Source organism: Lynx rufus, unplaced genomic scaffold (assembly GCF_022079265.1).
Source record: "Lynx rufus isolate CCGP_SWC_20201006 ecotype Redwood Valley unplaced genomic scaffold, mLynRuf1.p SCAF_2, whole genome shotgun sequence".
NCBI classification, from domain to species: domain Eukaryota; kingdom Metazoa; phylum Chordata; class Mammalia; order Carnivora; family Felidae; genus Lynx; species Lynx rufus.
The window spans coordinates 144,977,997-145,050,085 of NW_025814834.1; the positions used below are offsets into that span (position 1 = coordinate 144,977,997).

A 72,089-nucleotide genomic window follows, 5' to 3' on the forward strand; every position below is an offset into this window, starting at 1 on the left:
CTCTAAACATGAGGATGTCTAAGTTTAAACTTAGTGTTAAAGGATAAATTATCTTGGCTAAGTCAGGTAATGTGGCCACTTTTAATTATATTATTGTAGCTAGAAAAAAAAACTATATTAAAAAGAGCTAACAAAGTATTTTGACCAAATACCAAAGTCTTGAACGAACCCCAGGTTTCAATTTGAACAACTGGGTATAGTGGTTGCATTCACCAAAATAGATACTGTAGAGATTTCCTGAAAAATTCTAATTCACCCTTTAGAAAGTTTTAATATGACTGAAGAAGGTAATAGTTTAATTGAAAGAATCACTTTCTCACCACAGTAATGGATCATCCAGTCCTTGACTATTTGGAGTTTACAATTTAATGAGGTAGAATAGAAGAGAGCGGGAAGAGAATACCAAGTTCATTCAAATCCGAGAGCCGGCACCTAGATTTCTTTCCCCTTCCAGGAAGGCTCTTCTTATTCACTTGCTTTCTCAGAGAATGATTTCTGACACCTTGATATAAAGCAGTCTCCCAGTTACTCTCTCTGCAGTTCTAATTCTCTCTGCAGTTCTCCTCACTCTCTGATAGTTCTCTTGTTTATGAATTTTGTTTGTTTTATTAGCAGCTGTCTCCTCACACTAGAATGGAGAAAAGAATGTTATCTCCAGCACAGTGTTTGACATTATCTCCAGCATGGTGAACAGTGGCTAGCACATAGTAGGAGCTCCATACATGTTTATCAAAATAAATGAATGGCATGTGGCCAAACAGGAGTAAAAAAGCAAATGTTTTATTTCAAAGCAGATTTGTAAATATCTGTTTACAGATGGCCAAGCTTGGGATGTGTCCCAAACGAGAACAGTGAAGTGGCCATGTTTATCATTTTGCATCAAAGAAAAACCGATGTCAATTGGCATCAATATCTTATCTTTTGAAATTAAATTTTCTCAAAAGACACACAGGAACAAGTCCATTTCTGGAGAATTCCTTCTTGACAAAGTCCTACAGATGTAAATGGTTTTGAGTTTAATGTTATTCATGTATGTTAACCCTCTTTTTTGCAACATGTCTTAGACAATTCAATGCCCAAGATGCAATTTTTTGCTGTAGACGCTAAAAGAAGCAAGAACTGTCTTTCAAAAGGGACATGAATTCTTGAACTTGGACTTCTTCTATCTGACTTAATTTCTCTGTACCCTGAGGCATGGGCATTTCAGATTAGAATTATCAGGAAATCATAAGAACATGACCTAATATTGTCTTCAGACAATCAGCTAAAATCTCAGTTTTGAAAGTCACGTCTGGTAATGTAAAGACTAAAACGATGTGGCTGCAATCCTGAAGCTAGAAGCTATAGCCAGAAAATAGGTCAAGAAAAAATTCCCAGGGGCGCCTAGGTAGCACAGTAGGTTAAGCATCCACCTCTTGATCTTGGCTCAGGTCATGATCTCAGTTGGTGAGACTGAGCCCCGCATCAGGCTCTGTGCCAATGGCACAGAGCCTGCTTGAGAATCTCTCTCTCTCCGTCTTTCTCTGCTACTTCCCAGCTTGTGCATCTCTCTTTCTCAAAATAAATAAATAAACTTAAAAAAACAAAAACAAAAAACAACACTTCTCAGTATCTTCCTAAAGCCCAATAAAACCTGAACTCTTAAAAAAAAAAAAAAAAAAAAAAAAGCCAAGCAAAAACTACATTGAACTGGGCCTTCCAAGGACTAGCCTTGCTGGTTCACCAAACAAGATGGGCTTCTCAGGAAGCCACATGAGTGGGCTCATTTCAAACCAAGCTAACCAAGCACTAAAGAGAGGTCTATATAGTAATAGGTTTAGTAACAGTTAAAACAACTAACATTTACTGGGTGCTCGCTGTGTGGCAAGCCCTCTGTCAAGTGCTTTACATACATCATCTCATTTAATTCCTCATGACATGTGCAAGTGAGGGAGGGGTTAGTAATTTCTATCTATAGGGCATGAAACAGGTTAATTAACTTGCCCACGTACAGACAGATTTTCCTGACTCTCAGGTTCAAGGTTTTACCCGTAACCTCTCCAACTCTCCAATCTTAACATACATTGTAATTGTCATAAGAAAATGGAACACTTTGGGAGTGGCAAAAATAAAAACAAAAAACAAGCAAGCAAACACGGGCTATGAAAACATATAGATATATTTCATTTGAGTCTTCTTATAATAAAAAGGATCAAAATGCAACTCAGGAGACAGTATTTGGTGTAGTGGAAAGGGGAAAGCATGTCAAAGCCTCTGTGTCCTGCCTCACTCCTGTATTAACCATTGGTATGACTTCAGGTCCTCACTCACTTTCTCTCTGTCTCAGTTTCCTGGTCTATAAGATGGGACTAATCTGTCTCCTATATTTCCCAGTCCTGAGAAGCATTCTGAAAGGCCTAACAAAGGGGAAGATTCTAATTTCGGTTATCTAAACAGTTTCGACCCATTTTAGTCTCCAGGGTTTTCTTTTTTTTTCACTATCCACTACGTACACAGAAAAAAAGACATGTCACAATAGAATCACAATACAATCAAAATCTCGTCTACACTACAAGAAATCATTCTTTGTGGCCTGTACTGTGCTTTTTCCCTTTAGAGGCATGGAAAAGGGAAGGTCTCATGATCTATGCCGAGGAGGATCAGGAGGTAGCTTGGGAGAGGGGGTGGACAGCAGGTTCTCACCTCACAGCCATGGTGGGAGGCAGCTGGCATGTGTGGAAGCCCTTAGAGCACCAGGAGAGTAGGAGTTGTGCCATATCCATCTACTTAAATTGCTTCAGCATTTTTATTATCTGCTATATAAATTATAAAGACTCCGGATGGTATTTCTTTGTCATTTTCTGGTTGATATAAGTCTTAAATCAACTCCATATACATTATACTCAGACAAGATGGAAAGGGAATTCTTGGTCTGGCTGTCTGTCCCTGAGAGGCAGAGGTAAATCAGGGAGGCCCCAGATGGGGATTTTGGGGGGAAGGTCTGTGGGTCAGGAAGACTGTGATGCCCAAGAGGTGCTGAGGGATTTCATGGCTGAGCTTGATGGGGCTCTGTGTTGAAGGGTGGAACCCAAACGATGACTCAAAACAACATTTTTCCTTCTTTCCACAAATGCTGATTGTGTGACACATGCCTAGGCACTGTCCTGAACACTGGAGAAACAGCAATGAGAAGACAGTCTATTATAGTCCACTTTAAGACAGACTTGAAGCAATCAGGCTTGGGCTTAAATCCTGCCTGGGCCACTAATTAGCTGTTGGTGGGGGGGGGGGATCACTTGACTCTTTGAGCTCAGCTCCTTCAGTGAGAAAGTAGGGACAACCTCACAGTTACGACTGTGAAAATTAAGTTAGATTGTTTAAGTGAAGTATTTAGCACAGTAGTAAGAGCATCCACGCAATGCTGGAAGCCCTTTGAGAGATAGGGATTGGGTCTCGGATTCACTTTGAATCCTCACTGCTTACCAGGGTTATACAGAAGGTACTAAAAGAATTATCTGTTGAAGTTTTGAAGGTTAATGAGAGAATCAGATTGGAGACCGGGAAGCAAACTAAGTTCTAGAACAGGATTAAAAAGTCACAATGTCAAGAACTAGAAAAAAATGGAACCATGATGTAGGAACTGAACATTCATTGTAACCGGTTCCTGGGGGAGACCTCCACAGGAGGTGGCGGGTATGTGGTGGTCATGGAATAAAGGGTTGTGGCAGATACCGCGGTCTCCTCCTCACACCAGCCCCATAGGCTGTTAACAGTTCTCCTCGTTCCCACAAACACGTTTTGACTCCTTCTAGCAACCATAGACCTGCACTGAAATAAATAGCTTCCCTTCAGGAGTTTCTACTTGCCTTTTCCACCAAACCCTTTCTTTGGATTAGGAAGTACAAACAGAAAATTAACTCTCAACCTAATGAATATACCTTGGTCTACATGCAGGAGGAAGTATCAGGTGACCCGACAGTTCTGAGATGGTGGGTCTTGGGAGGGTAGTAGCTCTACCAGGTCCAAGGAATCCTCTGGAGTTTTCCTTCAGATGTCCTAGGGTTTGGTTGTGAGGCACATGGGAGGCTTTGTGGAAGTTGGTCAGTATACTCTGGGCCAAGAAGTGAATGAGGCACTGTGCAGGATGGGGAAGGAATGATCTCTGTCTTTCAACTAAGAGGTAAGATTTCAGATCCTTTGAAAGCCCTGACTAAATGCATGCAAAAGAAATCAAACACGTAGGGAACTGGACTGGATGGCATTAGAAAAGAAAGACTTACAGGTAGAAATGAATTGCACACAGGGTTTTGCAGGAGATAATCCAGGGGGATTAGTGAAAAGGATGAAGGAGGCTGCTGGGTTGAGGGGCTGGAAGGTGGAGGTGCGGAGGCAGGAAGGAACAAGCTGTAGGAGCAGCCTCCCTGGAGAGCCATCAATTCGGAAAGAAATACCTCAGTCTGTCAAGGACCCACAGGGCACTCTATTACTTCTGAGGGTGAGCCCCTGTGACAGCGACCAGCCCACATCCTTTCCTCCAGATCATGATGGTCCAGCAGCACACAGTGCCCAGGGTTTTGGAGACCTCCCCAAGGGTGTTATTTTGATCATTCTTGCCCAGCAGCAAAATAACACCCAACTAATGAGTTGCCAACTGCAAAATATTTCCACCGCCTTCCTCCCTCCCTGTCCCAATTCTCACCTACCCCAGAGAGGCCCCGTGTTGATTTTCCTCAGAGGAGGGTCAAGTAAAAGGCACAATCAGGGCTTCTGGGGAGAGAGGAAGGACAGGAAAGGGCTGCCTTGCTGCAAGACAAAGCTGGGTGAACAATTGAGTCTTTGCCTCATTGACAAAAGAGAATGAGGGATGAGTGCCAGGCTGGCTTGAATTGACTGGAGAAAAGTAACTTTTGTAATTCACGGCCCTCTGCGTGCTATGGAAATGCTGGCAAGGCAGGGAGACAGGCATGTAATTTGCAGGCAGAAAGAGCATGAACCATGAGACAATTTCGGGTCCCAGGGTCAAGGATGGGAACCTCAAGGACCAGGGGAGCCTCAGGGAGGCAGGGACTGCCAGGGGAGGGGCTTGGTCGGCACTGTAGGCCCCAGGGTCTACAGCTCCCCCAGCACCACCTGCTGGGCCATAAGGGCTGGCACCACCCACTTCTATGATGACATGGGTCAGTGTTAGCCAATCCCGGATGGCCACTTCGGGGTTCTGCAAGGTGTCAAGGGGAGCCATGAGGCTGCTCTGTAGGGAGGGAAGGCACCAAGAACAGGTCAGATGATAGGAGGTGGGAATCCAGTGCCCTCCATCTGTCAGTTGGTCAACAAGGCATTACTGGGCTCAGCATGACAACTGCACTCTGCTCCCACTGCCTAACTAACTCATGGGCTTTGAGGCATAGATAGTGAGTAACTTAGCAGTGATGGAGTATACTGAAGACTTGCCCCCACAGCGACTACAAGAACTCCAAAGAGGGGGTTGGTGGCCAAAATTGAATTAATCGTCAGTGTTGTTGGGTACTTCCAAGCTGGAGATCGTGTTTAGAACAAATAAATGTGAAATTTCTCACAACCAAGTGGTCTGGGAAAATCTGTACTAATTATACAGCACAAACCTGGCGTGAATTGGGTGGCAGTTGAGTACAACTGTGGTGAGGTGGAGAGCTCCCTAGGGCCCAGAGTGATCAGGAAATTGGAGTTAGGTGCTGATGGATAGGTAGGCTATGGACAGGCAAAAGAAAGTGGGAAGGCATTCCAGGAGGGAGGGGGCAGCATAACCAAAGACCATGAGATAAACATGGTGAGTTTATGGTGCTTTAGAGGGATTAGGCTGTTTGGGTTCAGCAGGTGCTCTCAAGAGCATGGGAGAGAAGAAAGCACAGGCACTGGGCAAAGAGCTCATTGCAGGACCTCACAGTGCCTGGGAGGGTCTCAGCTGTCAGGGTCTTCTCATGAGACTCATCCTGAGCAACTTTTAGGGCTTTGGGAGATCTTTCATCAGAGTTCCAAGTACCTCAGTTGATTTTTAATTCCCCCTTACTGAACCCTATGGAAAGGAGCCAAAACAGCAGGTGCTCCACTGAGATACTAAAACTGGTGTTGAGAGTCACCTGGCTGTGGTGGAAGGAAACTGGGCTTTAAGATAGGGGGCAGGGTTTGGAGAGAAGAGAGATGACAAGAGTCTCAAGCCACTGGTAGAAAGTTGCTATAATGAGATCCTGGGTATCTGCAATACCTCCTCCTTTTCTGGAAGAGGCATCAGGGATGCCTTTGAAAAGACATCATCCAAGATCTGTCAAAAGGACAGGACAGAAAAATAGCAAGAATGTTTGTTCTCACCACTTCAAATCAACTTTATACAGGAGATCCTAGCCAATATGGTTGAGCAAGAAAAAGACATTAAAAACTATACATACAGATTAGAGAAGAAGAAGCAAAACTGTTCTTTTTTTTTAGGTGACATGCTCTTATATGCAGAAAAGCCTAAAGAGTCTACAAAAGTCTATTAGAGCTAATAAACAAGTTTAGGGGCATCTGCGTGTCTCAGTTGGTTAAGCATCTGACTTCAGCTCAGGTCATGATCTCGTGGTTTGCAAGTTCAAGCCCTGCATCAGGCTCTCTGTGGTGAGCACAGAGCCTGCTTTGGATCCTCTGTTCCCTTCTCTCTCTGCCCCTCTCTCGCTTGTGCTCTTTCTCTCAAAAATAAATAAAAACATTTTAAAAAAGAGAACTAAAAAGCAAGTTTAATAGAATTGCAGGATCATTATTAACAAATGACCAAACAATGAAATTTTTAAAATTCCATTCACAATAGCAAAAAAGGATAAAATATTTAGCAATAACTCTAATAAAAGAAATATAAGACCTGTACACCTAAAACCTCAAAACATTCCTGAGAGAAAGTGAAGATCTAGACAAATATAGAGATATGAAGTGTCCATGAATTGAAAGATTCAATACTGTTAAGATAGGAATTGTCCCCAAATTGATCTATAGTTTCAACACCGTCCATATGAAAATCATCCTACCAGCTTTTTTTTCTGTAGATTTTGACAAGCTGCCTAAAATTTATATGAAAATGCAGAAGATCTAGAGAAATCAAAATACTTTTGAAAAAGAAGAACAAATTTGGAGGATCTATTATAAAGTTAGGAATCAAGATAGTGTGGTATTGACCTAAAGATAGGCATATAGATCAGTGGGACAGAATAGACTCCAGAAATAAACCTTTAAGTTTACAGTCAATTGACTTTGATCTAAAGGTGTCAAAGCTGGGGTGCCTAGGTGGTTCAGTCAGTTAAGCATCTGACTCTTGATCTCTGCTCAGGTCATGATCTTACAGTTTGTGGGCTGGAGCCCTACATTGGGCTCTGCACTGATAGCACAGAGGTTGCTTGGTATTCTCTCTCTCTCTCTCTCTCTCTCTCTCTGCCCCTTCCCCACTCATGCGCATAAGCACACTCTATCTCAAAATAAATAAATAAACCTAAAAAAAATAAAGGTGTCAGAGCAACTCAATAGTCTTTTCAATAAATGGCAATGAAACAATTGAATATCCATAGCAAAAAAAAAAAAAAAAAAAAAAGAAACCAACTTATAATGGAGCACCTGAGTGGCTCAGTAGGTTAAGCATCCAACTCTTGATTTTGGCTCAGGTCCTGATCTCATGGTCATGAGATTGAGCCCTGTGTCGGTCTCCATACTAGGTGTGGAGCCTGCTTAAGATTCTCTCTCTCACTCTCCCTCTCTCTGTCCCTCCTCAGTTGCACACTCTCTCTCTCAAAATAAATAAACAAACAAACATATCTTTGCCCCACACCATATGCAAAAATTAACTCAAAATGAATCATAGAGCTAAATGTAAGAGCTGGAACTATAAAAACTTCTAGAAGAAAGCATAGGAGAAAGGCTTTGAGAGCATGGATTAGGCAAAGATATGACACCAAAAAACATAATCCTTAAAGGAAAAATATTGATAATTGGACTTCCTCAAAATTAAAAACTTTTGCTTTTCAGGAGATGCTATTGAAAAAATAAAAAGACAAGCCACAGAACAGGGGAAAATATTTGCAAATCATATATCCTATAAAGAACTTGTGTCCAGAATATAGAAATAACTCTTACAACTCAATAAGAAGAAAATTGATTTTTAAAAAATGGGCAAAAGATTTGATTGAATAGGGACCTCACTAAAGTAGATATACAAATGATCAAAGAACATATGAAAAGATGCTCAACAATAGTCACAAGAAAATGCAAATTAAAACTGAAATGAAATGATATTACCTACACTAGGATGGCTATGATATCATTGACAATATCAAGTATTGACCAGGATGTGGAGAAATTGGAACTGTCCTACCTGGGTTTTGGAAACAAAATGGTACAATTAATTTGGATAACAATTTGGCAGTTTCTAAAATGTTAAGGGGCACCTGGGTGGCCTAGTTGGTTAAGCGTCCAACTCTTGATTTTTACTCAGGTCATCATCTCAGGGTTGTGAGACTGAGCCCCAGGTCGGGCTCTGCTCTGGCCATAGAGACTGCTTGGGATTCTCTCTCTCCCTCTCTGTACCCCTTCCCCATGCATGCACACACACTCTCTCTCTCAAAAAATAAAAATAGTAAGATGTTAAATATATATTTCCTATATGACCCAGCCATTCCACTTCTAAGTATCTACCCAAAAGTAATGAAGACATATCCACACGAACACTTAAGTGCAAATTTTCATAACTACATTATTCATAACAGCCCCTGAAGGGTAGCAGAATATGCCACCCCAAAATATGCCTCTTTGGTATAAGGATTATTTTAAGAAACATCAGACACAGGAGAAGTTCTGAAAATAACAAATTACCCCTTTGGAAGGGAAATTTACATTTATAAAGAAATCTCCATTTGTAATGATGTATCCCTTTCTGTACCAGGAAGAGAAGGATGTTTCTAATTTTTTTTTTTCAACATTTATTTATTTTTGGGACAGAGAGAGACAGAGCATGAACGGGGGAGGGGCAGAGAGAGAGGGAGACACAGAATCGGAAACAGGCTCCAGGCTCTGAGCCATCAGCCCAGAGCCCGACGCGGGGCTCGAACTCACGGACCGCGAGATCGTGACCTGGCTGAAGTCAGACGCTTAACTGACTGCACCACCCAGGCGCCCCAGAGAAGGATGTTTCTAAATCACAAGAGAATCTTATTAATAGAGAGGGCACTGACCTAAAGCTACATAACAAATCTTCCCCTGTTTTACCATGTTTTTTCTAGTAACCTCCCATAACTAACTGGCCTCCATCCTTACACTCCTTCCCCACACACGACTTTCTTCTTTCTTTAGCCAAAAATGGTATTTCAGCTGGAAGTTTAGGCCACCTCAGGGTATTACGCATTATTCCCTGGGTGTCTCCCATGTATGCACAAGGTATACATGTTAATAAACTTCTGTTTGTCTCTTGTTCATTTGTTTTTTATTACAGGGGTCTTGGCCAAGTAGTCAGAAAAGTAGAGGGAAAATGGTTTTTCCTTCCCTGCACCCCAAAGTGGAAATAATCAAATGTCCATCACCTAGTGTGTAAATAAACAAATCTGGTTTATCCATACAAGGGGAGGGACAACTATGCACCAATAAAAAGGAATGAGCTGCTGATCTATGCAGCAACCCAGATAAACTTCAAAAACGTGCATAGCAGAAAAGGTCACTGAGAAGACAACATTTTTTGTATGATTTTGTTTATATGGAATTTTTAGGAAGGGCAACGGTATAGAGACAGAAAGCAGATGAGAGGAGTGGAGGTAGAAGTGGGAATGAACTGCTTAAGAACAAGAGGGACCATTTTGGTGGGACTAAGGCATTCTAAAACTGGATTATTATGATAATTGTGATTGGGCCGCTGTTTACATTTACTTAATCAAAGGGCACCTTGGTGGCTTTGTTGGGTAAGTGTCAGACTCTTGATTTTGGCTCAGGTCATGATCCCAGGGTTGTGAGATGGAGCCCTGCATTGAGTTCCGTGTTGAGTGTGGAGCCTGCTTGAGATTCCCTCTGTCTCTCTCTCCCTCTGTCTGTCTCTCTCTCTCTCTCTCTCTCTCTGCCCCTCTCCCTTGCTCACTCTCTCACTCTCTAAAGTAAAAAAGTAATAGTAAAAATTCAAAAAATATAAGTTTATGTAATCAGGCTGTACACATATGATGAGTGAATTTTATAGTATGTAAATTACACTTCAATAAAGCTTTGAAGGATAGGGAGGCTCCTAGAGAGGTCTTTGGTGTGTGTGTGGGTGTGTGTGTGTGTGTGTGTGTGTGTGTGTGTTACAGGAAGAGAGAAAACACCCACGGGAGGTAGTTATGAATTTAAGTGCAGTGGAAAAACACAGGGGTTCTGGAGCCAGACCGCTGGGTCTGAATCTGGCATCTACCACTTACTACTACCTGTAAGGACTTCAGACAAATTACTTAACCTCTGAGCTTCCGTGAAGTGGGGCTAATAGTAAATACTAAGCTAGCTGTGAGCACTGAAGGCAATGTACGTAAAGTGCTTCGCTGAGGGTCTGACAACATAATAGGTACTCAGTGAGAGAAATTTCTAAACCAATTACTTCTACAGAAATTTCAGGGCTTTGTTTTAACTATAAAATTATGGGCTCTCTGGGTGTATCATAGCAGAATTACAAGCCTCTCACTGACCTGATTTAGCAGCCTTATTAATGAAGAAGCCTGGGACCATTGTCCAAAAGGCTTGGTTTCCAGTACTGGTTCTACCACATCACACCATATGACTCTAAGGGGGTTTCTTAAGCTCTCTAGGTTCCTGAGGTATGTCTACTTACCAAACAGGTTGCCAGGATGTTCCGGAAGTCAGAGCTTATTGCCAACATTAAAAGTGTTCTGTATAAGGGAATGATAGCACAGAGCACAGAGTCAGGGCTGGGGTCCAGTGTGAGAGGAACACAGTCTGGCCAAGGTTACTGTGCCTATGTGCTGGGATATGTGAACATCAGCCCAGCGGGAGGCCGTGGAAATTTTCACAAACCAAAATTGGCATTTGGAGCTGAACTGGGAAGCTGTGAACACAGGATGTTGCTGAAAATGGTGCTGGGCAGGGCTGCTACCTGAGGTTTTGGCAGGCTTCACCCCCTGCCAGTTGATTGCAGAAGGATGTTGGACCATCAGGAAACAGGGATTTGAAATGATCCCACGGGAAGTGTGAATAACAACAGAGGCAACAAACAAAGGCAGCCAGGCCAGGTCTGCCAGGGGGGTGTTGGGTTGGGAGACACGTGAGTTCTCACTTTCTTCAATGCTTTGGGAACTTCTAAGGAGGAGCCCATCAGGCATTCAAAGATGGCTTCGTGATAGATTCCTCCACACCCTCTGCCCTCCTCCATTAACACCTGCTGGAGGAGCAGATGGAAAAGTAGCAGCTTGAGGGGACAACTCATTTCTGGCCCAGGATGCTGGCAGTCCTCCATGGAATGCTTTGTAGCGGACACCTGCTATATTTTGGGATGCCCAGGACACACTCCTACTTTTTTTCTGGTGAGATCATGTGGATTCTTTCTGGGGGGGAGTTTCCTCCCCCCGTTACTACACTCTTGGTGGGACCATCCATACAGGTAGGCTGCCCTCCTCTGGCCAAGGAAACTCTCCCTCTTGGACTCCGAGTTGAGCTGTTATCCATAAGAATGGAACCAAATCGATTGGAGAGGATCTGACTCCAGGCCCTCACTCAACCTTTACTTATACCAGCTTCTGCCCCAGGTTCTTAACTCTTCTTCTATTTTGTGAGCCCCTGATATCATCCCAAGAAGTTCTGTTTTGCTAAGTTAGCTGTGGTCCATTTCCATTTCAAAGAACCAACATGGAGCTTGGCAGGGAAGGACGTGCGAGGAGCATGACCACAGGCAAGCTACTAAATCCATCGGAGCCTCAGCTTCTTCAGCAGAATGGAAATACTCTTTCTTTGTAGAACTATTAGGATGAAATGTATTTATTCACTCATTCATTTAATATTTACTCATAGCCACCGTTTTCTTGATACTCTATGAGGAATGAGAACAGGGACTTCGTGAACAAGTCAGAATACAGTCCCTGTCTTCATGGAGGGACACTCTAATGGGAAGAGAGACAGTGAACCTAGGTTTACAAGTCTGATGATGTTATTCTGTATGGTACAAGGCACTGTAGGAGTGGTTAATAAGGGGATTCAAAGAACCCAGTAGAGGGCCACATATGGAAGGAACTTAATGTGACTTCCTTTTCCCTTTCTTTCTCCTTTCTTCTTCATCCTGATACCTTCACCACTGAATGATCTTTGCCATGTTCTTACAGTAGAATTAGGATACTCCAGAGAAGTCCTGATGAGATTCTGCTTATTGTGTCTGAGGCAGAAATTGGAAGCCACTCACCCCAACACGTGGGCTTACCCAAGGATAAATGGAGGCCAAGGTTAGGAGGACGGGAAAGGGAATAGGAAAGCACTTACACCTTTACAATTGACTGCTTCTAAGGCTAACAAGGTCTGGTACCACTAGGTACCTTTCTAGCATCACAAAGTCTTAAAATTCATAAATTTGTTAGAAATGATTCCTGTTAGCCTGAGAAAAGATCTTAGAGAACATCTAGAAAGCCCCTTCATTTGCAGAGGTAAGGCAGTCTGTTATCAGTATCCTGAGTGTGTAACTTTCTGACACCTTTGGTAGGCAGTGACAGAGACTGGTTCCGTTTTCTGTGGATAAGTCTGGTGGCTGTACCTTCTGACAAATAGTCTAGGTTAACCTTCAGAGGGCAGGGACAAAGGGAGTGGGGCTCTGTGCTGTGTGTTGGGGTAAGACAAAGACGGTAAGACACAAGTCTTTTAGAGTTCTTTTGAAATAGCTGGGGAGCTGAGATACGCATAGTGCCATATAATCACACAAAGCAACAATACTTGGGAACTGCCTATTGACCACCGTCACACAGCACAATGTGCTGGTGCCATTTCCCTCCTGACATCTGTGAAACCTATCCCATCATTTCTGCCCACTTCCCTCCCAAGTCTCCTGTTGGGGGTGCCTACTCCTCAGATGCCCCTATCTATTGATAGTAATACTATCTTCTAATCACAAAAGCTTGAAATATTGGAGTTAGTTTTTACTCCTTTCTTCTCCCACCTCCCCAAATCCAGTTAGTCACTAGGTCCTGTTGATCTAATCCTTAAATTCTACCTCATCCTGTCCAAAGGCACCAGAATAGTAGTCCTTTTTTTTAAAGTTTATTTATTAATTTTGAGAGAGAGAGAGAGTGGGGAGGGGGTGCAGAGAGAAGGAGAAAGAGAGAATCCCAAGCAGGCTCTGCACTGTCAGCATGGAGCCCGAGGTGGGGCTCAATCTCATGAACTGGGAGATCATGACCCGAGCCGAAACCAGGAGTTGGATGTTTAACCGACTGAGCCACCCAGGTTCCCCAGAATAGCATTCCTAATAGAGAGCTCTTATATCATCCCCCTGCTTAAAGTCCTTCAGGGTGCTGCAGAAGAATTTATAAAATGAAACCCAAACCCCTTAGCTTAATGTCTGTGGTGCCTAATGATCTAATCCCAACTCCCATGTCCTCTCTCAAGTCCTTCTTCTTTCCTACAGGGAGGTATCAACCATGGCTTTTTGTTTTTTGGTTGTTTGTTTTTGTATTGTGATTCTTCGACATCTAGGCCTTGCTGACCCTGGAGGGACTGCCCCTCCTAGGGCCTGCTAATTCCTAGAGATAGTAAACAACTAGCCCCAGAGTTCACCTTTGAAAGGCAAACCAGGGGCAGTTGGCTGCCTCATTTGATGGTGAGACTCTTGATCTCAAGGTTGTGAGTTTGAGCCCCACGTTAGGTGTAGGGTTTACTTTAAAAAAGGCAAACCAGGGTGCCTAGGTGGCTCAGTCTGTTAAGTGTCAGACTCTTGATTTAGGCTCAGGTCATGATCTTACAGTTGTGGTATTCAGCCACAACCGTGTGTGTGTGTGTGTGTGTGTGTGTGTGTGTGTGTGTGAGCACACACGCACACACGTGTGTGCATATGCCCTCTCTCAAAATAAATAAATAAATAAATAAATAAAAATTAAAAAAAAAAAAGACAAATCAGGGCACCTGTCTGGCTCAGTATAGCATGTGACTCTTGATCTTGGGGTCATGAGTTCAAGCCCCCACATCAGATATAGAGTTTACTTAAAAACAAAACAAAACAAAACAAAAACCCAGTCCAGAGCCCACACCCCAACCGCCTCCTTTATCAGTCTCTCACCCTCAGGACGACCCTCTTCTGCCTGAAACACCCCAGGGCCAGCCCCTAGGCCCCTGAACCCCCCAACCTAGGTTGTTACTCCACCTAACCGAGCACTAAACATGCTTATCCCATCTTGCCTATTTCTTCCCATGGAAACCACACTGAAGGCTCTTGGCCATGTTTTGCCCTGCTCCTGACCAGCTGTGATGCTTCCCCATGTGGCCCCGTGGGGAATGGTATGTATGACCTTTCTCCTGGGATTGTGAGTATAACTCTTTTCAAAGGCAGTCTTCTCCTGTCAGCCTTGTCATACCTAAGTAATAATACAACTTATACTTTAAAACGAGGAGTCTCAAATAAATAAGTAAATAAATAAATAAATAAATAAATAAATAAATAAATAAAAACAAGGAGTCTCATCCTCCAGAAGAGCTCTCTGCTTCCCAAACAGGTTCCTGCTTTCCTGCATACATGTCTTTGCCTATGCTATTTGTCATTCTCAGAACGAACTCCCTCTGCCATTTCCACATCTTACAATTGCATCCAAACTTCAGTGCATTCTCACCAGCATTGGTCCGGATCATTCACGTAAAGATGAATGTGTGAGGTTCAGAGTAGGGTATGACTTGTATTATAACACACAGCAAGTGGAAGGTAGTGTCAGGTCTCAAAGCCCAGCAGGCTTTCTTTGTGTGCTTTTCCATCACTGCACTGGCTCAGATCCTTTGAGTATGTGCAGAAGAAACTAACCCTAGCCCACCTGAGCACAAAAGGATTTCCTGGAAGGATGCTAGGGCAGCTTACATAACTGAAGGAGCTGAAGGCCAGATCGCAGGTGAAGCGTGAACCAGCACAGACAAGGGAATGAAAGTCTGAATCTTCCATTAAGATACCAGTCTTTAATAGGACCCAGCTCAAGCCCACTCCCTCAAAGTTTCGAACATCTGGAAGTAAAAATTTGAAGGAAACCTGCCTGGTCAGGTGTGAGCCTGGGATAAATCAGCTTTGGTGGGGTGTGTTCGGGAGAGGGCAGGGTAACAACACTGATATGATCACTGGGGGACCACTCCTGTGTATTAGGGAGTTCCCCAAAGAAAAAGGGAGCTGTTGAGACTTAAGCATGTACCCCAACTTGAGTCTCCTACAGTCGTCTTTCTAGCATCTTAAATACTGAATTCCCCAAATCAGACTGGGTAATGGAAGGCTTGGATGAAAACAGCTCTAAAGCGACTTGAACTATCCCACAGAGTCACTGAATGCCTATTCAGTGTAAAACCTATGTCAGACACTGGGTGGGGAAAAGGATGAGTTTGGAATGTGAACACCAATGAGACATGGCTCAAGGATAAACTAGGCATATAAATCAGGACAATGCAAGGCTCTAAAGGAGGGAGAAAGTCCTATGAGATTTTGCAATATGGAGAGATTTCCTAAAATTTATATCCAGAGGAAAACCAAAAAACTAAAATGCAGATTTTCCTTCTCACCGCGACTTTATCGCATGCTGGAGAAACTATCCATGATTCCACATGGAAAGGAACACGGTGTTCTTATTTCCACCTACTGCGGTCCAGCCGCCAGTTCAAACATCTGTCACCCCTTAAATGTGCACTTAGGGAAGCATCAGGTTCAGGGGGCTCATGTGCCACTGCCAAGCCCCCGCTTAGATGGACTGTATAAACATGGTGTCTGGGAAGGAAAAAGGGAATTGCCAGAGGATTCTTGCCTCTATTTCCGCAAGGATTTCAGGTGTTTGTTCCATCAGGGAGACGCATTTTGAAAATCTGCGAGCACAGACAAGAAGAAAGCCCTCTCGCATCCTAACTGATAGGGTTCAGGACGGAGTCCTTTGCTGATAACATCGCTGTACGAGGAGAGTTTGCCACAACATTTCATAACTCAAGAGCCGCGGGCCCAAGGCCACGCTGTTGCAACATATTTGGATCCATCTCACGTTGTGGTGGTGAGAGAGAGAAGAACGTAAACATCTTGGTCCCACTGGGGTGATCAAAACAACTTGGCTTTATTGAGGGCACCAGGTGCACCTCATGATTCCTCAGGGTCAGGGAAAATCAGTTTAGGTTTTGATGTTGGGGTGGGAAATACCACGGCCTTTTCACTTACTACCAATCTTGGCTTGCCTTTCGTCAGTGGCTACAGCAAGAGGCGGGGCGGGGGGATGCACAGGAAGGGAAGGCTGAAGAAGCAGGTGAGTGGGGAGCCGGAGGCAGGAGGAGGTAAGAGGGAGCAGGGAGAATTGCTCAGCCCCATTTTCACTGCTGAGGTGGGGGAGAGTGGGCAAAACAGAGTCAGTGTTAACTTCAGCAGTAGGGAGCACGGGGGGAGAAAATGAGCCACTCAATATTTCTGCAGGCATACTACGTGTCAGGCCCTGCTGCATTTTCTTCCACTTGGGAACTTAGTTAGGAACAGAGAAGCCTCCAGCATTTGTACTTGGAGACTTACTTTGATCAGGCATCTCCTCATCCTTAAACCATACAGAGGCTTCATCTCTAGAACGTGGCTTTCTTTTAGCCAGGTGTTCAGTCTTCACCCATGGGGCAAAGAGCTTAGAATGCTTTTGTCTGGAGGCTCACAATAAGCACTCACACACAGATGCTGTTGTAGCAGGGAAAAAGCCGAGCATAAATAGTAGCCCTGCGACTGTGTCTCTTCCTCTGCTTCGCTGAGCTCCTCAAAACACAATTTGCTTCACTATAGTCCCACTGTGTACAGGTGTATATTAGTGTTATGTATGCTCAGTTTTCAACAAATATTTACTGAGGCCTCACTGTATGCTAGGCATTGAAGATACAGTGGTTCATGAAATAGGCACGATTCTCGTTGTCATGAACTTTACAATCTAGTAAACGATACAGGTAAGAGACTGATGATTTACGCCATGAATGCCACATAGGAATGACTGGAGGCTACAGGGTGCTGTGGAAGTACCATCATTTCTTACCACGGGGTTTTGATGGTCCGCTTGTCCAAAGCACTGCTCTAGGTTCTAGAGGAAGAGATGATAAATAAGTAGGAGACCTGTTTGAGGAGGCAACATTCGAACAGGATTCTAATGATGAGCAAGATCTGAGGGTTAGGGAGGAAAGGCATGGGGCACTAAACTCAGAATGAGAGGTCAAGGAAGGATTCCTAAAGGTGGTGATGTCTGAGCTGAGCCCTAAGAATGAACAGGAGTTACTCAGGTGACCAAGGCCGTCGTTTAACGAAGTATTCCAGGCAAAGGAAGGAGGATATGAAAAAGCCCAGGGGAGAAAGAGTAGAACATATGAGAAGTTTGTGGCTGGAAAAGATGAGGGTGTGGTATATGATCACTAGCCACCCCACCCACATTCCCCTTTGCCTGGCAAAATTGTTTTAATTGTGTAAGGGCCATTATTTTTTGTGTATGTTTTGTTTGTTTGTTTTAATAGCCTTACTGATACACTAGTCCAAACATGTCAGGACAACTGATAGAACATGCCAGAGGAACTCCTGCCATCTGGTGGATAGAACACCACCAGGTATAGAAAATGAGCTACTAGTGTCAGGCTCACAGCATCCCAGATTATGGCAATCTTCGATTCAGTGGTTTAAAAAGTCCTAATAGGAGCTTGCAAAAAAAAAAGTTAAGGAAGAAATATGTAAGAATATTCTTAGGCCAGTATCCCCTGTAGTGGGGGAAATGAAAGGGGAAGAAAGAAAGGAAGGAAGGAAAATAATTATGTACTGTGTCAACATTATACTGAGGGAGCATGCTTCTTACATTCCTCCAAATGCTAAGGTGGGTATATAAACCCCATTTTACAGCTAAGCAAACCAAGGCTCACAGTGCAGGGAAAAGCCAAACTTGGCTGACTCCTTTGTTATGCTGCCTCTAGACATGGTTTACTTTATTTTTTTCTTTTGGCATTTGCTTGAATTTTATTTATTTATTTATTTATTTATTTATTTATTTATTAAATTTACATCCAAGTTAGTTAGCATAGAGTGCAACAATGATTTCAGGAGTAGATTCCTTAATGCCCCTTACCCATTTAGCCCATCCCCCCTCCCACAAGCCCTCCAGTAACCCTCTGTTTGTTCTCCATATTTAAGTTTCATGTTTTGACCCCTCCCTGTTTTTATATTATTTTTGCTTCCCTTCCCTTACGTTCATCTGTTTTGTCTCTTAAAGTCCTCATATGAGTGAAGTCATATGATATTTGTCTTTCTCTGACTAATTTTGCTTAGTATAATACTCTCTAGTTCCATCCACGTAGTTGCAAATGGCAAGATTTCATTGTTTTTGCTTGCCGAGTAATACGCCATTGTATATATATATCTTTATCCATTCATTCATCGATGGATATTGGGCTCTTTCCATTCTTTGGCTATTGTTGATAGTGCTGCTATAAACATCGGGGTGCATGTGCCCCTTCGAAACAGCATATCTATATCCTTTGGATAAATACCTAGTAGTGCAATTGCTGGGATGTAGACTAGTTCTATTTTTAATTTTTCGAGGAACCTCCATACTGTTTTCAAGAGCGGCTGTAGTTCCCTTCAGAATGGCTGCAGTGTTTTCCAGTTTGCATCCCCATCAGCAGTTGAAGAGATCTTCTTTCTCCGCATCCTCTCCAACATCTGTTGTTGCCTGAGTTGTTAATGTTAGCCATTCTGACAGGTGTGAGGTGGTATCTCATTGTGGTTTTGATTTGTATTTCCCTGATGATGAGTGATGTTGAGCATTTTTTCATGTTTCGGTTGGCCATCTGGATGTCTTCTTTGGAGAAGTATTTATTCATGTCTTTTGCCCATTTCTTCACTGGATTATTTGTTTTTTGGGTGTGGAGTTTGATAAGTTCTTTATAGATTTTGGATACTAACTCTTTATCTGATATGTCGTTTGCAAGTATCTGCTCCCATTCCATCGGTTGCCTTTTAGTTTTGCTGATTGTTTCCTAGACATGGTTTATTTTTAATCGGTAACAGGTACAGGGGCATTGGTTTCCCAGTTGTTAACATCTATGCTTTTAACCTCAATGAAAATATTTAAGGCCCTATGTGGTGTTTAAAAGACACTGGAAGACTGTCTATTTTACTCAAATCAGTTGGTTCCCACAGCAGAAGAGAGCCTCAAGTGCCACATTATAGCAAACCTATATATATATTTTTAATGTTTATTTTGAGGGAGAGAGAGAGAGAGAGAGAGAGAGACCAAGCACACCCAAGAGTGAGGGGAGGGGCAGAGAGAATCTCAAGTAGGCTCCACACCCAGCTCGGAGCTCGACATGGGTCTGATCTCACAACCCTAGGATCATGACCTGAGTTGGATACTCAACCAACCCAGGGACCCAGGTGCCCCATACAGCAGACATATTTTTAAAGCTAAAAAACTAGAACACATTTCTAACAATTTTATACTACTTCTAGTTGACATTCTTAAAAATGCAATTTGGATGCAGAAATGTTGGAATCCACAGAACACATCAAGGACTGACATTTTTTAACCTGAAGCAGTCTCAGGAAAATCTGAGACGAACAGGGTCCTACATGTATGAAAATGAATCACTTTGGCACAGCATAATCAAGTGTGTGTATAATGCTTTCCCATAGTACTTTATGCATACTTACAAGTCCTTAAATGGATTTGATTGTTATGGCACCTGGTACATTGTGGGAGGTAAAAACACAACTGTAATAATTATGAAATTTTTGCTCACTAGCCTCTTTCACAAGGATGTGAAGAGCTACTACAGACAGAATGTCCACCAGCTGTTCTGTCTCCACTGAGGTCAAAGCAATGGGAATGGAACACCAGTAAAATGGAGTGGAGGGAAATTAGAACTGATACAGCTAGGATGGGGAGTCAGGAAATCAGGAGATGTTAAATCCTGTGGATGTTTAAGAATAAAAGGGGTGGGGCACCTGGGTGGCTCGTTGGTTAAGTGTCCAGACTTTTGATTTTGGTTCAGGTCATGATCTCATGGTTTGGAAGTTTGAGCCCTGTGTTAGGCTCTATGTGGACTGTAGGGAACCTGCTTGGGATTCTCTCTCTACTCCTCCCCTGTTCATTCTCTCTCAAAAAAAAAAAAAAAAAAAAAAAGAGGCTGTTCTTAAACTGGGATTATTCTGGTTGCGTTTGGAAATACCTCCTGGTGTCAGGTTCCTAGTCAGCCCCAAAGTTTTGACTGAGTACTTCTCTAATGTGATAAGAAATGTGGGATGGAGGAGCGGGGGACATAAAACAGTCTCCACCTTCCAGAAATTTATAATCTGGGTATAGAAAATCAAGGAGATGATCATTTGGATTGGAGTCATGAGGGCAGGTTTTTTAGAGGAAGACTGATGTCTGACAGCCTACTAAGAACACATTTGGGATACGCAGGAGGGAAAGGGGTTGTAAGTAACAGCAACTAAAAGTCCAAAGGCTCCTTTAGGTCTCTTCTGAACCTAAGTCCTGTAATCAAAATACTGCTTTCATTTAAATTACGTATTTTGGGGAGGTAATGGCCGTGGGCAGAGACAGTCTACTGAAAAGAGATTATGTAAAAAGGAATGAGGCATTTCACTTTTATGTCACTCCCTATCAAGTAAATTGTACCAAACTTAAGAGAATAGGCATCCTTATTAACACAGGTTTTTGGCTTAATATCTTGCCAGGAAAGCAAATTAATTAAATGTAACTTAAATGTATTCAGTTAACAAATATTTATTGAACACTTGCTCAGTAAATGCCAGGCCTAGTCTTCATACTGCATAGGGACAAATAAGAAAGATGCTTCCTCAAAACACACAATAGAGATATAAGATGCTGCTGTTTATTTTTACACATAAAAGTGATAATGAGTTTCTATTTTTTGAGTGTACCCATTTCATATGCCATTTATCTGTGGAGTTTTAAGAAATTAGGGACCCCTGGGTGGCTCAGTTAAGTGTCCAACTCTGGCTCAGGTCATGATCTAGCGATTTGTGAGTTAGAGCCCCGTGTCGGGCTCTGTGCTGACAGCTCACAGCGTGGAGCCTGCATCAGATTGTGTGTCTCCCTCTCTCTGCACCTCCCCCCTCTCAAAAATAAACAAACATTAAAATAAAATAAGAAGTTAAAAAGACAGGACACTCACAGAAACACCAGGCATTCATTTCACAAAACTTGGGGGAAAACTGTAAAGGAGTATTGCTAATATTTGTCTAAAGATTACTCACACACACACACACACACACACACACACACACACACAGTGGGGCTGGTTTTGTTTTTAATCAGAATATTTGAGTGTAGGAAGACCAGCTACATGCCAGAAGAAATACAGAAACTTATGGGCAAAAAAGCATTAAAGTGAGTATCTAGAGAAATCTGGAGGTGGCTGGATTCCCCTCCTTTTGCTATGGATGGAGCTAAAAAAACAATGTGAGGCTACATAGCCCTACGTCTGCTTCTGATCTACTGTCATAGTCTTATCCGAGCTGGAGTCATTTCTAGTCTTAACAGAAGTTACAGAAGAAATTTATACAAAAGATGAATACATAATTATACACCTATAAAAACACATCAGTAGAATGTAGGTAAGGAATATATACAAAAATTCTGATTGGAAAGAAATTATAAGGTGGCTCTTGCATTTTCTGATTTCTGCAACTCATTCACCAGCTGACAGTGCTTTTTCTGTTGATTTCAGGTGTCAAAAGCCCATCCCTTGATTCATTTTGGGTTTCCTACTAGAGGGAGTGACACTTGCCTTCTCTAAATCTAGAGTTAGAGATGAATCTAGAAGTTATTTATTCTGTTTTCCTTCATAAGATAGTATTAAATTTTCTAGTGCTAAACTTGCTACTTTTCTCAAATTGCTTCAGTAGGGTCCAAGGTGAAATCCACTTTAAGGGCTGGGATGGTGTGTTAAACTTAAAATGGCACTTGCACATGGTATATTCTTAAATCTGAATTCTAAACCACTTACAACTGTTTTCTAGTCCTCTTCCTTGCCTTAGAAAAGCTATGTACACACACACACACACCCATGAGATTTTTACTTATCCTTTTGAATTCTTTTCCATACATTATTTTGTTAATTTTTTAAAACACTTAAAACAGTTGTCAAGGACAATTTATTCTTCTAATGCATTTTCTTCTATTGAGAAAAATTTAGGTCACATTAAGCTTTTGCCTTCACTTTTCTGAACTTCTCATCCAACTTGCAACTGCTTTCCTAAAATAATGTCTTTTCATTTTAGATACCTAAAATGTCATTATTTAGTAAATACTTGCCTTAGCACTGAACTTTGTGGTTACTTTGTTGAAAATCTTGCTGTAATTTGACACAGCATTAACTACTTCTGATTACTTATCTATCACATGGGTGATAATACCCACCTTTCAAGAAAGGCAGGCAGTTCAAACAGAATTTGACAAAATTAGGAAATGGCAACATCAGTTCTTAGAACAGAGAAAAAAATCTGAACAGTTGAGTTGACATTTCTGCCGAATGTTAGATAGTGTTCTTTAAAGACCACAGACGGCACGCACAAATGTAGGCGGAAACAATACATCTGCAGACACTGGCAGACAGCATTACCCGCCAAATTTGGCCACAGTTTCTTAAGATAAATAACTTCTCGGTGACGCGTAGGGCTGAAACTACATAAACAGCAGAAATTACTAAGACCTAAGCCTACATGTTTTGTGGGTTTCAAGATTTTATGCAATCAATTTTCTGACATCTGTAACACCATTTTGTTCCTAAAATGCTAATGCCAGAAACATGAGATTAACATCATTTGATGACTTTTGTTCAGATTTCGAAACAAACTAAGTTTAATTCTTTGGAATAATCATTGTTGAGCCACATTTTTATTTAGGTCATTAAGACAACCATAATCATCTCCATATAAGGAAAAGTTTCATTAAAAATGCTAGAGAGCTGCAATCTGTTTCAAAAACCAACACTTGTAGTTTGTTATATTAATAGTTCTAAATGTCTAAGCCTTATTAAATGAAAACACCCTTAACAGTTTTATCTCAATAGTGTGAGCAATAAGAATTTTAAAAAGCTGACAATGAAAAATAGCTGAATATTCTGGGAACTTCCATCATAATAGGAAATGGCATTAACTAGTTACCTTCTTAACCTTTCCCTAGAAATGACTATTTTGACTAAAATCTTGTAGGGCGATATCCGCCATTATAAAATGGTGTTTAGAAGGCTGAAAAACTTGGAAGAACATGTGTATGGAAGCTCATTAATTTCTGCCTATACAGCACCACAGATGGAGGCAAGATTCTCTAGTGGGACTGAGACCCCCCAAGAACTGATTTATAGCACTGGCTCCCTTTTACCTCTCACCTCCCCTTCCATATCAACCAAGTTCTATTCTAATAGTGATATTGATAAAAAGTGGAAAAAATTTTTTTCTTTTAATGTTTATTTTTTGAGAGAGACCGAGTGTGAGCAGGGGAGGGACAGAGAGAGGGAGACACAGAATGTGAAGCAGGCTCCAGGCTCCGAGCTGTCAGCACAGAGCCTGATGCGGGGCTTGAACCCACGAACCATGTATCATGACCTGAAGTCAGATGCTTAACCAAGTGAGCCACCCAGGCGCCCTGAAATGTTCTTTCTTAGATATTAAATTCTCTTAGAGAATGTCTCCTTCCCTGCACTTTTGGTAGTTAAATTTTTCTTCGTTAATTTTCTTAGAATATGTTAACTTGATTGTGAATCACACCAAGAAAATTTTTTTTAGCTAAGACTTCTTTCTGTTACTGAGATGACTTATTGTTTTACTATTTTGTGACAAATTTCCTATAAATGAGGTCAATGAGCACCTTTTCTATAAAACAATCTACTTCCATTTTTCATATATTTGTTGAGCCAGGTCAATTTTTGTTAATCTGTCTACTATTTGCTGGAGAGACAGCATTCATTAGTCTCAAGAGGAAAATATTTCCAGTGACAAATGTGTTTTTAAAAAGAGGTATTTTTCAAATGAATAGTTTGACATAAGAAATAGAAAAGAATAACTTTATTAAACATACAAATTCAAGAACATTCAAGTTTTTTTTTTTTAAAGATTATAGTATGAGAAGAGCGAGTACATCAGTGGTAATGGCTAAACATATGCCATACTTACAAGAGTAGGTAGACACACTGACTTGAATGTACAAAATAACAAAATGTTCTGTATCCATAAGCTGTTTCTATATTCTATCCTTACTAAATGGGAAACTTCTCCGTGGATCCACACACCCAAACTTATTTCCCACAAAGAGTTTGATATGCTGTCACTGATATATATCATTTTGGAATGTAGTAATTCATAAGTCTCTACCTCTGGTCCTCTTCTACTCTGCCCACTTCATTATCTCTCTTCCCAATCTGCCCAAGACTGTAGTAATCAATCTTCTTTGAGCAGGAGCAACTTATTTATAATAGGATATAGAGATCCTGATGGCTCCACTCAGAGGAAAGACTCTCCAATAATATTCTCAAAGCTGTATTCACTTTTCCTTTTAGCAGCTACCTAATTACACCTAGGATGGTGAGAAAAATAAAAGCATTTTGGACTATCAGTCTTCACCTTGGTCCTACAGCTTTCCTTTAATCAATCCGTGTATGCATGAAGTACCCAACTGTAAACACGTGCAATATTTAACAAAGCACACAGAAACTTTGTGGAAAGCACCATGTTATTTTCAGGGAGAATTTAGGTGCGGGTAGAGAAGGCAAGAAAATCAAGAGAGAAACCATTAATGTGGCAATTCACACAAAAAATACTTTAACAAAATACATTAAAAAATGGATAAATTCAATTTTAAGTGGTATTACCTCCAACATTTTCTCACTAGTTATTTTAGTGTTCATAAAAGGTGTAATATATGCCTCTAGAAGAGGAAACGATCGCCTTTACCTATAGAATGGTTAGAGCACCAACACCAGGTTGAGTTTTCTAAAAGTACACATAGCTCATTGCTTAAAGAAACCAATAAAGTAAGTCTTTTGACTCATTTAGTCCCCATTACATCCATTAATTTTAAGATCACATCCATTAATTTTAAGATTTGTACCTCAAACCTCTATGTACTAAGGCTAAAATAGCTTCTTTCTCTGCATATGGCAGTGACAAGTAATTAAGGAAGCTGAAGATCTAGTTCTACTTGGGTAGATCTAACTCAAAGATCATGTAGTTAGCCCTAAGAACTATCCTAGGCATCTTTGATCGTAGTCCGTATTTCAGCATTTGCCAGACAGCAAATACTAAAATTTTAAAATAAATTATTCATCCTGCCCTGGTCTCTAATCAAGAACTTATGGCTATTACAAAAAACTCTTTTTCACCCCATCTCATAATACACAATAGCAAACATTATAATAAATAAGGAACGATAATCACAAGCTCATATCTTTAAAAAAAGGGTGCAACAAAGCCTCTTCAGCTGTTATTCTTGAAGCTGGATTTAGATCTAGAAGTTTATCAAGCAGGTCATAAGCTTCATCAGGTACCTCATTCCAGCCTGCTAAATTGGTAGTATCTGTATCCAAACCACCCCCACGGCCATTACTGTCTCCTTTATACAATGAATTTCCTGAACGCTGTGCTTCCGGTGTTTGTATAAGGTGAGAAACTTTATGGTCAGTCTTCCCTGAAAATGTTGGGTCACGAGAAGCAGGCCCTTGTACATCGCTTGTTAATTTCAGAGTGTTAGAATCTATACCTCTGAGCTTCTCACAAAGTTTTCTCAAGTCTTGTGCTGGGACTTCTTTGCTACACAATATCGACTTGCCTAAAAAAGAATAAATACATGTACATTATTTGAGTATACCAGAAGCCTCTCTAATGGGAAACATCCATGCCCAATTGTGTGCTTTGGGGATATATTTGCCCTGCATAAGAGCTAGAGTACCACATGCTAATATTTGTGTCTTGTACTACATAGTTGAAGGTCAAATCATAAAGTGGGCGGTGGTAAGTAGAAAGCAGTGACTTACTAAGCTATGTAAGGGACTCACTTGACTGTCAACTCCTTTAGCTTCACCATATCCTTCTGTAATCTTTCCTCAGCTGCAGCTCCTAGCTTTTACATTCCTCTGGCTATATGGTTCCTGTCTTTGCCTAGGATCCCCTGTGCTCCCCCATGTGCTCGGGATACTCCAACTTATATCCTCACTCAGCTTCAGGCCTCTGTGAGGCCTGACACTCTGACAGAATTGAACATTCTAAACTTGTGTCGCAAACTGTGAAAATTTCTATTACTTTTGTTAGCCTGTATTGTAACTGTAGAGCTGTCTCCCCTACTAGACTCTGAGCTCTTTGAAGACAGGGTCTATTTTATTTACTTTTGAATCCTCAAAGCCTAGACAATGTCTAGTACATACTAGGTCCTCAATTAATGGTGGCTGGACTGGATAAAAAAGCTTTATTCAGTCTCTCAGGTCATTGTTCAAGTATCACATCCTGACAGATACTTGGGTCCTTGACCGACCCATCTGAAACAGCTGAGCCCTCTTCTCTCCCTTTCTCCTTTTATCTTTCTCAATACTACTCATTTGTCTGACAGATTTGTCTCCCCGGCTAGAATTTAAGTTCTGTAAGAACAGATTCAACAATACTACCTGGGCCACATAAAGTCCCAATAAATGTTTCTGAATGAGTTAATAAGCCAGATCTTAGTTTTTAAAAATATAAATGTCTCTGAAACAATTTCCTGACAGAATTATTCACATATGGGCAAAAATAAGCTAAGCACACAAACAGGCAAAAGTGTATTGTATTTGCCTTATATATTTCCTTATTAAACAGAAATGTGGCTCTAAACAATGGAGTAGCACAGCATATAGATTTCTGGGGTACATGGGTTGTTAAAAAAACAATCTAGCTCTGGATGCTATAAAGGTACTTTTACATGTCCTGATCTAACTACTGGATTGGGTGTTCTACGGCAGGGAAAGAAGGGAGGAGGAGGTGGCAGGCAGGGAAGAGACCAAGGAAAACAAATGACCAAAAACTAAGTCTGCTCAGGATACAACATGGCAATGCTTTTTTACTCTAAATCTATTTTATCATTCTTATTCTCTCTAGAAAATTATAGGCAGAGGAGAATAGTCATATAGTTTTATTCATTAATTTATAGGCTATGCTGAAGTTATGAAATAATTAACAGTATGTATTACAATATCTCCCTAAGTTATACAACATGCTTAAATTTTTTCACATGATCAAAGGAGGGCTCATTCAAGGAAAATAATACATTCAATCAAAATATTTTGTTACAGACCAAGTGTCAGGCATTTGTTTTAGCTCAAGGTTTTTCTTTTAAATTTTTTATTAAAATTTTTAACGTTTATTTATTTTTGAGACACACAGAAGAGACAGAGAATGAGCAGGGCAGGAACAGAGAGAGAGGGAGACACAGAATCTGAAGCAGGTTCCAGGCTCTGAGCTGTCAGCACAGAGCCCAATGTGGGGCTCGACCCACGAACTGTGAGATAGTGACCTGAGCCAAAGTCAGTTGCTTAACTGACTGAGCCACCCAGGCGCCCTTCATTTGAATTTATTTGATATAACGAGTCCTTGATGACAATCCACAGTGGGGCCAGGTCTAGGTGTTGAGGACAGTGAGTCACGTTATACACAAGAGAAGTACAAGTACTCTCACTGCTAATCCCAAGCAAGTCATTTCTTTGGGTCATAAAGGAGAACACAAAGGTGACTACTGAAGTTTTGAGTCCTTCTGTATTCAGCCCAAAGTTATAGTAGATTTGACTGAAACAGCTGCAGAAGTCATACTAATAAACCGAGACAAAAACTACGTGGCATTATTAGTTTCTGAGAACAAACATTATGATGATAAATCTTTAAAAGCCTAGGCCTGCTATCATGACACTTGCCCTTAAAAGCTTTGCATCACTTGTTGTGCTTCCATTGTTGGTCCTCATTATAACTTTGACTACAGATAAGGGAGAGTTAAGCTCTTCAACAAAATGTTTTGATGTCCATTCTCTGATAAACTTCATAAACTTCTCATGAAGTTTTTCAAAACTAGACAAAAAGTTTTCTCAATCAGTTGAGAGTAAACATACGTAAGAATACAATTTCCAAGGTATCAATCCATCTTGCTTTCCATTTATGGTCATTTTCCCTTTGTGTACGTGTATTATTTCAACCTATTATCCTTTGATAACATTTTCTTATACTAGGTGCAAGAAAGTGAGAAGTTGTGGATTGACTTTGCTGAAGAAACACTTTTTGGTAAGCCTCCATCACGGAGCTTTCTTCATAACCACCACCAAGCTTTTCTGATGGATTAGACCATAGCAATGGTGTCTAAGTAAGGGGCAATCATTTTTGCAGTGGTTCTTAGAAGTAGTTCTTGGTTAAAATCACTTGTTTTTCCAAACTAACAAGCCTAGGCCCTTCCTATGTATCATATTTTCCTGAATCTTATTTCCCAGGAAGGAGTAGAGTGAGATAGGCATATGTATTTAAGTTCTTTAGATAATTCTGATATGGACCCGATTAAGACCTACTGATCCTGGAGCTGGGCACAAGGGCAGCCCAGCTACTTATGAAGTGGGTTGTTTGAAATTTTGCCCCACGGGGGTATTCTATATTGTGTGGTACAATCACAGCCACCCACTTTGGAAAATATTAACTATAACTGTGCATGGAGAATAAAAACAAGGTGAACATGTGAGTTAAAGTCATTGGCCAGAACAATGTTGAGAGAATTCACAGGTGCCCCATGAAGTCTTAGAAGTATAAGAACTTGTGTAACTAAGGAGATGACTTCCCACAACATATTATTTATATGCTTAAAATAATACTCCATCAGCAAAGGTGTTCTGCACATTTCTCTTCCTTGCTCCCCTAACCCTAAGGAACCTAACAACCCACATTTTATTATCTTCCCTACTGAGTCCTTATTATTCTGTCTCATAATTAACTGTTTACTTGTTAGTATAAACTAAGATCAATTAAGGCAAGCCCAAGAACACCTGATGCTTAATAAACATATAATAAACTAAAACATATACTATTAGAAATATTTATGTAATAAAGTCAAACCATAACTATAGGGAGTTAAGATTTTATTCCTTATCCTTTTAAGATTATAAAGTTGAACTTTAAAATATTTAAATAGCACTTTGTGCTTGCTGAGATTAAATGATTATATAGAAGAAAAATGGATAAATTATTTTCTTACACAATGCTATTCGTTTTCAAGCAACAGAGAAATTTTCTACATAACATCAGAGAATTTCTTAATAATTTGATTTATAGGAAATTAAAAAAGGCATTTCTTTTGTTCTATAATATAAAACTGCTTACCAAAAGTTTTAGCTGCTTGGATAGTTTCCCTGGATCCACGAATTGTCATAATTTGAGCCAAAGCAGTTAAATCATCACTTGCTTTATAAAATGGATACCGCCCACTAAGCAAAGAAAGGAATATGACACCTGCAGACCACATGTCAATTGCTGTAACAGAAAACAAACTTTAAAAAAAATTCCATATCTATAACTTTATCATCAGTAGTCAATTTACATCATTGTTACATCCATAGTTCTCAACCTTTGCTATGCAAATCTTGAGCCTTAAAAAACATTCTGATGTCCAGGCCCAATCCCTCAGAGATTCTGACTTAACTATGGAGTAGGGCTCAGGCATCAGAATTTTTTAAGTTCCTCAGATGCTTAGAGTGTAATACCATGATTGAGAAACCGTAGTCTAACATCCTTAATACAAAATACAATATTTTCTTTCTTGAGCAACATGTTGGTAAGTTTAAAAGGACATTTCATCATTATAAAACACTAAGTAGATATGTACTTTGTAAGATCAAAAGAAATCCAAAAATAGCTATGTGGAAAAATCTGGATGTTCCTCAAGAATTATGCACCATAGTGAAAGTGGCTTATTTTAGTGAAAAGTATTGAATATTAGAAGCTTTTCTTCAGCCAGGTGCTTACCCTAACTTCTGCTATACAATCTTTCATCTCTAGAATTCTGACAGTTAACATTAAGACTAGCACAGGTTCATGTTAAACTAATTTTTTCTTTTAGGGACATCTCTCCTAACTGCTGACCCCCCCAGTATCACCAAGTTACTTGCTCTCCATTACCTTGGCCATTGTATCACCTGCCTTTCTCTGTTCCCTCTGTAGCTCTGCCTGCTCCTTCAACATTTTCCCCACCCCTTAAGGCTGAGGTTCCCCACAGTTCCAACCTCTTCCCTGGACTGACCCCATCTACTTCACAGCTTCGACCATCTTTTATATACTGATGACATTTAACTGTATTTCCAGCCTAAACTTCCCTAAGTTTGACTTTTACTCTGTTGGACATCTCTATCTTGGTGTCCCCACCAATATCTCAAGCCAATTATGCCTCAATCCACCTTATCTTTCCCTGTAAACCAGTTACTTCTTTATTCTCCCCCTTGGCTACTGATACCCATTCAAGACCCCCAAGCTAGAAATCTGATAAACATCCTGGGTGCCTTTTCCTTCACCACCCCACACCCAAATCTCACATCCAGTTATCCAATAAGTTCTGCCTTTCCTTTACCTTTCTTTTCATTCCTATTACTAGTGCCCTCATTCAGGCTTTCACCATCTCTCACCTGGACCACAGCAGGCCCCAACTCTCCAAAACCTATGCTGTCTGCATACCTGCCAGAATAATGCAGTTAAAACATAATTATCAGGGCATCAGGGTGGCTCAGCTGACTCTTGATATCAGCTCAGGTCATGATCTTGCAGTTTGTGGGATCAAGCCCTGTGTCAGGCTCCGAGCTGACAGCATGGAGCCTGCTTGGGATTCCTTCTCCCCCTCTATGCCCCTCCCTTGTTCTTGTGCACGTGTGCTCTCTCTCTCTCAAAAATAAGTAAATAAGGGACACCTGGGTGGCTGACACCGGCTCAAGTCATGATCTCACAGTTTGTGGGTTCAAGCCCAACAATGGGCTCTGTGCTGACAGCTCAGAGTCTAGAGCCTGCTTCCGATTCTGTGTCTCCCTCTCTCTATGCCCCTCCTCCCACTCATGCTCTGTCTCTCTCTCTCTCTCAAAAATAAATAAACATTAAAAAATAAATAAACTTAAAAAACATAATTATTACCATCTCTTTCCCTTGAATAACTTCCCAACACCTATAGGATACAGTCCAAGCTGTTTAACATGTGTGATCTGACTTGCCTACCTATTATCAGGTTTATTTTTCACCATTCCTTCACTTCCATCTTACATTCTAGCAACACTAAACTTGTTTCCTATTGACTAGACTAGACCATGCTGTTTCTTCAGATTCTCTGCTCATGCATCAATGCCAACCACCTACTCCAATTTAAGTTCTCTTCTCAGTGGTTTTCTCTTCAATGAACTTCCTTCCATATTCCCTTCAAAAAGGAATAAATATCCCTAAAATACCTCATATAAAGATTTACAATCATGCTCAACAGGTTACAATTATTTGAGAGTATAAGCAGATAATTTTTTTTTTTTTGGTATCATTAGCAAGTACAGAATACACACAATGGACAAATGCATTTCTTTCAAGTCCATTATCTAGGGGAATGGCAGGATTCATTTACTCAATGAGATTTTTCCTGGGTTCTGGCTTCATGACAACTTTGGTAGATTCTAGATTTTTTTCCTTTTTCAAAACTCTTTAACTCTTTAATGCTACTGTATTATTTTCACAATAACAAAAAATAATTTTAATCAAATACACAATCTTATGTGCAGTGCAGCACAGAAGACTTTTGGGGGGTATTGGGCAACCAGATAAAACGCTGCAAGTCTTAAGTTAGCAAAGACTACTAAACACAATTTTTCCTCTACAAATATGACATTAACAAAATTCGTAGCAAAATCATCTTGTAAATAGATAAGCAAGATGCATTGTACAGGAAAAAGTCTGTTACAGGAAAAAAACAAAAAAAAAGCAAAAACAAACCCAACACTAGGAGTAGAAATTTTCAATAGCATTATCTCAAAAATGGGACTGCCACACTGCTAGAACTACTTACATAACTTATTAAAAGCAGAAAAACTTAATATTAGTAAAACATAAAGGTCATAAAATAAAATATACCTGGGATAACCAATTCTAATTGGGTTCTGTATTTCTAGTGCAACATACCTGTGGTTTGATTGGGGCACTTTGTCAAAACCTCTGGTGCTCTGAATCCTGGTGTACCTGCCCTAGGGGCAACCTGTTGTCGCCTTATGATGACGAAATAAGAGTTTTCTAGTTATGTTAAAGTTTAATTATTTAAGACCAAAAAGTAACATTTATCTGTTTATTTCACAGTAAGTTCTGCCTTGATATCTATATAAATAAAAGTTATTTATAAAGCAAATCATAATCTAGTGTGATGAAAATCCTAGATTCTGCTTCCTACTGGTCCCTCCCCCACTCCCCACCCCTCAAGTTACCAGGCCTTATTCCAGAAAAATTTTAAGGTAACTTCCAGGTGTAAAAGGAGGTAGCAGATTATAAGAACCGTAAGAGAAAAGTAAAATACACCAGAATTGAATGCAATAGAATTCAGAGGCATAAAAATCACTTCTGTTTGGAGTGATATTAGAAAATTAATTTGACATACTTATTGACTTATATACTTAAGTTAATCAGGAAAGGCTCAAGAAAGCTCATGCAAGTTTTGAAAGAAAGGGAGGAATTTATGAGACTAAGAGTAGGAGGTGGGAGTGAGAGAGACACCCTATTATTTGGTTCTGATTATTCTACACAGGCGGGAATAAGGTAACAAAAGATGAAATCAGCAAGTAAAATGTGCAAATCCAAGGTTCCAAAGAAACCATCCCTGCCCCCACCAAAATTACTTGCATACAAGAGCAAATGTGTTTTCCAATGAGCAATTCATGTCAAATGAACACTAGATGACAATAGTTATCATTTGCTCATCATCGTACCTCTCCACATTAGTGTCTGCGTAGTTCACAGAACCGTGTTGTTCTCTTCCTTGCACTAAATCAACTGCCCACCAAATCAATGCAATTTCTAATCATGTCTGGCAGCATGCTGATGATTTGGTAGCAGCATTAAATCACATTACCTTGAAAGGCAAATGCTGCAAACTTTATCTGTTGCATAGCAGTCACAGGTCAGGCTAGCTGGGCAAGAACTGGCAGTTTTCCTCATCACACCACTAGTCATAACTTTTGTAGAAATAGGCTTCTTTTTTGTTGCTAACTTTCTAGATAGTACATCCACAGTCTTTGACTGCTTCATAAGCTGTAAAAGAAAAGTCGCATTTCCTATTTCTGTGATATTTAACCTAATGCCTTCAAATGCTAGCATGGCAAAACGTAACAGTAGAAACCTAACTTTTAAAAGTGCTGAATGTGCTGCTGGATTATAAGTAAACAGTTGTCTATTAAAGTATTTAAAATCTTTTTAGTTTTCTTCTGTGGAATAAATGTATTAAAATTTACTAATCAGTCCTCAATTGGTAAATATGTGACTTACACTTTATTAGAATTTTTCCTGATAGGTTACACAAGTATAACAGTTACGTTCTAGTGTCTAACTCCATTTCAGAACTGTAAACTGCACAATTACATTGGCTAAAATCAGTTTTAATTTGTTGCTTATGCTATCTAGCTGTTATAGGATATCGTAAGTCAATTTAAAACCGTTTAATATTGATGACAATTTTGTAAACTTTATAAACATCTTTACACCATCAACTGTGTGTCAGAAATGTGTTAGTTATTAGGAGCTCACATCCTAGTAATGAGAGAAAAGGCCTTAATGTTCTAAATGTTCCTTTAGAAAACAGCAACAACAGTCAGCTAACCAAAAATGATGAAAAATTCCACCAGAAAAGTTCAGGAAAAAAACTGGAGAAAATAAAAGTGTTGACAAGATGCTCAAAGCAGTAATACCTTCTGCCACAGCAAAACTCTACTTTTAAAAACGGAGTAATAATAAATGCTAGTCTACCAATCCCTAAATTCTCTTCAGTGTACTGACTGATGATTGCACTATTAAGCTACATTACTTACTTTCACTGCAGGGCTCTCATGTGAAATGGAGCTGTGTATATTGAAATTTCTTTCTCCAAAAACAGAGCGCTGGACAGAAAGGCCTACAGATCCCTCCTACAATACCAACAAAAACAAGGAAAATAAGGATTATATCTGTAACACTTTCTGCCAGCTGTACTCTGCCAGTTTTGAAAGAGTTAAGTGACATGAAACAAAAACAGCTGCATCCAAGTCATTCTCAGGCACCAAAACACTTCTGTGAAAGGAGAAAATAGTCTAGACAGAACTCTTAACACCCATATAACTGTTACCATAATCCACAAATATATATAACTAAAAAATTTAAAAACCACCTGCATGGATGTTACATTTTGCTGTGCAGCTAAAATGGAGATAGACACTTCAGAATTTTTCCCCTATAACTAATGTTTTCTTTAAAAAAGGATAATTAATCTGAACTTTATAACATGCAGGGAAAAATTATTTTCCATTTTTGTTACATAATGTAACATTATAGAGACATTATAAATCTACCAAGTAATTTGTTTTGAAATGATCTATTATAAATCTTAGTGGAATCTAATCAATTGAATATGTAACAAATGTAAAAACAAATTTTTTAATTGCAAGTATTATCCTGGTATTATATCTCCCTCTGTTGGATAAATAAGTACATTCCTAAAACCGTATTAATACTTAAATAAAAGAGGTAGAACCTTTCCATCTTTTCCTTGTTTAATCTGACTTTGTGCATTTGTATAGGGCCTTTTCACGGTCTTCATGGTAGGCTGCTGATCGAGCTCCTTAGGTGCTGCTGGGCCACTCAAGGAAATCTTGTTTCCTGTGATTATATGGGATTTATTTTGTGAACAACTCTCCTGTTGAGCTTCAGAATGGACAAGTTTGAGAAGCTCTATTTTGGTATCATGGGTTCCTTGGGCCAAACCAAAGTCTACCAATGCATACCTAAGAAACAAAAGCAAGCATTTTTACTTCTTTGTAACAACTAAAGCATAGTAACATCATAATATGCTCTAATCATATTTACACAAAAAGTATAATTCTTTAGGGGATTAAGAATTTATAACATTCTTGGGGCACCTGCTCAGTCGATTGAGTGTCCAACTCTTGATTTCAGCTCAGGTCATGATCTCCCCGTTCATGAGTTTAAGCCCTGCATCAGGCTCAGTGCTGCCCGCAGGGAGCCTACTTGGGATTCTCTTTCCCGCTCTCTCTCTGCCCCTCCCCCCCCACTCTCTCTCTCTCCATAAATAAACGTTTAAAAAAAAACAATTTATAACATTCTTGAAAAAAGACAAGAAAAATGAGTTTATAGCCAAGGTAATGATATAAAAGCTAACTAGGCTTGAAAATTAAGGAATGATACATCCCATACACACACAAAAATCTTTCTCCCTTTTCTCCAATGGCCTGTGCTGACAAGACAGACAAGGACTGCAGGATATAAGCCCAATTCTTTGTTCTCTTATGATGGTTAAGATGGCATCACAGTAGATACTTTTTAATTAACAAGCTTAAAAGAAAAATTAACTAAAATCATGGGTTTAGGGGCGCCTGGGTGGCTCGGGTTGGTTAAGCGCCTGCCTCTTGATTTTGCCTCAGGTCATAATCTCATGATCTGTGGGTCTGAGCTGCACATCGGGTTCCCTGCTGCTTGGGATTCTCTCTCTCTCCCTCTCCTCTCTGCCCCTCCACCATTCTTGCTCTCTCTCTCAAAAAATAAACTTAAGAGAAAAAAATAAAATAAAACCACAGGCTTAAAACTTGATTCAATTAAAGAAAATTAAAGAGAAAAGTCAGAAGTGTAAAATCCCAGAAGTTATAGTCCTATACCTCCTACCACTCCCAGTAGGATCCATCATATAATAAACAGTATTTAAGCCAGGTTTTCAGCTTTACAACACCTCTATCAGTATAAAAAACATATATGTATATAAACATATACAATACAAACTTACATAATAACAGAACTTCAGTGTTGAAACAGGAAATTGGCTATCATGTGCTCTAATTCCCTCATGAAGCCCAGAGATAAGAGAAATGTGAAAGTTAAAAAGGCCTATACCGTTTTTAAGTTTATTTTAGCTAAGTGCTATTTCCACTGAACCATGGTGTATCTAATAATGGACACTGCTTTACTAATATAATTTTATCTTTTGTTTCACTGTATTTCCATTCCCCAACCACAATGAAAATTTAAAACAAAAAAATCTGTGCATGGCTGTTATAGTATGTTCTCTATCTCCCAGGTGAACCCCATAGCACAAATTCATTCAAGTGTAAATATCTTCTAGTAACTTTTCATACTTACTTTTTTAGGCGCCTATTATATAAAAAATTGCTGGGTTTAACATCACGGTGAACAATACCAAACTGATGAATGCGTTTCAAAGCTCTGAACAGATTAAACATATATTCCCGTACTTCTTGAAAAGAAAGAGAATTCAAAATGTCCTAAAATAAAGTTATGAATAAGATCATAAAATTGCTTTCAATTAAATATTTAGCCAATAAAAAGTCAGTAAGTATTAAAACCTACCAAAAAGGACTCATGCTCCAGATACGGCATAGCAATAACCACATGATCATTTTTCCTAAAGCAGTATTTAACTCCCATGACATTGTCTTGCCCCCTAGTGGAAAAATGCATAATGAACTTTAAAGGAAAGGTCAAATGAAATGAAACCTTATGCTAAGTTTCTTTAAAAATGCAACTTTAGCTATGCATAAAATGCTGGAAAACTACTTAAAACTACACTCTTGTATGACAGTATACATGTTTAACTGACTTGTACAAAAATAGCACCATTTATGAGGTTAGTATAGTAATTCAAACATGAGATCATTAGTTTTAACTGGGGAAGTAACAGAATGAGAAGGACAAGATGAAAAACAATAATGAATTAATAAGCCTTTGTAGCAGATAAAATGGCAATAGTAATGAGTAAGTTAATTAAAAAATAATAGCTAACATTTATTGAGCATTCACTATATTTGCCAAGCTTTGATCTAAGTAAGCAGTTTACATCTATTAACTAATTCACTTAATCCTCACAACAACCCTATGAGGAAAGTGCTATTATTTCCTCCCCCCCCTTTTTTTTTACAATTAAGGAAATTAAGGCACAGAGAGGTTAAGGAACTTCCCCCCAAGTTAAGTTAAGGAACTTGACTAAACTAGTAAGTCATGGAGCCAGGATCTGAATCCAGACAGCTTGCTCTAGGTCTTATGCTCTTAACTACTATGCTATATTGCATCATAAAAGATGAAGAAATTAACTTTACATGGTTTTGAGTCAGTAGAACAACATGGATACCACCTAAAAATGTAGAGAGATCAGGAAAAGAAGCATCAAAAACGAAGACCTCCCTCTTTTTGATAAAAAGTTCTAGATACAGAACTAAATCTTATGTGAGAAGTGAGAGGTCAGTGACAGTGCTTGTGGAGAAGTGATACCTAAAGCTGTGAAAATGATTAGAGAGAAGAGCAAATGAGCCTTGGAAAATTGCCAAGTTGGAGGGCAAAATAAGGAAAAAGGGGCAGAGAGCCCAGAAAGGGATGTCACCCAGATGAGGAGTTTTAAAAGAAGTAGTCATCAGTATGAAGGTCATAGAGAATAAGGACTAAGGGAAGGCTTTTAGTTTGGCAAAGAGGAATTAACTGGTAATTTTTCTGAGAATAATTTAAGTGGAAAGGAAGAGGCCAAACAGGACTTAAGAAGGGAAAATAAGATACACTGGAAGTAGAACATACAATTTGCCTAAAATATCTGGCAAAGAAAAGAAGAAAAACCAGTGTGGGAGCTAGAAAGGAAGCAAGATCAGATAAAGACTTTTTTTTAGCATGAACTTTTTTTGAAGTACATGGAATAGAAAAGTGGTAGAGAAAAATATTTAAAACAGGGAAAAAGGAACAATTTTATTCAAGGGAGTAGAATGTATGTAATTATGCCTTACAGAGGCCATCTCATTCTTTTGTCTTCTCTAATAAACATAGGGGCAAAACAAAGAAATAGGATTGTCCATTCACTCAATAAATATTTACTGGGCATGGTTATTTGGCAGACAGTATGTTAGATATTAGGGATGGGAAGGTGAATTAAACTTAACATGATTTCTGCCCTCATGGAGTTTACTATCTAATGAACAGTAACAGATAATAAACAAGACAACAAAGGACAGATTATGAGGGTTTTGAAAGAGATCAAAAGGTGCTGTGACAATAACAAACAGGTGAATCTAATTTAATTCAGATGACATCTTTGAAGCTTGCTCAGATCAGAAAGATCAGCCCGCAAAAACTGGGAGAGGACTTAGTGACCAGGGAACCGTAATGGGTAGTGACCCTGAGATGAGAAAGCTCGAGACAAATCTGAGGGAACTAAAGTGACTAGAGCACAGAGAGGGAGGTGCATGATATAAGGTTGGATTTTTTTTTTCAAAGAATACTGGGAAACCACTGAAGGATTTTAAGAGGGGGAAATAACAGTATACAATTTATATTACATACATACAAATTTTTATATTTCAAAGATTACTCTAGCTGTTCTGTGACCATGGGATTCAGGGGGAAAGAGAAGAAGCAGGCTATTGTAGTAATCTAGGTATGGTCTGAGGTAGTGGTTGAGAAAATAGATATGAATGGGTTTTTAGATATATTTTGGAGGCAAAAATAGCCAGGACTTGATGATGGAGGCTGAGATGAGCAGATGAAAACAGGCTGTTGTAGTAGGCGTTTTTGTGGGGGTTTTGGCAGGCAAAGGAGTATTAAAATTTAATTTTCAGCACATTAGGTTTGAGATAATTATTAGGTACTCAAGTAGAAATGTCAAATCAGTAGGTGGGTATATACAAATCTGCAGGTAAGAGGTCTGAGGCAAGATATACACATGGGAATCACTATCATACACTTAAAGCCACATGGAAATACATGATACTACCCAGGGAAGAGTACAGAGCAAGAGAGCCTAGGATAAGGCACCAAGAAACTCCAACATTTAGATGTCACGTAGAAGAGGAAGAACTGGCAAAAGATATTGACAATGAAAGGCCAAATAAAGCAGGAAGAAAACAAGAAGTATGTGACAGTATAGAAGTCAAAAGACATTGGTTCAAATCAATTATGTTAAACTCTGCCTAGGGTTCATGTGAACAGAAAAAGAAACTGGCAAGATGGAAGTCACAGTGGACTCTTATCTAAAGTGGTTTCAGTTTAGTATAGAGAAAAGTAGACACACGGTGAGAGTAGTGAAGGTAGGGTATGGAAGTGAAAATAGTATGTATAGATCATTTTTGAGAGGTCTGGCTGGGAAGAGCAGCAAAGAAATGATGAAACAGCTGGAAGAGGGATGGCAGTACAGGGGGATAAGAAATACTAGATCATGTATGTTTGGTGATAGGAATGACCTAGAAGAGAAAGACCAATGGGAAAGACATGCCAGATGATTCTGCTGTTCAAAATAAAATATGAGATGGGGCTGTCAATAGCTGGGGAGATGTGAAATAGGAGTTCCCTACATTTTAAAAAATATCTAGACCACGGTTTGACTTGGCAGGAAGATTAGAAAAAGAAGTGGTCAGAGAACAGGAAGTCAAGCTGAGCCTCAAGGATAATCCATTCTAAAAATATAAATTTAATTAACCATCCCAACATTAGAGGGGGAAAGTGCTACCAAACTGCAGACTCCTGACTGAAAAATATATTGAATTCATGGACAATCTAACCACCCCTGTTAGATATCCGCTTAAAAATCTTAAATATACAGGCAGTTCAGTTAAAGATAATGCATACCCAGCCACTGTTAGGCACTGAAGTTCAGCTGCAATTCTTATAGGATGACTTGTTGGAATTAAATGTTTCAGAGCTATTTTCTCTTCAGGTCCTACTTGTAACTGTGCTGTGGCCAAATAAACAGAGCTAAAAGTGCCTGTAAAACAATGTATTCAATTTTTCAATATTTGGTTTTTAAAAATGTTAATGAAACAATGTTAAAATAGATCCTAAAACTGGAGCCCATGAAATTATCCTAGTCTATCATTAATATATTTAAAGATATTATACATGAAGAACAAAAACATCTAAAAATAGGACTTTCAATTTTTAATAAATTCTTAACTGTCTTCAATTCTTTAGGGGATATATTAATTTACCAAAGCTCTACAGTAAATCTGCCTGGGTTAGCATAAAATATTTCCATGGTCATGATCCATTCTAGCAAGTATTTTTCTATAGTATTGTCATTTGAAATTACTTCCTTTAGAGTTGGATACAGGTCTGTTAGAAGTAGACTTGTTAATAGTCTTGGGGGGAAAAAAACTACAAAACCACCTGGGCTTTTAAATTTAGCATTAAACTAAATAGAAAAAATAAAAGAGCTGGTGGTCAGTTAAATTTGAGAAAACTGAGTTAAAACAAATTGATAAATTTCTTTACTACAAAAATTTCCAAAGCTAGAGCTTTGTGTGCTTTGTGTGTTTAAGTACATCACAAATAACCAAAAGGGAGCCACACATACTACATTTTCCAAACTTATTTAGCCTTAGAACACCCTTCTCCCCTCCCCCTCTCCAGGAATAGCTATTAATGTTAGGAGGACAGCAGTGTTTTCCAGAACAAAATTTTTGAACACTAAGTCAGTGTTCAAAAAAGGTAAAGATGTAAAGATCTGCTTCTTACATCCCAAAACATCTCACCTTCTAATTTTTTTGCCCAATGACCTTGGCTTCTTTGTGTTTGACACTTTTCATTGTGAAAAGCAAACAATGAAGTAAATGGAAGCTTTTTTGTTTTTAACTATTTAGGCATTTCCTAACATAGCCACCAAAACCTTTTATTATCTTTTACCTTCTCATTCACATCTGATAAATTCACCCTTCATTTAATCAACAGGACTGCCAGTCTCTCAATGACATTTATGTCGATACTGACCATCTTATAAATATTGTTACCACTTGATTTCCATCATTTTGTCACCTTAGATTTCTGTTTCAACATACAGTTCTACCTACCTACAGCAGAGAAAGAAAAAGGAGGACTTTCCTTGATCAAATTCCCCCACATGAATCTTAAATTTTTCATTTTCAATAATTATCCTTAACAATACATTAGTATATCAACACTTTTAACGGTATAACAGCATAAAGATTAAAATAGGACTATTCATTTTACTGTAAATATTTATTCTTTCATTCTTTCCAGGGGAAAAAGAAAACCTGATGTCATAATTAGTAATATGACCATGATCTTATTATTTTAAAAAGTATATACTTTTCAAAAGGAAATAGTAATGAAAATCAAGATTATACAAAGCAAAACATAAGGGAAAAAAACTTAAAGTAGATCTCTAAGTTACCTTCTCCAATTTTGTCCTTAATCTTAAACAGATTACCAAGCTGTGGTACAGCTTCATAAAGCTTCTCAATATCTTTTTTAACACCTATCAAGGAAAAAGAATTTATAGTTATAATTAATGAAAGTATATTTTATACTTTAAGTTACAAAACCTCAATGAAATAAATTCTAAAATGTAATTAAAAAGTTAAAAAGTAGCTATAATAAACTTTAAAATCATGATAAAAATATTTAAAACCCTGTTAAGTTGCTGTAACACACTTCTTGAAAAAACATAAAACTGTTAAGTCCCAGAATCACACACATCAAATTTCTATTACTCAGAATTATATTAACAGATACACTGTCACTGCATAGAGTACAACACAATAAAGAAGCTTAATTTAAAAAATAACTAAACAATTTGTGCTGTGATCACTAGATGGCATGACAAGGACACAATGTAATCTTCTTGAAAACTATTTCTCTTCCCCAAAGATACAAAATCTTACAAGCTTGGGAAAGTTTTATATATTGAGTATTCACAGTGTGCCCTCAGAGAGAAATTCTACCAAAGCTCTCAGGAATGTTAAAAATATTTTTTAAAAAACAACTATCCCAATTACCAATAGTATCCTTTATCCTTGAGACGAGATAAGATAAACTGCTACTTTTAAATACATATAAACTCTTTACAAAAATATACATGGTTAAAATAAGAAAGGCAAATGTGATAACTACTGGATATCAAATGTGATAAACTACTGGATATAAAAGAAAACTACATACTTAAGAGTTATTGGATTTTATTACAGTATCTAAGACAAACATCAGCTACTTTTTAAGTTATAATAATAATAATAATGTAAATAATGTGCAGTTCATGGGATTGAGCCCCGAATTGGCCTCCATGCTGACACTGGGGAGCCTGCTTGGGACTCTCTCTCTCTCCCTCTCTTTCTGCCCCCCCCCACTCTTTCTCTCAAAATAAATAAATTTTTTAAAAATGCTCAGCGATGGGAATGTTAAAAAAAAATTAACAAATTTGGTGCAACTCCTGTTCTCTAAGAGTTTAGTCTAGTGGAAAAGTCAGGTGTTAAAAGCTCTGAATACAAGACAGTAACTATAATAATACAAGAATGCATATGTTACTAGATATAAGGAAGGGGAGGGGAATGAACACAGCAAGCTCCAGGTGACAATTAAGCTGTGTTTTGAAGCACTCACCAAGTAGAAAAAGTGGATGAAGGCATTTTACGAAGAAGGAACTATGTACACAAAGGCATGGAAAAAGAAAAAGGCATGGATTATTTTATCCAAGGGGAGAGGTCGGTGAGGGAGGTAATGAAATTCAATGTGGCTGAAGAAGGGAGAAGGAAAGAATGCAATTGAAAGCCATGGAAAACTTTTAAGCAGGAAGATGACAAGTAGAGGATGAATTTGAGGGGGAAGAAGAACATTAAGAGCTGGAAACTAAATAACAAGCCAAGATCTAGTCCAAGAAGATCTAGTATTCTTTCCACTGTATCAATCCATCTAAGGAAACGGGAAGAACTTACTTTCCTATCTACTTCATGGGTAACTGGAGAAGCTTCATGGGTTTCAATACACGAGGCAATACTAGAACAGTAATTATGAGTAACAGTTTTGGAGATGAGAGGACTAAATTAAAATCCTGGCTCCATTATTTACCAGACTAGGTACGACTTTCCTTGAGCACACAGCTTATTACATTGAACCTTAGTCTCCCCATCCACAGAAAAGGGGTAATAACTGTACCCATGCCACTGAGATACTGTGAGGATTAAATGAAATAATACACATAAGTTTTTAACACAATGACTGACACATAGCAAATATTAAATAAAAGTGGTAATTCTTACTGTTGTAGTTATTAACATTATTTCTTTAGCACTTTTGCTTTACCCTTTACTTGAAATCTTTTTCCCTTATTATTTCATGTGACTGGCTCAAAGGTCAGTTCTTCTCTGATATCCTATTTAAAACAGCATTCCTCTCATTACCCTGTTTATTGTCTTTGGAGTGCTTGTCCACTATAAAACCTTCCTGTTTATTTGTTTGCTCTCTGCCTCTTCCCACTAGAACATAAGCTCCACCAGTACAGTTCCCTGTGTGCATAATTCACCACAGCACACTCAGCTCCTAGTTAGAAGAGTGCCTGGTATGCTTGTTCAGTGAATGAATTATTACTATCATTATGGGCATTCAGAGATAGCTGAAGGGAAAAAAAGCAAAAGTTTAGACATTACAAAAGAGTGAAGAAGTCAAGACAGTAGCAGCTACCTCACTATACGCTACCACACTACTTCACTCTAGAAACCAAAACCAAAGCCAGGGGGGAAAAGCCAGCCTCTAGCAGTCATTCTTGCCATAGTCAATTATAATCTTTCTTAATGGGTGTCAATTCCAACCAGCTTCAAATTCCGGTGTCACAGGAAAGGCACCATGAAAGGGTAATAAAAATGATATATTCGGGGCGCCTGGGTGGCGCAGTCGGTTAAGCGTCCGACTTCAGCCAGGTCACTGAGTTCGAGCCCCGCGTCAGGCTCTGGGCTGATGGCTCAGAGCCTGGAGCCTATTTCCGATTCTGTGTCTCCCTCTCTCTCTGCCCCTCCCCCGTTCATGCTCTGTCTCTCTCTGTCCCAAAAATAAATAAACGTTGAAAAAAAAAATTAAAAAAAAAAAAATGATATATTCAATTTTATATTACATGTCCTTGATTCTGAAACACAATTTTAAAAACTCTGAAATTGGGATGCAACTTACAATTATTGTCAGCCAGTATCAATGCTTACAGAACAGGTATCAGTGACTTGACGAAAATCTAAGAAATCATAAAAGAGCATTCACATTTAACCCTTTAAGAGCAAACAGTTGTAGGGAAAAGTGGTAAAGGTGATGAAGCAGAATCAAATGTAGGCCAGCTCCACATAATTGGGCTCTTATGAGTGCATTAACAAATGGTGATTAAAAAATGAACTCTTCAAAGAAATTCTGCATCATTAACGTATAGAGAACATTATGAGGGGGAAACGGGGTGTCAATGAGTGTGACTATACTCAAAGTGACTCAGAAAAGAAAGATGTTAAATATTTAATTTCCTTTTTAATTATGTACCTGAGATATACAATTATTTGTCTAATTACATCCAAAAGAACTCTTTCAAAAAGTATAAAATAAAAAATTCTAGGTGATAAGAAAGCACTGTGTCATAGTATAACTGGCAGCATTTCTGAGCAGCAGATAAAATGGGGTTATCTAACAATCAATGGTATTTAGGGGCACCTCGGTGGCTCAGTTAAGCATCTGACTCTTGATTTCAGTTCAGGTCATGATCTCACGATTCATGAGTTCAAGCCCTGCATCAGGCTCTGCACTGACAGTGCAGAGCCTGCTTGGGATTCTTTCCCTCCCTCTGTTTCTCCCCTATTTGTGCCCTCTCTCTCTCAAAATAAATAAACTAACTTAAAAATTTTTTTTTAAATCAATGGTATTTATATACAATGAAATGTTAAGAACCCTATTTGTAGTCTCTTTACTACAAAATGTATTGAAGTGTTTGTGTGGATGTTTTGTTGTGTGTGTGTATATATGAGAATACTAAAAGCTCTGTAGTCATATGATACAGAGTTGTGCTGTCTTCTAGTTTCATGTAACTAAATTTATTTTTTAAAGATTTTATTATTATTATTATTATAGTAAATGTTTATCTTTGAGAGAGACAGTGCACATGCGCAAGCAGGGAGGGACAGAAAGAGAGGGAGGAAGGATCTGAAGCAGGCTCTGCACTGAGAATGGAGAGTCCAATGCAGGGCTCAAACTCAGGAACTGTGAGATCATGACCTGAGCAGAAGCTGGACGCTTATCCGACTGAGCCACCCAGGTGCCCCTTAAATTTATAAATTAAAATTTAAAAAAATTAAAAATTTCCTGTCGTATTAGCTATAGGTGACAACATAGAAACATTTCCATTATTACAGAAGGTACTATTGGGTGCTGAAATAGAAGAAAGCCCAGATTCAACTCCTATCATTAAACCACATTAATACTCATTTTCTTAACCTGAAAATCAAAGGGGTTAGATTAGATGAATTTTCCTTTGAGTTCTATGTTTTGGAACTTCCCTCTGTATTAGCATGAGCTGGCAGTCAGTAATAGAGACACTGGTTAACTATTAGAAATCACCAGAGAGGAAATACATGTAATAAGGAACTACTGTAATACACAAGCCACGTGAAGGACTATGTAAGCTCAAGGTGTTTTCATGCCACTACTAACTTGCTAGGCACTTACGTATCTTTACAAAACTCAAAATATGTTTATATTAGTTTCCTATCACTACAGAACAACTCTGACATTTTCAAACAACAGTAAAACTTTCTGACAACCAAACTGAATGCAAAATCCTCATTTCTGAAGGAGATGAGAGTAAATAGCAAAAGAGAACATTAATGTTAAATGACAGAAAACACTACTAAAGGCAGAGACGAGAATGAATATATACTTTGAGCATCAGGGGGAAGATCCTGAAAAGTCTACAAGCCAAAAACATTTACATGCCTATACTTTATTTCATCTTTAAAGTTTATTTATTTTGAGAGAGTATGTGCCAGTGGGAGAGGGGCAGAGAGGGAGTGAGAGAGAATCCCAAGCAGGTCTCTGTGCTGTCAGAGCCAAAATAGAGTCAGATGCTTAACCAGCTGAACCACCCAGGCACCCCTAAATGCCTATACTTTAAACATGAAGGTCTAAGCTTCCATTTTGAAATTTTAAGGAAAAATATTTTTCCTGCTACATAATATATCCAAGTGGCTTTAATACTATGCTCTCAACTTTCATCATTGCTGGCCTGTACCATCTATTCGTAACATAGTACCCAGAGTGATCCTGAGAAAGCTAAGTCACCATGTCACTATTTTGCTCAAACCTAGTAAGAGTTTCACAGCTTGCTTCATATAAAGGTGAAGGAACTACCTCCTCTCCTCATACCTCTCTTTGCCATCACTCCCATCACCCTCCAGCCTCCAGTGACAAGGACCTGGACAAGGCCTTGTTATTCCTAAATGCTAGGCACACTCCCATCTCAGGGCCTTCTCCCTTGCTGTTTCCTCTGCCTGGCATGCTCTCCCCCATATATCTATGTAGCTCATCACTATACCACCTACAAGTCTTAGTTCAAATGTTACCACACTGAAGTCTTCTCTGGCCAATTACACTTCTTAAAAATCACAATCTCCTACTCCAACACTTCCTATCTCCACTTCCCTTCTATATTTTCTTCACAATACTAACCACCTTTGAACATATTATTTCTTTTATCATCTATCTTTCCAGTAGATTGAGGGCATTGATTTTTGTCTGTTTTATGCACTGATTTATTCCAGCACCTAGAAAAGTAATTGCACATAATATTTAATATTCATCATATAAACAAAATGTTTTCAATTACTTACAGTGGAGTAAAACTGCCACTCTAGGAATATATGTGATGCTTATTCTGAAGCTTTGTGTACTGTCTGACTTACATCTCTTAAGCTAGGAAGATCATATAATTTAGCCCAAACTTAGGCACTCTTGAGTGAAAGGGGACACTAATAACAATTACAGTGTGACAACAGGCATAAACTGGATCTGTCCCACACAAATCATACTATAACCCATTTTAGTAGCAAGAACTAAGAGCATCCATATAACATATCACAAGCGCAACTTATAGTATAGTTCAACAATACAGAGGAAAGTAAACATTAGATACAATATTATGCCCAGTATTTTGTTCACTGTGGCATTTTTCTTAACAGGAAAAAATGGAAAACAATCTAAAGGTTTACTAAAAAGGGTAAATTAAATACATTGTAGCATACTATGCAATGAAACATTAGCCAGTCAACTTAAACCAAGCTGTAGATAATTTACATAAGAAATGTTCAAGTTACATATTGCTAAGTAAAAAATAAAGACTAGAAATAAGTTGGTTACGATCCTAATTTAGTTTTGTTTGTTTGAAATGTATCTCGTTATGCACAGGATGACTAAAGGACTGTAACAAAAGGTCAATGGGGCAATATTTGTATAATAATGTATAAAATTTGGACGTTATTTCCTTATTTGAGTTTTCTACACTTTTTAAATTTTCATCAATAATCACATACACTTTTTATCAAAAAAAAAGAGCTACAAAAGCTGACATATCCTAAAACAAAGGGCCATGTTATTCGTCCATTACACTAAGTATTTTACTTTATATCCTTGCCTTAAACCATTCATTCATGTATTTTTAAGCACCTACTCTGTGCTGGATACTATTAGGTTCTGGGAATACAAAGATATACAAAAAGGTCCTACCATTCAAAAGTTATTCCATCAAGAGAAAGTGAATCATATTAGCTCATGAGACAGTTATGGGCCTGGATATCATTAGCTTTACTCCTTACTGAAGTTATTTTTTATATAACCTTAGCTTTTACTAAGCATCATATTAAAAATAAGTATGAATAAAATTTAAGCATGTTTTATGAGTTATTAAAGGCTGCTTATAAGGTTCAATGTTCTGTTACAAAAAAGTCACAAAACTTTAGAAATTTAGACTACAATTCACTTTACTCTTTATTTCCCAGATTTTCAGAATATTAGAATAGTAGCTTCACCTGAACATAATGCTAAAGCCATGTCGGATTCATCTGTTCATACACTCTGCCTAAAGCACAAGATACACCAGGAGCTATATGAGATACTGCCTTCAAGGAGCTTACAGTATAAATGAAAAGACAAAATATACAGAGTGCTAAAAGATACAAGAAGGATAACACAATGACTGTTGTTATTGTATTATGGATCCAATGACACAGGAGAAAGCTGAATTGTGAAGAACAGGACAAATGGAAGAGGGACAGCAACCATGAAACTGGATGAAGTGGCATTTTAAGATTATTCTAGCAGCAGTGTACCAAATGAACTGGAGGATGGAAAAGAAGTGAAAGCAGGCAGTTTAGGTAAGAAACTTCATTGTAATCAGGAGCACGGTGTAAGAGAACAGATTACTGTGGTGGAAGTAGGAATAAGAAGCAATGCCATACATATTAAAAAAGAAGTAAGATAAAGTTGGATAATTTCTTATGAGAAGCGAATATAAATCATTAAGTCGAAGACAACTCTAGAGTTTTTAAGCACAGGCAACTGGAACAACTGGGACATTAGAAAGGGTACTCATTTTGACACCAAAGAAGAGTTTAAGTTTTAGTCAGAAAAAGCAGAAGCATGTGATATCATTTTTCTAGAGTGGATAAATAGATCTTGTGGATAGAAGGTCAAAATTAGTATCTTCTGGACAAGCAAAACATGCTTAAAACAAAGATAGAAAAGAAGATTTAGCTATCTTTTAGGAAAAAGGAAATGGTCACCTGGAACTCCTCTATTTAACAAATATTTATTAAATGCCTATTATGTCCCAGGCACTGCTAGAGCAGGAATGAAGGTGCACACATTTTAGTGTATAAGATCAGGTATTGTTTGACCCTCTCCTCACTTCAGGGTCTGGGTTAAGGTCAAACAACACTGAGATGTACACTGAGATACAGTGCTTTTGTACTGCTACATATATTTCATTATTTATTTGTCAGTGAATTCTGCTTTTCAATACTTCAAGTGAAAATTCCTCCATCGTCGACTTCTAAATCCAAGTTTAATGCAATATGAAGACAGATAAGAACATAGATCTGGGAGAAGAAATTCTAGTTTGGGTATCAACAAACTGTTCTTGGATAACCACCAATGTTTAGACTCTAGCAACTTCTGTAAAATGACATGGATGGATTACAATCCTTCTAAAATGCAATCCAATCCTAAATCTAGACCTCAGGAAGCTTTACTGATACGTAAAACACTCCCATGTAAACATACAACTCACTTTACCATTCGGGAAGTTCCTTTTAAAAAAAAATAACCGAAATCACAGAATTGTTGCCTGCACATCCTTGGAATTAAACACATACCTGGTAGTTTAAAATTCTGCTCATGTTTTTTTAACGAGCCATCCGCCTGAACCTGGTCACGCTGGGGAGTAAAAGCCATTGGTTCATCCATCTGAATCCCCAAAGATGCCTCCATCACAAAACAACTGGGATGCAAAATGCCAGCTAAGGGGTCATGTCCACCGGGGGAGCAAAGCAGCTGTGAAAATTAGAATACTGGAGAAGATGAGAAGTTTAAATCACTCACTGAACCAAGCAGTAAAAAAACGCCAGTCCCCACAGGGGCAGATATTTAAAAGCGCACCGAACGTCTAAATCCCCAAAGGGGGTAAAACTGTGGGCCATTTCTAAGGATTACAATTACTTCCTTTTACCTTACAGCAACACGGGGGGGGGGGGGGGCGAGGGGAAAATGTTCTAGTCAGGGGAGCCGCCTCGGCGGCCGGCGGTGGAGCGAAGGGTGGTGGCGGTAACTGGGGCCGCAGCGCGACGGGACACAAGCCACCTGGAGAATAGGGGAGCAGGGGCGGGTACGGTAGGCCTTATGGGGAGAGCGGTTTGACCTGAGGGAAATTAAGGAGGAATGAGTACTGAAAAGGAGGGACAGGAGGTTCGCTCAAGGCCCCATGCAAGTTGATGGAGAACTGATCCGATACTGGCCATCAGCGGAGGGGAGAGAAAGAGGGAATGAATGGGATCCTTCTGGGAGCACCGGCCGCGAGCTCAGCGGGGAAGGACCTTCCTCCTTCAGACCCGAGACCCAACGGGATGCTTAGTGCGCAGGCGCATGACTTTCCCGCCGTGGGTCAGCGGGATCCGAACAGGGGTGGGAGGATGGGTTACTGCGCTGCGACAAGACCGAAGTCACGATCCAGAATTCGTTTCTAGTCCCTCAGAATCCCGCGCCATGGAACAAACCGTCGGAAACTCACAGTTTAAGGGAATACGACTTCTGTGGCTCCCCAGCTGCCTGGGTCGCCGCTGCCAAGAGATCCCCACCTAGCGACTCTGCCAAAAGCGCCTGCGCAACACTTCCCGCCTAGCTGCTTCTAGTTGCTCATGCGCACTGTAAAGGCCTCGGTGCCGCGGCATCAGCCATTGAGCGCTTGCGCGATAGGGTTGGGTTTTCTCCCCTAGGCGATGGTTGGTTAAAAGAGCGGTTACAGAAATAAAGCCCGGGAGTGATTCTTTGCTAAAGAATAGTGAACCGTGAGGTGAAGGATCCAGCCCAATTACCAGGAAAGATAATTCAGAAATAGAAAAGTCTCAGGTTCTAGGAGTACTGACACATCCTGACATACCGTGGCCACACAAGAAACCGGGCACACTCTTGAGTAAAAGGTGGTTACTTTCCCGACCCCCTGCTTTTCACTTCCTTTTGTTGACCCCCTGCTTTTCACTTCCTTTTGTTGAGTGCCCTACTTCAGTAAAACAAACAAAACCTGCAACTGTTGGTTGTTTATGACTTTATTCGCAGAAATGAGCCCAGAGACATTCAAACACTGATTCAGTCAGTGTATTTATTGAGCCTGTGGCTGCGAGGCAGGTTTCTGGAGGCTGAGGTTCCACAGGTGAACACCACAGAGAACCACCATCTCTTTGTGAAGTAAAATTCCAGTAAGGAGGAACAAATTCCAGTAAGGAACAAATGAACAAATGAAGAACAACATTCTTTCAGATATTCATCTGTGCTCTGAAAGAAAGTAGAAGGATGTGTTAGTGACTAGGAAGGAGGCACCATGATGGGAGCCAAGAAAGAGAGACTGCCAGGCAAAGGATAGAGCAAGTGCAAAGGTAGAAATGTATTGGCGAGGTGTGTGACTGTAAATTCACAGAACATCAACATCAGACAAAGTCACTCTGACCATGATAAATCAAGACAAAAATAAAAATTATTTTTGTAATTATATCTGTAATCATATCTGAACATAGGCAAAACAAAAACATTGTCCAAACCACAAAAATGAGCAAATGTTTTCCTATCCTGGCTAATATGAGTGACTGCTGCTTCTTTACCTATTATAGTTATAGTCTCAGCCCAGTAAATAATACTCCTTATTAAAATACCCAACTATAAAATTACTCCTGCCTCCCTACAACTTCCAATCCAGAATAAAGTTCCTCTTCCTTGAACCCTCCCCTAAATTACCTAACAACTCCAAACTTCTAACACTCTTACTGAGATACCCACGGTTCACCACGGTGGGTATTCTCACTTACTGAAACAATAAACCCAACTTCTTCAACTACAGTTTTATTCCTAGTGGTCTTTGGTTGGTAGGCATTGACAATAATCAAGTCTGAGATGCCTGTTAGGTACCCAAGTAATAATGTCAAGTAAACAGATGGATATATTGGTCTGCAATGGAGTCTCAGTTGGAGACATAAAACTGGCAATTATGAGTTTATATATGAACCTTAAAACCTTGGGGCTAGATGAGATTATCTAAGCAGATTTCAGAGAGAGAACTGGTCTATGAGAACCTCCAACATTTCAAAGTTAGGCGGAGGAGGAAGAAAGAAGAGCCAGCAAGAGACCAAGAAGGAGCGGCCTGTGAGGTAAGAAGGTGATGTCATAGAATTCAAGAGAAGGAAGTTTTACAATTGAAAGGAAGTGATCAACTATGGTAAATACTGCACAGAAGTGAAGTAGTGAGGACACAGAAATGACCAGTGGATTTGGCAACATGGCAATCATTAGAATCTCTGGCAAGAATAATTTCAAGGTGTAGTGAGACAGAAAGACAAGTGTGTTGAAGAACAAAAGATGAACAATCAGTGACAAGTCTTAAGGTTTTGTTTTTTTGGTTGTTTTTTTTTTGGTGGGAAGGAGGATGAAGATTAGAGAAATAAGATGGTGGCTGGTGGGTTAAGTAGAGCAAAGGAAATTTTTTGTTACTGTTGTTGTGCTGGCAGATAAATGCTTATATTATGGTGGGAATGATGTAGTACAGAAAGAAATTGTTGATGTTGGAGAAAAGGGGAATACCTACAGGAATGAAATTATAGGGGAGAATGAAGGAATGGGTCCAAAGCATAAGTGGGCCTTTGAGAACAACCCAGATTCCCATCCTTTTAACACAAGGGAAAAACATAAGATGAATTCAGATGCAGGTGGTTTGTGTGTGGGTGGGGGGATAAAGTAGTTCCAACCAGATCACATACATTTTCTTAATAAAATGAGATGAGGTCTTCAGCTGAGAATGAGGCAAGAGGGGGTATAAGAGGTTGGAGGAGTGAGAAGACCAGAGAGATATTCTGAGAGTAAGAAGGTGAACTGTGGAAAGATTGTGCTATTGCCAGCACGGTTGAGTGCCCATTTTCAATTTAAAGTAGTCTGGGGGCACCTGGGTAGCTCGCTCAGTCAGTTATGTGTCTGACTCTTGGTTTCGGTTCAGGTCGTGATCTCACGGTTTGTGGACTTGAGCCCTGAGTTTGGCTTTGCACTGACAGTGCCAGGGAGCCTGCCTGGGATTCTCTCTGTCATCTGCTCTCTCTCTCTCTCTCTCTCTCTCTCTCTCTCAAAATAAATAAACTTTAAAAATATATACAGTCCAGATGGCATACTGGTATGATTTTCTCAACCTTCAGTCAAGAGTATGCAGACATGGAAAAGAATGGTTGGATTTAACTAAGGATAAATATCACAGGGTCAAGTGAGGGTGTTTACAACGAAGTGATTGGAATAATGCACCATGGAATCTTTGGGAGGCAAGAAGGAAAAGTTATATAGGAAGGTGATAGATACTGGTATATAGATAGACAGGTCGATACATAGACAAAATACAAAGTGCTGGGAACTATGGATTGGAACTCTCTCTGTAGTGTAAGAATTGATATAATTGAAGTATATGGTTGAGTTAGAAGGATAGAGCTAGCAGATGGGGCATGGGGTGATGAAAATTGGGTTTTCTTAGATAAGAGCATTCGAGAGGGTAGTTAACTTTGTGGCAGGGGTGGGGGGAGAGGCGGGGGGAGGGGAGATCTGTTTTGGTGTGAACAGATTGTATTATCCTGAGTCCAAAACCCATGCTCAGGCCAGGGAGGTATCAGTTATTTTGCTTAATCCATTTTCTCCCCAGGCAGTAATACCCCTCCTTTGGGTCCCATTAGCATTTTATGCATGCTGCCATTTTAGGACACAGGTATAAGAAAGAAATGAAGAATCTGGGCCCCACCACAGACCTACTGAATCAGAATCTTCAGTATAATAGGGTCTCCCGGTTATTTGTATGATTTCTGGAGCCCCAGAAGCACTGTTCTAGAACACTGATTCTCAACCTTGCCTGCACGTTAGAATCACCTGAGAAACTGTTAAAAATTCTGAAGCCCAAACTACACCTCAGATCAATTACATCAGAATTTCTGGGGGCGGGAGGGGCACCTGGGTGGCTCAGTCGGTTAGGCATCCGACTTCATCTCAGGTCATGATCTGTGAGTCTGTGAGTTTGAGCCCCACATCGGGCTCTGTGCTGACAGCTCAGAGCCTGGAGCCTGCTTCAGTTTCTGTGTCTCCCTCTCTCTCTGCCCCTCCCCTGCTCATCCTCTGTCTCTCTCTGTCTCAAAAATAAATAAACACATTTAAAAAAAATTTTTTTTAAAAAGAATTTCTGGGGGTGGAATCCAAACATCAGACTCCTATTTTATTTTATTTTATTTTATTTTATTTTATTTTATTTTACCCTGCTTTACTTTATACTTTACTATTTTATTTTATTTTATTTTACTTTATTTTATTTTATTTTTTAGAGCAAGAACATACAAGGAGGGGAGAGGGGCAGAGAGAATCTTTAGCAGTCTCCACACTCAGTGAGGAGCCTGACACGTGGCCCTGGGATCGTGACCTGATCCGAAATCAAGAGTTGGACATTCAGCTAACTGAGCCATCCAGGTGCCCCCAAACATCAGATTCTTTTAAAGCTCCCCCATTTGACTACAATGTGCAACAGAGTGAAAACCAGTAATTTAGATTTGGTCACATTAATCTGTAAAGCCTGTTATCATAATCCTTGCCAAAGTTATTTCTCCTCAATTATATACTTGTACAATCTTTAACTTCTTCTTTGTATCTTTTATACTAAGTGTGCAGTAACTACTTCTTTGAATGACTGTATCTTGTGTCTCAAATTATTTATAAGCTTTATACTAGCTGTGTAGCCTGCATGAATTACTCAGTATCTCTGACACTCAGTCTCTATTTCAAAAATGTAAAATGGACACAGTTCTTGCTTGGTTTGGCGTGAAGGATTGAGTTAGATAAAGTGAGATAAAACATGTAAGGTGCTTAGCGTAGTAGGCCTGACTATGTTAGCTCATTTAATTTACAGTAGATTTTTTCCCCCTTTCCCTATGTCCTATCCTCAGTGCTGTCCACATAGTAGAGACACAATAAATAGCTGTGGAATTAATGAACAATTAGAGTTTAGGTTTTAAATGGTTACATTTACATCTCCAAGAGCAAATTGAAGATGGGTTGATTGTTGAATTTTGATTATAAAATTCAGTTTAATAATATAAATGGGCATATACTTGACATTTAATTATTAAATAAAAATTTAGTAATTTTTTACTTGTGGGTTGAATTAATAGTTGTTACTTAGGGATGTTGGTAACTATGTAACACAAAGTTTTCTTTAGGGTCAGACCAGTGCCTTCACTATTTTTCCTTCTCAGCATGTTTATTCAGACTCCACAGGCCTGTGTGTGTGTGTGCGTGTGTGTGTGTGTGTCTTCTTTTTATCTTTTGTTTGTACCTATGCATCCTCCAAAGTTAGTGAAGGTTCCATTTCTTCAGATATCCCAGCTGAGGATTTGTCCCTTTCCTCATGGTTAACTCTTTATGGACCATCTACAAGTAAACTTATCACATGCTGTTTTGTTTTCTAATTAACTGCATTGGACACTTTAGTTCCTTATTAAACATACTTTCATGTTCTCTGAGGTACACTGCTCTTCTGTGCATTTCATGTTCCAACTTGACTGCAATCTTGTGAAGGACCTTGTCTTCCAAGGATTTCTTTAATTCTTCATAGCACTTAATTCCATGCTAGCCACAGAGTAGTTGTTTTACTAATGCTTTTTGCAGTCATCATCAACATGTACTGAGTTTTTTAAGTTTTTATTTTTTATTTTTATTTTTTTCTATAATAATTATTCCTAATTTTTATTTATTATTTTTTAAAATATGATTTGTTGTCAAGTTGGCTAACACACAGTGTTAGTAAAGTGTGCTCTTGGTTTTGGGGGTAGATTCCTGTGGTTCATCGCTTACATAGAACACCCAATGCTCATCCAACAAGTGCCCTCCTCCTCAATGCCCTTTAGCCATTTTCCCTTCTCCCCTACCCCCCCACTTAAGCTTTTACTTTAATTCCAGTTAAATATACAGTGTTATATTAGTTTCAAGTGTACAATATATGTACTGAGTCTTTTTATCCTATTTAGATGAATTCATATTCTGAGGAAGGGAGTTTGTTTATCCAGTAGGTTGTTTTCTCTTTCCTCCACTTCCACAGGAGACAGTTAAGGATCTAGGAGGTAGTCTTATTTCAAAGGCATGAGAAAGCTCTGCAATGATTTTCGGCAATTGATATCAGAACAGGGCTTATTATTACATAGGTCCTTTTGTGGTTCTAAACTGGGTCAGAAAAAAGACAATGACTATGTAAAATAACTGTTTTGACTTCTTCATCTTCAAAAGTAAGAGACAGGGAATGGGAAAGGGAAGTAAGAAAGAGAAAGTGGAAGTAGAAAAGGGAATTAACATATGAAAATACAGGTCACTGTGCTGGCTTTAATCTTATTATTCTAGATGTTCTGCATGGAAGGGAAAAGGTAAATAGGAGATTGGGGCGCCTGGGTGGCTCAGTCGGTTGAGCGTCCAACTTTGGCTCAGGTCATGATCTCGGGGTCTGTGAGTTCGAGCCCCGCATCGGGCTCTGTGCTGACAGCTCAGAGCCTGGAGCCTGCTTTGGATTCTGTGTCTCCCTCTCTCTCTCTGCCCCTCCCCTGCTCATGCCCTGTCTCTCTCTGTCTCAGAAATAAATAAAACATTAAAAAATTGAAAAAAAAAAGTAAATAGGGGAGGAGATAAGCGTCCTTCAGAGGGGTGTGACCAGGTTGGTAGGTCCTGTCCACTGGAGGGGGAGGTGGAAATCTTGAATGGAGAAATGACTCAGCGGTTAGAGGAAGACTGCTTCCCAGGCCTGGCAAGATGCTCATCCCTGTTGACAGGAGCAGGGAAGGACCAAGCGGGCTGGACAGTGGGTACCTTATCACTAACAGGTGGTTTCCCCAGTGCCTTGGTGCTGCATGAGACTCCCCACTCCCACCACCGAATCTTTGTATAATTCCTGCCAGGATTAGAGGGGAATGCAGATATTGAATTTCCTACCATCTCAGCAGAATGATGTCTCGGAGGTAAATGAAAGCGGATTCAGATAAATAATTGCAGCAGTTTTTTGAACAGCTGAGTTGGAAATTGAACCTGATCAATAAGTTCATGCAACAGTAAATGAGTCAGGCTTTATGATTCTCCCCTTTATGTCCCCAAACCTGCTCATTTTCCATTAGAGGAGTGAGCAAGTTAGGGGGACAATTAGCTATTGTCTACCTGGGCTGGGGCCTGGGTACCATATGGCCCCAAGTCCTCTTATGTTTATCCTATTGTGTTAGAAATCTCTCCCCTGTCAGCGCACCTCCTCTCACCCTCTACCCTTTAACACAGCTCCCTCTCAAAACCTTTTGCTCCTGAGTGCTAAGTAAAGCAGAAATTTTTATTTGACAAATAAGGAATCATTTAGGGCTGCCCTCCAAGGTGGCTAAGAATGAATTCTATAGTATCGGAGGCACACAGTTTGGGTAAAGGAATAAACTTTACTGGGAAAAGTTATTAGCTAACGGTGAGCAAGAGAAGTCATGGACCTCTTGTTGCCAGTGAGATTGGGAGTCTGTTCTGCGGCAAAGATTGTTCTACCCTCCTACTGTTCTTCTTTCTTTATAGGGAACTCACGGGGACAATCTGATTAGTGGGATTGAAACTACTTGGGCATCAGGCAATCTGTGTTTAGACGCCAAGTAATTATAGACAACTTATCTGCAAAAAGCAGGTACCCAGCAGGTGGAGACCTTGGGTCTTGAGGAATTTGAATCGGTTACAGTCTATCACTCGAGGAAAAGCAGGGAGTTCCTGTCAGTTGTATAGTCAACTCAGAATAAGTTCCCAGCGTAACGTTCAAAGAATTCTGTTCATCTTTCTTTCTCTCCATGCAGTCAACTAGTAACAGGAAAAGTTATTGGAAGTCTTATCCCCTCCCCCACTTTTTGTTTGTTTTTTACCTCCATTATTAAGCTGAGGCACTTTCTCAGGAAATCCTCAAAGATAGATAACCTAGGATAAAGATAAAGCAAATATGTAGCTTTTGGATGTGAACAGAAATTTTCTCTTAGGGCAATCAATAGCTATAGATTCAATGTTTCTGTGCCCCCTCCATTCACATGTTGATTTTGAAACCTAGTCCCTACTGTGATAGGTGTAAAGAGGTGGTGCCTTTGCAAGGTAATTATGTACTAAGAGCAGACTACTCGATTGGGATTGGTGTCCTTATAAAGACACCCCAAGGAGCTCCCTGGTCCCTTCCACCCGGTAAGGACATTACAGAAGGGCTGCTATCTGTGGACCTGGAATATGTTCTCATCTGTCTGGGTCTTGATCTTGGGCTTGCCAGCCTCCAGAAATGTGAGAAATAAATGTTTGTTTTTTAAGCCCCCAAATCTGCAGTATTTTATTATAGCAGCCTGAATGGACTACAACAAAAATAAGTAAATGAAATAAACCCCTACCTTATAAAATAAAATTCTACACATTCATTGTAAAATATACATGAAACATAGCATTTCATGGGAAGAAGCCTTTTCAAAAATAAGAGCATAAATTATTTTATGTGTGTGTGTATATTTATTTATTTACATATAGAGAGAGCATGGGAGAGTTCAGGAGAGAGGGGCAGAGGGAGAGAGGGAGGGAGGGGGAGAGAGAGAGAGAGGGAGGGGGGAGAGAGAGAGAGAGAGAGAGAGAGAGAGAGAGAGAGAGAGAGAGAATCTTAAGCAGGCTCCACGCTCAGCACAGAGCCCAACATGGGGCTCAAGCCCATGACCCTCGGATCATGACCTGAGCAGAAATCAATAGTCAGATGCTCAACTGATTGAGCCACCCAGGTGCCCCCAAAGTATAAATTATTTAAAAGTTAAAGAGCTATGACTCAATTCTGAAACTGCAGTGGAATAGCAAGGATTTTTGAAATATACAAATGAATGAACAGAAGTTCAGTTTCTCAACTAGTAATGCAGGAGGTAAAAAATAACTGCCTTGCAGAAATGTTACACAGATTAAGAAAACATTTAAGGTTTCTGGTAGAGCTTATAGATTTTAATTAATCATACATTGATTAATCATACATTACATTAAACTGTAGTCATACAGGGGCACCTGGGTGGCTCAGTCAGTTAAGCGGCCGACTTCAGCTTAGGTCATGATCTCGTGGTCTGTGAGTTTGAGCCCCACATCGGGCTCTGTGCTGACAGCTCAGAGCCTGGAGCCTGCTTCCAATTCTGTATCTCCCTCTCTCTCTCTGCCCCTTCCCTGCTTGCTCTCTCTCTCTCAAAAATAATAAACATTAAAAAAATTTTTTTAATGTAGTCATACATTTTAATTAATTCATTCATTCAACAAACACTTTCTCATACTCATGCCTAGCAATAGAATAGGTCCTGTCATATGGAGATGAGTAAGACGAGGACTCCTCTCTCAAGTGGCATGAAGTCTATCTGGGGGCTGAAGGAGACAGTTTTCATATTCATCCTTTATGATATGACTTTAAGCACCTCTTTCTCAAGAAAGCCTCACCAACTGAACAGGTTAGGTCTCTAGGTGTATTCTTCCATAACATCTTGTACCCTTTCTTTTGTCACATTTTGTTATAATTACTTGTTAATGTAGATCTTTGTCATTACACTTGCTATCTCTTATGATGGGGACGAGACTGGTCTGGAACATGCATTCTGAAGCTGGACTGTGAGGGTGACCATGGGCAACTTACTTAACCTCTTGGGGATTCAGTTGCTTCATTTATACAATGGTGATGGTATCCACTTCACAAGGTTGTGCTTAGGTGAATAAATTAATAAATGTGTATTGTTTAGAACAGTGCCTGGCACATGGTGAACTCTATGAGAGTATTAGCCAGGAGGATAACAGTGGTGATGAGATTCCCTAGCACAATATTTGACATATATTAAGTAAGTCAGGAAATACTTGTCAAATGTTACTGAATCTTGTCCAATGAATGAATGAGTAAAATGGAATAAATGCATAGAAGAGGGAGTTATTAACTTGAATCAGAGAACTTTTTCTGGGGAAATTGAAGTCCAAGCTGAGGTTTGAAAAATTAATATGAGTTTACCACTACACCTAGTAGTAGGGGAAGAAAGAGGCATTCTCTTAGCCATTGAAGAAGAACTGAAACAGACAAATGTGTTCACAGAACTATAAGTTATTTAGTATTATTTCAACACAAATAGAAAAAGATTGGAGAGAGATGAGCCAGAGAGTAGACACAGACCTCATCATGAGCATTCTTGTATGCTATTCTCAAAATGGGCAATAATTAGCCCTCAAAATGGGCTAATAAAGGTGTTAAATCAGGGTAAGAGAAATATAAACTTGAGTTATATTAACATCACTTTGAGGAGAGTACAGAAAATAAACTATAAGAGAAAGAGGTTACAAGCTGCATGACCTATTCAATAAATGTTTAGAGTCAGCAAGAGCGAGAACTTGAAATAGATGACCTGAAATCGTCTCTTTTTGGAAAAGCTTCAATTTTTTGAGTCTACTTCTTCATAAGGCTTTATGCTGTGTACCAGTCATTTCTATAGTGTGTTTATATCTCCTTGAGGGATGTTGAAAGGAGAGCAAGACTATCGATTGTTTATGAATTAAAAAGTGTACAAGAATGAAAAGTAGCAACCATGTTCTCGTTATTGCTGACTTGACTGAAAGAATGTTGTTTCTAGAATTGCCAGTGTGGTTTCCTTTGCAAGAGAAAGCGGTTGAAGCAATATTAACTAGGTCAGTGATTCTAATGTATGGATGTAGGAACAAATTAGCCAATGAAAACTATTTACCTTATTTTTATGTAGCTATTTTTACAGGAGGTAGATTAGTAAGCAGTGGGTCCTCTTGGAAGGAGGGGTTAGGGAGGGGACAATGTGAGCCCTGGACACACAAGGCGCTTCCTATGTGTGTCCTGCTTTATCTGGGTGATGGATTGAGCATTGATTCTACCTTTTGGGCTTCCTCCTGAAGAGGAGAGCTAGTAGCAGTCAAAGTCATTGGTCCAAGAAGTCACTAACATGGCACTTGCCTCCAGACATATCTCTTCTTTGAGAAAACACCCAAAACAGGAGAATATGCTACTCTAGAGTCAATGGTGAGAGAATATGAACATTCAGGATAGATACGCCCTGTATATAAGGTGTGGGGTCACATGAGTCTGGCAGCTGGTGGCACGGCTTTCTTTATTGGCTGCTTCTCTAAGAAAGAGGCCTCCTTATTTTTAAGAACGTGGTGGATGGTTGAGAGAGAATTGGGATAAATGATTCCAACTGTTCCCCTTTCCTCAGGGTTTGGTTGTAGTTGAGGTAGGTAGATAATATTCAAGCTTAGTCCTGCATTAAAATAGTGTGGGGAAGGGGCGCCTGGGTGGCGCAGTCGGTTAAGCCTCTGACTTCAGCCAGGTCACGATCTCGCGGTCCGTGAGTTCGAGCCCCGCGTCAGGCTCTGGGCTGATGGCTCGGAGCCTGGAGCCTGTTTCCGATTCTGTGTCTCCCTCTCTCTCTGCCCCTCCCCCGTTCATGCTCTGTCTCTCTCTGTCCCAAAAATAAATAAACGTTGAAAAAAAAATAGTGTGGGGAAATGGGCATTTCCTGACATTGGGGGACATAATTATAGTGACCAAACTATAGGACTTTCCTCCCATTCAGGCATCCTGAACAGAAATTAGGAAAGCCCAATAGCAGTGTTTTATGGGAAAACCTCCAAGAACTTCCTCTCAATCCCATTTGAGGTATGCTCGAATTATTGGTATAATGAGAGAAAGAGAAGAAACATTAATGAGCACTGTCATAGGCAATGAGTTGGGCACTGAATTTTCTTTTTTAAATAGAAGCTTCCTAATGAGTGTGAGGTTGTATCTCACTGTGGTTTGGTTTACATTTCTCTAATGATTAGTGAAGTTGAGCATCTTTTCAAGTGTATATCAATTGTATGATCAAGTATGATCAATTGTATATCCTCTTTAAGGAAATGTCTATTCATGTCCTTTGCCCATTTTTAAACTAGATTTTGCTGTTGTTGAATTTTAGGTGTTCTGTATATATTCTGGATATTAGTCCCTTATCAGCTATATGATTTCCAAATATTTTCTCCTATTCTGTGGGTTGCCTTTTTACTGTTGATAGTGTCTTTTAGTGCACAAAATTTTTTCATTTTCACAAAATCCAGTTTGTCTATTTTTTCTCTTGTTGACTGTGCCCTTTGGTGTCAGAGCCAAGAAATCATTGCCAAATCTAATATTGTGAAGTTTTGCCCTTTGTTTTCTTCTAAGAGATATATAGTTTTAGCTCTTCTGTTTAGGACTTTGGTCCATTTGAATTAAGTTTTGTATATAGTTTTAGGTACAAGTTCAACTTCATTCTTTTGTATGTGGATACCCAGTTTTTCCAGTAGATATCAACTATATTTTTAAAAACATTTCATTCAACATAGCTAGCAAATAAATGGCTCAGGTTAAGTTAAATTTTAAATTCAATTTGAAAGTACAAGTAATTGCATGCTCTATTATTAAAAAGAAGATACTGATTTTTGTCTTATTATTTTGTGACATAGTTTAAAGAGATTTAATTATCTTAGAATTAGGTTAAAAAAAAAAAGAAAGAAAAAAGGAAGCCAAGCTGTTCAGTATAAAAATCTATCTTGTTGTCTTCTCTGTCTGTTCATCTGTCCATCTTTGTGGTACCTGTAGGTAGTTGTAACCCAGTTTAAAAATTAAAAATAGGAAGAATAGGAAGCTTTGTAAGAAATATCTGGAAATCTGACAAAGAAGAAAAAATATTTATAGGATAAAATAACATCATGTTATACTTGAAGGTAACTGCAGCATACAAAGAAAACAACGTGTTTTTTCCCCTAAAACATATAGATTTCAAACACTCTGGAATAAATCTTGTCATTGTCACTAAAATTCAGAGAACCATAGGAACAAATTCATATTTTTAAAATTTAAATGTAAACTTATGAAAGTTGAGTTTCATTTTTATTTTGTCTTATTTATTTATTTCATTATATTTTTTCCCATTTACTGGGCTCCAATGTTAAGTAAAATACTACTATGGCTGGGGGGTCAAGGAGCAGGTCCTGGGATGTGTCAAGTTTCATCTCCAGGCACTGAAACACTGTAGCATCTGGTACCACTCTGAAGCGTCTGACAATTTCAGTTTAGCCATTAATGGGAAGAATATTCACCCCAGTGAAGTCGTAAAGGTTTGACTTCCCATTCCTTGTTATCTTAAAGAAGATGATTTAAGGTTTTGAAAAATCCCTAGAAATTCCAAGTTCAGGGCCTTTGTCTTGATGCCCTTTTGCTGGAAAAGAAATACACTAGAGAGTAAATTCTTAAAATGATATATCAGTATTGTATAGAACTTTTAATATCCTTGTGTGTCTTTAAATTCCAGGATAAGATTTTATTTTTTTTTTTTTTAATTTTTTTTTTTCAATGTTTATTTATTTTTGGGACAGAGAGAGACAGAGCATGAACGGGGGAGGGGCAGAGAGAGAGGGAGACACAGAATCGGAAACAGGCTCCAGGCTCCGAGCCATCAGCCCAGAGCCTGACGCGGGGCTCGAACTCACGGACCGCGAGATCGTGACCTGGCTGAAGTCGGACGCTTAACCGACTGCGCCACCCAGGCGCCCCACCAGGATAAGATTTTAATTAGTCAACTTTTATTTTAAAAAATTCAAAGGAGTAAATGTGCATTATTTTCAAGATGGTTTATCAAGATATAATTTAATACAGTAATGTTAATTGGGGTTCAATGCTAGTGATTTTTCAGATGTAGAATAATTTTTTTTTAAATTTTTTTTTCAACGTTTTTATTTATTTTTGGGACAGAGAGAGACAGAGCATGAACGGGGGAGGGGCAGAGAGAGAGGGAGACACAGAATCGGAAACAGGCTCCAGGCTCTGAGCCATCAGCCCAGAGCCTGATGCGGGGCTCGAACTCACGGACCGCGAGATCGTGACCTGGCTGAAGTCAGACGCTTAACCGACTGCGCCACCCAGGCGCCCCTAGAATAATTTTTTGTTGTAAGTACCAAACTTTAGGCTTGCCTGGGTGGCTCAGTTGGTTAAGCCTCTGACTTCGGCTCAGGTCATTATTTCACGGTTTGTGGGTTCGAGCCCCATGTTGGACTCTGTGCTGACAGCTCAGAGTCTGGAGCCTGCTTCAGATTCTGTGTCTCCCTTTCTTTCTGACCCTCCCCTGCTGGTTCTCTGTCTCTCTCTGTCTCTCAAAAGTAAACAAATAAATATTTTTAAATATTTTTAAAGACCAAACTTGATCCCAAAGAAGAATTTTACAGTTAGGCTGTAAATCTCTGTTCCTCCCCCAAATATTAAAATGTAATTTAAAATGGAGGCACAGGCACAATTTACTGTAGATGGACGGCGCCTTGGATGTTTAATTTTGACACCAGGGAAGAGACGCAAGCAAATACTCAGTGCCTCCTTGAAGTGAAGTGAGTCTTTTCTTTCTGTCTTTGCAAAGCTGGGAATTGTGGTAAAGCCAATCAAATCACTTCAACGTCCTTCAATAGCAGTGCTTGTAATCCTTCTTAACAGTTTAAGTCCAGCTTACATTGTTACATGTACGTTCTAATACATTGTCTCCCCTAGCCACATGAAGTAGTACAACATGCCATAAAATTTGGAGCCAATTAAAATAAGTTACATCACAAACTTTTATTTTTCTATTTTTTTTTTAATATGAAGTTTATTGTCAAATTGGTTTCCATACAACACCCAGTTCTCCTTCCAACAGGTGCCCTCCTCAATGCCCATCACCCACTTTCCCCTCCCTCCCATCCCCCATCAACCCTCAGTTTATTCTCAGTTTTTAAGATACTTTTTAAAATGAATTTTATAGTACCTTTTTGGAAACCTGGAAGTTCTTCAGAAGGATAACAGGGATCTCAGAACATGCTACCAGGAGCTGAAGAGGATCCCTTGCCTATTAGCCATCGCCGAAGATAGTGAGCTGTATACTGAGAAAGTGAGTGAGGGTGGCAACCAAAAAATAAAAGGAAAAACAGAGGCGCTGGAATTAAAATGGTAGGTGCCTTCTTACATGTGACGTATAAATGATAATATCCTAAATAGTCTTACCAAGAAAGATTACAACAAAAACCCCATATATTCTATTTTTAGATCCTAGAAGTAGACAACAACTGCTTATATAAACACTCATCTTCTATATAGCAAGAAATCACATCTCCATGATCTATGCTTGACTCCAGTATGTCAGAAATTCTGGTAAGATGCAGCACATCTGGAACTTGTCAAAGCAAGTTAACTTTACAAGATAGTTCCTTGTAGCAAGACCCCTGGCCAATGCGTTCTTTCCACCACATTTCCACTGCAGTTTACCCATGGATAGTCACTATGAATGTTAAAAATAAAGGATAAGTTCCCTTAAACTTTACATTTTGCTTGAACAAAGTGAGCACTTTATTGTAAAATTGGTCTAACAACCAGCATTCTAATTTTCCTGCCTTTTTTTTTTTTAAGTAAAACTTAAGTAGGCAGTTATAAAGACTAATGTGTTTATGGAATATGCCCACTTCCCTCTTCCATGCCATTATGTGGTTATCATTTTACATTTGCTCTTTTTCAATATGAGATTAGGAAGTAAGTCCTGTAATAGAAGTTAATAGGACTAAATGTTCTTAACACACCTGAAAAACATTGGTATTCTGTTAGAACCCAGGATCCCAGACTCTTTACACTAAACAGATCAGTCCTAACACCGATGCAACAATAACTCTTCAAATATTCTGGATATTAACTTATGGGAAAATAACAATTGCTAAAGCCAGAACATATAAGATGGTATCTTTGTCTGGGTTCTCCTTAAGGCCAGTAACGTTTATTAAACATGACTCTAGGGAGCCAGGCATACAAGGCAGGAAAGAAGAGAAGGCAGCGAGGATGTGTTAAGGAGTTGGCTACCCCATGGGTGATTGACATATCGTCCTCCGAGGGGGCTTTTATTGTAGAAATGTATGTAGAACTTTTCATCTGGGTTTAAAAGAGGAAGCAAGTTTGTATCCATTGGTTTCTGTTTCCCATTGGTCAACTTCCTCTTCTTTTGCAGGTTGCACATGCCAGAACATGGAGGGGGATCTTCTGGGTGTTCTACACAGGGGTGTCAGAGGTTCCCCACAGCAGACAGGTAGAAGGACATATCACAAGTTGAAGCAAAGGTACTATCAAATTGCTTCTGCCCAAAATTAGCAACAAGTTGCTGCAGGAGTGGCTGAAGTGAGAGTTGTGGTCAACAGGGTTTGAAGAAGTTCACATCAAGAACTGGAAAAAGCCCAACTTTTACCCTACATGTGAGCTATCAAGTTAGGCTGTCACGGTTTCATGGATGCAGGCAGAAGACATGAGATTTCTGAGTCAGAGACAAAGGAAAGGGTGGGCTAAATGGGTGATGGGCATTAAGGAGGGCATTTGTGATGAGCACTGGGATATATGTAAGTGACGAATCACTAAATTCTACTTCTAAAACCAATACCACCCTGTATGTTAACTAACCTGAATTTAAATAAAATCTTGGGGGGAGGGGCGCCTGGGTGGTTCAGTCAGTTAAGCGTCCAACTTCAGCTCAGGTCATGATCTCATGGTTCGTGAGTTAGAGCCCCACATCAGGGTCTGTACTGACAGCTCAGAGCCTGGAGCCTGCTTCAGATTCTGTATCTCCCTCTTTCTCTGCCCTCCCCTGCTCATGCTCTGTTTTTCTAGAAAATAAATAAATATTTAAAAAATTAAATAAAATCTTGGAAGAAAAAAATAAAAATAAAAAAGCAAGCTCAATAAAGAATTGTTGAAGTGAATAAAGCAAAGGAAAAAATGTAAGTAATTATATTACCTTCATGGCAGGAAGAATTATTTATATCCACATAGCATTTTTTTTGCAAAACTTGAATGCTAACATATTGCTAAGAGTGCTATGTTCAGAAATGAACACCATACGGGGACAAAATAATCTTAAAGAAAGAAACACGGAAAATAAAGAGACTCTGTTATGCCCATGGGTCAATTTTCTATAATTCAGTTAAGTAAATCGAGTCTATTGAGTATAGTCTTGGAGTAAAGATTTTAAAAAAGACAGAAATGCCCTTTGTTCTTTCTTTACCCTGAGTAAAAGATTGTACACAGGAAAACTCAACATAGGAGGTTTTTGGGTTTTTTGAGAAAGAATATGTAAGCATAAGCAGTACACGTTAGTAATACTTTATACAAAATTGTTCAAACTGGGATAGTTTTGAGGGTGAAAGGGGGAATCATTAATAATTATGATGGAACAACAGGTATAAACTGGTGTTATTCCTGGAAAACTGGAGCCTATGATCACTCTAGATATAGCTTATTTAAATGATCACTTCAGGATCACCTTGCTGGCTCAGTTGGTAAAGAGTGTGACTTTTTATCTCGGGGTTGTGAGGCCCGAGTTGGGTGTAGAAATTACTTAAAAAAATAAAATCTTCAAAAAAAAAAAAAAACCTACCACTTCAACAGCCTCAAAGTAGGTAGGAAGTTTTATCCAAAACATTTAAAAGCTACACAGTACTTTGTTTCAGTTTTTTTTTTTAAAGTTTATTTATTTTGAGAGAGGGAGAGAGAGTGTGCATGTACAAGAGTGGGGGAGGGGCAGAGAGAGAGGGAAAGAGAGAGAGAGAGAGAGAGAGAGAGAGAGAGAGAATCCCAAGCAGCCTCCTTGCTGCCAGCACAGAACCCGACACAGGGCTCGATCCCACCAACTGGGAGATCATAACCTGAGCCAAACCAAGAATTGGATGCTTAACTGACTGAGCCACCCATGTGTCCCTGTTTCAGGTTTTTAAATCTTCAAATAACCTCTAACTTAAATACATAGCACCAATAGTGAGACAAAATTCTGTTAATTTCATTACGTCCCATTAACTAAAGCTGTTAACATTTAGCGTCATGGCTGGTCAAGACGAGACCACAATATTTTTTTCTCCACTAAAGCAATTGGAGTTCAGAGAGATGAGTAAATATATTATCTGGAATGTATTTTTATTACAATAGATTAGTGATCATATAAATTATATTGTAATACATTTTAGAATAAGCTTTAGGATACAAATACATGATGTTTAATGTTTGGTGGAACTCATCCTATAGGATAAGAGTATGCATGTGAAATGAGTTCTTAAACTATAAAACAAGGTGAAGGATAGTCTAATCCTTTGCTGCCCATTTATGGCTATTGAACACTCAAAATGTGGCTAGTCTGAGTTGAAGATGTGCTCAGAATAAAACACACACTTATTTCGAAGATTTAGTAGAAAAAAAGGTGAAAAATCTCAATTGTTAAATGTTGAATTCATGTTGAAATGATATTTTTTGATATATTGGGTTAAAATATATTATTAAAATCAATTGCACTTTTTTACTTTTGAAAATGTAGCTTCTAGAACATTTAAAATTACATGTGACCCACATTGTATCTCTATTGAGTTGTGCTGGTGTAGCCTGTTTAAAAAGATGGAAATGAAGATGGAATATAAAACAATAGAGTTACAAATGATCACATGAGACAAATGAAATGATTTCTAGTGATTTTTAAAAAATATTTATTAATTCTTGAGAGAGAGAGAGAGAGACAGACATACAAGAGCATGAGCAGTGGGAGGGGTAGAGAGAGAGGGAGACACAGAACCTGAAGCAGAGCTTGAACCCACAGACTGTGAGGTCATGACCCAAGCCAAAGTCAGATGCTTAACTGACTGAGCCACTAGGTGCCCCTCTAGTGATCTTAATGTAACCTGTGTTTGGCTGAGTCTTGCTCCACCTACCAATGTAGGTTCCTAGCTCTTGGAGACCCCCATCTCATCCCATCCTGTTACTTCTGGGTATTCCCAAGGGGTCTCATGAGCAAATGTTAGTTCCTATGTGGTTTTTTTCCCTCTTGCTCCAGCCCTTTTCTTGTAGGCCTCACCTTGCCTTGGCACCATGGCTGCTGCTTCCACTGGGAACCATTGCATCTGCTTGGAACTGCCACCTGTGTGACTTTAGAGGAAACTTCAAAGGTGCCAAAATAACACCTAACTGCAATTAGGGGAGAATGTTGCTCTGATCCTTTTGTGTTTTACTATCAGAGAGAGAGAGAGAGAGAGAGAGAGAGAGAGAGCAGAGGCATACTACCTGTGCCCAAATATCTTTTAGAAGGTTTCATGTGCAACAGCTCAATACAATGTTAAAGTCTCTGTTCTCCATAACACAGACATGAGTCCATGGTGGGGCTAAACAGAAAATTCTGAGCAAGCAAGAATTAGGCCTCTTGTTTATTATTCAGGTTTTGCTGCTAGGTCACACATGCCTGCCTGCCTCTTCCCTTGTGCAGCGGCTGAACACTGGTGGGGTGGAATTCAACCACAGACTTGCTTTCTTTGGGAGAGTGCAGTATTGCTGTTTGAATGCTTGAAGGCAGAGAATGCATGCCCCAGTTCACCACACTTCCCGCTGGTCCCCAGCATGTTATGTTGTATCCTCCTCCATCGGCTGCAGGCTTGGACTTTGAGTTTGCAGCCCTGTTTTATAGCCTTGCTATTCAGTGTGTGCTCCTCAACCAGCAGCAGCAGCATTCATTGCTGGCAACTCAGGAGAAGGCAGAGGGTCTCAAGCCCCACCCCAGGCCTACTGAAGTGGAATCTGCATTTTTAAATGATCCTACATGATTCCCCTGCACATCAAAGTTTGAGAAATCCTGCCATATATAGGATTTATATAACTTATACATATAAATATATATATGATTTTACATATTTAATATATATATTTATATGGGATTTATACATTTTTATATAGACGCCATAGCCCACACTTGATAGGATTTGGCCTAAGTGATTTCCAGATACAACCAGACAAATCTGGTCTGGAGAAAGTTACTGCTTAGACTGTGCTCCCTGCTACTGCAATAAAAACCATTAACAACATAACTTTATATTAGACACCAAGCCTTGGAAATCAAAGAATTCCTCTCTGTTTTACATGGAAGTCACTATCTTTTTTCAGTTGCTTTCCTCTTTCTTAATATGGTTTATTCTCAGGTAGAATGTCCCATCTCTTTTTATTCTGTGGCACCTCCCTATGTTTACCTTTAATGATAAATTGAGGGGACTGATATTTTATTTGTATATATGTTTTTTAAGTTTTTTTTTTTTTTTTTTTTTTTTTTTTTTTTTTTTTTTTTTTTTAGTAATCTCTACACCCAACATGGGGCTTGAACTCACAACCCCAGGATTAAGCGTTTCATGCTCTTCTGACTGAGCCAGCCAGGCACCGTGATATTTTATATTTTTATGCAACTAAAACTGTTCAGCTTATGAATTTGGGGAGAGTGAAGAGCCTAGAGAAAGAGAACATCTGGATTTTCTTTTGATTTAAGGTGGTTTGAGCCACTGGAATGGCAAAACTCTCCTTTAAAAAGTCATTCCTGTGGGCATCTGGGTGGCTCAGTTGGTTGAATGTCTGACTTGGATTTTGACTCAATAGCACGGAGCCTGCTTGGGATTCTCTCTTTCCCTCTCTCTCTGCCCCTCTCATGCTGGCACTCTCTCTCAAAATAGATAAATAAACATTAAAACACACACACACACACAGCCATTCCCTGTTTGCTGTGCTAGATGCTCTGCTGTCCTGCCTTCCAGAGAACTTCAGTTGTTGTAAGACAATATCGGGGCGCCTGGGTGGCGCAGTCGGTTAAGCGTCCGACTTCAGCCAGGTTACGATCTCGCGGTCCGTGAGTTCGAGCCCCGCGTCAGGCTCTGGGCTGATGGCTCAGAGCCTGGAGCCTGTTTCCCATTCTGTGTCTCCCTCTCTCTCTGGCCCTCCCCCGTTCATGCTCTGTCTCTCTCTCTGTCCCAAAAATAAATAAACGTTGAAAAAAAAAAAAAAAATTAAAAAAAAAAAAAAAAAAAAAAAAAAAAAGACAATATCAAACATATTTGGCAAACAATTTGGGGGCAAGGGTAGGACAGGAGGCTCTTTCTTAGCAGGGCATGGAAGCCCCTCATTAATCACCTCCAAGCAGTATTTTTAAAAAGGCAAATACTAATTTTTATCTATTTTTTAATTTTTATTGAATTTTTTAAAGAATTTTTTCTTTTTAATGTTTATTTTTGAGAGCCAGAGAGACAGAGTGGAGGACGGGCAGAGAGAGAGGGAGACACAGAATCTGAAGCAGGCTCCAGGCTCTGAGCCTGTCAGCACAGAGCCGGACATGGGGCTTGAACCCAGGAAGCGAAGCGTGGGATCATGACCTGGGCCGACGTCAGACGCTCAACCGACTGAGCCACCCAGGTTCCCCTTCATTGATTTTTTTTTTTTTTTGGTATTTATTTATTTTTGAGAGAGACAGAGCATGAAGGGGGGAGGGGCAGAGAGAGGGAGACACAATCCGAACCAAGCTCTGAGTTGTCAGCACAGAACCCGACTGGGGGCTGGCACCGTGAGATCGTGACCCGAGCTGAACTCTTGACAACTTAACTGACTGAGCCACCCAGGCGCCCCGTAAATACCAATTTATAAACAGTAGCTTTGTGGAAAGCAATTTAGCAAGAAGTATTGTATTGAATATTGTCTCTATATCCACTGTCTACTCCCTCCACTCTGCTCTGTGCCCTGGGAGGCTGATCTCTACTGACTGGGTCACATCACGCACTGGTGTCTGGGTGAGGCTGGGTAACTGGTAAGCAAGAGGTGAGGAGCAGGAGAGAGATTGTGGATTTATTTCCCCAGCTCCCTCCCTACTAGGCCCCAGATTGGCTGAACTGTGTTCCCTACCTAAGGCCATACCCACCTATCCCAAAAGCTCCTCTCCTTCAGTCTTCATCCTCACCAGATTCCAAGAACAGCTCTCCATTCACCCTTCAGGTCTAGAAAATGCAAAGGATTCCCCACCCTTCACCACCCCCACTCCTTCCTGTTGTCAGTGCCCAGAAGTTTCACCAGCCCTTAATTCTCACTCCTTTGTAAGTAGTCCTTCAATAATCTCTCCTTAATTACCCTTTTGGGTGTGCCTTCCTTTCTTTTTCTTTTCCCCCAAGGTATTAAACTTCAAAATTTTGGGTACCTTTTGGGGCATCTGGGTGGCTCAGTTGG

At 39.5% G+C, this 72,089-nt stretch overlaps 1 protein-coding gene across 2 annotated transcripts; it reads right to left on the minus strand.

Moving 5' to 3' along the window:
* Positions 1-24,211: 24,211 nt before the first annotated feature.
* CDC7 (cell division cycle 7) lies at positions 24,212-50,558 on the minus strand. 2 transcript variants are annotated; one of them, XM_047084754.1, is made up of 12 exons: positions 50,490-50,558; positions 49,579-49,773; positions 41,589-41,672; positions 40,028-40,163; positions 36,776-36,869; positions 36,548-36,690; positions 34,932-35,181; positions 34,234-34,329; positions 33,282-33,460; positions 32,345-32,427; positions 29,531-29,680; positions 24,212-25,985 (listed from the first exon to the last, which is right to left on the minus strand). In XM_047084754.1, the coding sequence occupies exons 2-12, from the start codon at positions 49,691-49,693 to the stop codon at positions 25,591-25,593; spliced, it is 1,725 nt and encodes a 574-aa protein (XP_046940710.1). In that variant the 5' UTR covers positions 49,694-49,773; positions 50,490-50,558; the 3' UTR covers positions 24,212-25,590. The 2 variants fall into 2 exon arrangements, with proteins under 2 accessions (XP_046940710.1, XP_046940711.1); XM_047084755.1 differs by lacking the exon at positions 34,234-34,329.
* Between the last annotated feature and the right edge of the window lie 21,531 nt (positions 50,559-72,089).

Bases quoted from the DNA above. Each gene is read 5' to 3' on its own strand.
- CDC7 (XM_047084754.1), bottom strand. From the start codon at position 49,693: ATGGAGGCATCTTTGGGGATTCAGATGGATGAACCAATGGCTTTTACT. The intron at 36,870-40,027 runs GTATGCATTATC...TTTTTCCACTAG, and splicing joins CAGTGCCTAACAGTGGCTGG to GGGGCAAGACAATGTCATGG. The intron at 35,182-36,547 runs GTAAGTATGAAA...TTTGTTTCTTAG, and splicing joins TATAATAGGCGCCTAAAAAA to GTATGCATTGGTAGACTTTG.